At 46.3% G+C, this 68,513-nt stretch overlaps 2 long non-coding RNA genes across 2 annotated transcripts; both read right to left on the bottom strand.

Moving 5' to 3' along the window:
• Positions 1-16,690: 16,690 nt before the first annotated feature.
• Positions 16,691-20,043, bottom strand: LOC121133465. The gene is made up of 3 exons (XR_005870313.1): positions 19,432-20,043; positions 19,160-19,246; positions 16,691-17,125 (listed from the first exon to the last, which is right to left on the bottom strand). It is a non-coding gene; the product is annotated as an uncharacterized LOC121133465 (long non-coding RNA).
• Positions 20,044-20,115: 72 nt separating this feature from the next.
• On the bottom strand, positions 20,116-41,328 carry LOC121133467. Its single transcript, XR_005870314.1, has 7 exons — positions 41,256-41,328; positions 40,469-40,654; positions 39,035-39,135; positions 34,086-34,304; positions 26,815-26,955; positions 24,072-24,182; positions 20,116-21,372 (listed from the first exon to the last, which is right to left on the bottom strand). It is a non-coding gene; the product is annotated as an uncharacterized LOC121133467 (long non-coding RNA).
• Between the last annotated feature and the right edge of the window lie 27,185 nt (positions 41,329-68,513).

Here is a 68,513-nt window from a genome sequence, read left to right as displayed (position 1 = left end):
AACCCTTCCCCACTTTGGTTGCACATATCCAGTATTTGGTCACAACAAGTAACTAAGCCATATTCCATGCACACAAACCCTTACTCCCTATCTTGTGTATCAAATGTAGACATCCCAAATCGTTTATTGTTGCATGTTCATCTCATGTGTGTCACAAAGACACTTATCCGATCTCGTGATCATATTCCAACATCTCCTGGCAGTATGTACACCTCAAATGTCTACCCCCCAAAGGCCAAAGTACTAGTTCATACATACATACATGCTTACATACATATGTGTGTACATATGTGCGTGTGCCTTGCTAAATTACATGTGCACTTATAAACACCCTGATGCAGGGGCATGCAGACACCACACTGTCACGTCTGCTGCGCGGCCTGTGTCCGAGAACGTGCGGAGGGTGTCGGGTATTGAAAACACAGAGACTCGTTCAATGATATAAAGAAAACTTTAAACAGGCTCCAAAAAGGTTCAAGAAAAACTTCCTAAGAAAGGCTCCCACCAGAGAAGCTTCTGCTCTCTCCTCTACCCTGGCTGGTTCTGCTCTGCCACCAGAGGTGGATGTGTGTGGGTTTTTGAAGGTGCGGTTAGTCTTTGGACAAGGTCGAGGTCAGGGCGGTTTCTGTGGGAAGGCCTTTCCCAGGAACTTATTGTATCATTTTTAGTAAACATGTTTTTATTAAACATTGTCTTACAGCTGCCTACTCCCAGGCAGAAGGGGAAGTGGCCAGGAACTTATTGTATCGTTTTTAGTAAACATGTTTTTACTAAACATTGTCTTACAGCTGCCTACTCCCAGGCAGAAGGGGAAGTGGGTCTCTGCTCAAGGTCTGGTGTTCCCACAATTCACCCCTTTTTATTTTCAAATGAGGCACTCCTGGCTTAGGTCAAGTAGGGTCACCCTCCCTTTCCCGTCTTTGGGGGACCTTGAACCCCTGTTTTAGGTGGGAGGGGTCTTCCCCACAGGTTGCCCGTCATCGGAGATACCCCAACCTTAAATCATCTGTAACCAACCTTCATGGCTATCGGGATTGCCATGGGCTAAGCTAAGCAATACTTGGTTACGGATCTCTTGTCTCTGGAACAAGGCACGTTTGAGCTCGGCATAAAGCCAGAATGCCTACCGCCACTGCCACCATTTCCAGGACCCCCATTGACATAGCGCCTCTCCATTACCATACCCATCACCAGATCTGGGCCATAACATTCTACCAGCCTTCGTCTGTTACAAGGGTAACCCGCATGTGATTTACATTTACAATTTGATAAAGTTTCCAATCGTTTTAAGATCTGCTCAGGAAAGCATTTAGAAAGTGCACTTGCACAGATACATTGGGCACAATCATTGATGTTACACATGTAGCATTATGAAAAATATGAACAATAGTTGTCACATTAGGACAAGTTGCATTTCTCCAGAAAAATACACTGGCCTAGTCGTGATTCCAGAAACAGGAACCATCAAGTCTGATATTTCAAGTGACCATGTCCTGTTCAAATACTGAAAAGAGGCTTTTGCCACTCATCATAGTCCATACCAATGTCCAAATGCTTTAAATGGGTCCTTTTTTCTCTGTTGGCTTCACGATGAAAACTCATGGGTCCGGAAGGTTGATGCAGCAGGTCTGTTGAGAAACTGGAAATCTCGAACCGACTGTTTTCTTTCTTTCTTGGGCTCTAGATTCGATGACATCAATGGTCAGGAACATTGATTTAGGAGATCTCACTCAAACTGGCTTAGGTAGGCTCCCATGGTCTCAGGTCCAGTTTTTCTCTGCTCCATGCATCTCACTAAATGGTCTGACAGTTGTCAAAGCTTTATTCTTTTCCTGTAAGAAAACACAAACATGCCCTCGACCCCAAATTAGGGTCTTCTCCACTGTCTAGTGTATGGATGTCTCCATTTGACCTGAGCAATGGTTGCTCAAGTTCCATCATGCCAGAATCTGTCTGAAGCTCACTGGCATTCACATTATAAAATTTTTAAATGAGGAGTGTATTATTTGATGAGTCATGTGGGGACTGGGGGCATTATTCCCCCTTTTTTATTTTCTAAAAAAGTTTTCTTTTTTGAACTGTTGAAGCTGGACCATAACAGTAGAAGGATTTGTCTACCCTCCTTGGTTAACTATCTAGGTAAATTGGGCTTACTAAATAACTTTTGAAAATTATTTGAAGTCTGTGAGCAGTCTTTCCCAATCTAACCTGTAGAACTCTCACTAGCTGACAAGGCCTCATTTGTATCTTAAATTTTTCTGTTAAAACATTAACAGACTGGCTGGATGTTCCTTTTGGCTATATTTAACACAATCTAGGTAGCTTCTTAACTATTTTTGAAGGGATTTAAGTATCCTTTTAATCACATAAGCAATTCACACTCACACATTCGCAATCACATTTCATACATACCGGTGTGGCCACACCATACATTCAGAACATACATGCATCTTTCAGTCATCCTTTTTCCCTAGGTCATGATTAGTCTGTTGCAATGAAGCTTCCTTAATTGAAATCTATGTAAAAGAACAACTCCAGCCAATCCTTGAACTAAAAAGGTTAAAAAGTCCTATATGTTTTTATCATTCCTCCATTTGAGCTACAGTCATGGGGTACAGCCGTACCTACTCCTTGTAACTCTGTAGATGCAAGGTGGAGAGGCCAGGCATTTGGCCAAAAGTTTTTAGAGATGACTCACAAAATAGAACTTAAATGTAAACAAAAATTTTCATTCAATATACCTTTGTCCTTTTCTTTTTCTTTACCAGTACCTCTTTACTGTTACCAATTTGTTTTTTTTGTTTGTTTGTTTGGTTTTTTTTGTTTTTGTTTGTTTGTTTTTTTTTGAGTCAGGGTTTCTCTGTATTGTTTGGAGGCTGTCCTGGAACTTGCATAAAGGTGTGTTGGGATTAAAGGCGTATGCCGCTGGGAATCTCTTGGATTCCCCTACTTCCTGACCCTGGTATCAGGCTTAGGAGGGGGAAACTCAGAATGTCTAGTTTCTGACTTTTTAATCTCATTGGCAGCAGCCGCTCCCAATGTATTATTGGTGTTATAAAATTTGATGAACAGGGAGCTGGAATGACTATCTGGCATCAACATGGGGGGGGGGGGGAATCCTCACCAACGCCCATATTTCCCTTACCTGAGTGTTCAGCAATGGTTGGATCATCTTTATCATGGTGAGCATTCCTAGTATCCGGAGTAGTATTGGGGTCGACATGCCTGATGCACCGTTCGGGGACCCAAATAGGCTTCTCACTTCTTGGAGGGAAAACACAAACAGCCCCTCGGACCCTAACTAATAGGGGGGGTGGGTGGCTGCCATTTTCCTGTAATCAAATCCTTCCATCTGACCCATCCCAAGGACTGGGAGGGTTTGTTCCAATGTCTCTCCATAGCAGACAAATTATTACGGTCTATGGTATGAAGGGTTTGCTCTGGGGGAGAAAATGAGTCCTGCCACTGCCCGGAGCAGGGGTCATTGCCCCGTACACATTGGTTTTGGGGCCCTGGGGCAGGGCCCTCCTCCCGTTTCCCTGATTATTATTAGCAGGAAGGAAATTTCCCTCCCGGTCAGTTTTAGAGTAGCAGTCTTTGGCCCAATGATATCCCCTTCGACAACGGGGGCATAAACCAGGTCTCTTGAGACCCGTAGTAGTATTTTGAGGGCACTCTCAAGGAAGTGTCCCTCCCTACCGCAGCTAAAACATGTTTTTCTCCCTCCCAGAGTAGGTCTTTCTTTCCCCACTTGGGGCCGAATGGCAGCAGCTAACACTTGGCCCTGGATGAAGTTCCCATCAATGTCCCTACAGATCCGGATATAGTCATTTAGACTTTTATTACGATAGGGGCGAAGGGCTTCCTTACAATATTTATTTGCATTTTCAAATGCCATCTGCTTTATGACTGGCATCGCAGGCCCAATGCCCCCAAATATTCTTTCTGTTACCTGACTGAGACGGTCTACGAAGTCTTGAAAAGGTTCAGAAGGTCCTTGAAGGATTTTGGACAGATGATCCCCTCCTTCCTTGGAAGGCAATGCTTTCCAAGCCCCTTGGGCCGCTGCTGCCACTTGGGCATAGACTGCGATGTCATATTGTATTTGTTGCTGAATGGTGGCGTATTGACCACTCCCGGTAAGCATCTCCACATTTCTCTGGGGCTGTCCAGCCTGTGCATTTCTTTGGGCTGTCTGGCTGCATCTTTCCTGAAACTCACCTCTCCAAATCAAATAATCTCCCCCCGACAGAGCTGCTCTGCAAAGCTGCTGCCAATCGCCAGGTGTCAAATTAAGAGACGCAAAAGATTCCATTAAGGAAAGTGTAAAGGGAGCCTGTGCTCCATAATTTAAAGTTGCCTCTTTAAGTTGTTTTATATCCTTAAAATTTAAAGGGTTATGACGCCGAATGACCTGTCCAGAATTGTTCGGATCTGGAACTTCCATTACTGGGGCCACCACTGGGCAGCATTGGACCCCTCCTCTGGGTCTTCCCTCCAGGTCTGAGAAGGACTGGGTTATCTCATAGGAGGAGTCCCTTTTTTCAGAGTATGGGGAAGGGTTTCTCTCCCTGTCCTGTCTTTCCTTAATTAGAATCTTTTTTAGTTCTTTTTTAAGGGCCGCGATCTCAGCAAGTAACCGTTCCTTTTCAGACTGTGACGAGTCTGAGTCTGAGCTACTTCCATTTTCTAGGTCTGATAGAGAAGGATATAACCGATTCTGACCCGAGTCCTTCTTTTTAGGTCGCGCCCGGAGATGTCTACCCGTTTTTTTGTTGTTACTAAGAGACTCCTCCTCATCCTCACTAACAATGGAGCCTCTACTTTCAGTCACGGTCTCTTCATCATCACTCTCTGCCCCTGAACTCAAGGAGGCTTGAGTCTCAGTCTCTTGTAACTCTAAAAAAAGCCTCTTTTGTGTCCTGAACTACCTGGTGGTGACAAACCTTATCTGTCAAAAGTGCTCCCCTCACTAATCTCCATAAGGAGAATGTCGTAGGGGGCAAGGACTCAGATCCCTCTTTTCGTAAAAGTCTATGAAGATCACGGCGAACCTCCTCCCAATCTGGAATATTTAAGTTTCCCCCAGTAATGAACCATGGACTGGCTCGTTCGATTGATTTTAGAAAGCCTTCTAGGGTTTTAGACTTGACTGCAGTCCCATGTTCTTTAAGTAACTTTTTTAGTTGCTACTGTAATGATTCTAGCTTCCTGGAACTATTCCCCATAGTTTCTTAACCCCGTCCACTTACCCCGCTTTCACGATCTCGGTGGGACCTCCAATTGTCACGTCTGCTGCGCGGCCTGTGTCCGAGAACGTGCGGAGGGTGTCGGGTATTGAAAACACAGAGACTCATTCAATGATATAAAGAAAACTTTAAACAGGCTCCAAAAAGGTTCAAGAAAAACTTCCTAAGAAAGGCTCCCACCAGAGAAGCTTCTGCTCTCTCCTCTACCCTGGCTGGTTCTGCTCTGCCACCAGAGGTGGATGTGTGTGGGTTTTTGAAGGTGCGGTTAGTCTTTGGACAAGGTCGAGGTCAGGGCGGTTTCTGTGGGAAGGCCTTTCCCAGGAACTTATTGTATCATTTTTAGTAAACATGTTTTTACTAAACATTGTCTTACAGCTGCCTACTCCCAGGCAGAAGGGGAAGTGGGTCTCTGCTCAAGGTCTGGTGTTCCCACACCACACCTGGTATCTCCATGTACAAACAGTTGTATACAATCCCCTTTAACACACAAGGCTGTATTTAGTGCCCATCCTCCACTCAACTAATTCAATTACACAATTTAATTAAATCTAAACTATGGCTCCTTGGTTAAGTATTATCAGACTCCATGCTAAGCACTGTAAATAAGCAGATGAACAATAGGCCTCACCCCCAAGGAATTTCCTGTCTAGGGAGAGAAATGGCCAAGAGGGCAGTTACAGAAGAACAGGTTGAACTCAATAATCAGTGTATCTGTACATGCATTTATTAGCAAGTACACACACACACACACACATGCATACACATTCAGGAGCTCCATTTTAGACTTCCCATCCTACATGCATACCTAAGATGTACGAGCAGGCACAGTCTAATCACAATCATACATAGTCCTGTTCTACTCAAGCCTCACAATTTTAACTATGACCAATTGCTTCATTTAAATATGGCAGCCCAAAACATCTCCTTGAGAGCATCTCCATGAGGCTTCATCCTGGTAATCTCTGAGCCCCTGATAGGGTGGGATGCTCACAACGCACCCTTTTCCTCTGTTATCGCTTGGGAATAATCCCCTCTTGGACTGTACACTGAGTGCCCCAGTTCAGCAGAGGTAGGCCCTCAGATGCAGGGAGTACGCTCTCAGATGTGGTCCAGCCTCATTCTCAGCCTGACCTCTGACAAACCACAGGTCTTGTAGTTAATCTACTTCTCTTTGTCTCCTACAGAGGCTGTTATTACCATAAAGGGCCAAGAGCTCTTCCCTGATAACCACTCCTTACTTGGGTGGGTGGCACTAATACAATCTAGATTCCTAAAACTTTAGTCTGGAGGAAATAGTGACTTACTTCCTATATTTGTAAATAAAATTTTAATGAAAATGATCATGTCCATTCCCTTAAGAAAATGTTATCTATGACTGCTTTAGCACTGCAATGGCAAAGTTCAGACATTAAGTATTTGTTGCCTGACTCTTTGTAGAAAAAGCTTGTCACCCTGGAACATATACGGGGTGATAGGCCCACCCTGGTCTCCTTTAGTCAAAATACTACATAACTTAGGAAGTAAGTAGAGAAAGCTGGGGCTCTTTGAAGGATAAGGAAAATAAACAAATGGGAGCCATGTCTTAATGCATCCAACAAATATTTTTCAGGTGCCTCCTATTTGCTAGAACTCTGCTGGGCACTGAACTTCAGAACCCAGCTCCTGCCCTCCAGTTTGTGGAGAGACATTAAACCACAACTTACACAAGGGGTATAGGTATCAAGAAGAGGAATGCTATTTTGGGAAACAGGAAAAGAACTTTGGCTGTACCTCAACAGTTTAACTTAAATATGTACATTACCAACATGGTAAAAGAATTGAACAAGCTCTCTGGATACCCCAAAGCGTGTTCCAGAACCAATAAGTCCCAGGTGAGACAGGAGATACTGGCTCAGTGAGTGATGAGTCCCTCCCCCAGCACTGCTCAACCAAAGACTTTACTACTCTGGAGACTGAGTGCCCCCTACACTCAGGAAAGGCATCTCTCTTTAACAGGGTGGACACGACCTCTGAGATTCTTCTGGCTCCAAAAGGCTCAGAGCCCAAGTGTGAAGTTCACCATAACCTCTCAAGACAGTGTCGGGGCTTAGCTTTGCCAGTGTCCCTCTGTCTTTCCCAGCATCTATCCCTCACTGTCCTATAGCAGATGTAAGGGACCTTCTCATCTGACTGGGTCCTTGAGAGCTATGCACAGCACCTTTCACAAACACAGAAAGGGCATCTGTTACTCCTCCAAACATTATAGACTCATGCATTGAACCTGACTGGTCCCAAGCTTGCATTCCAGTCCACTCTGGAAAAGACCCTCAAGCCCTCCACTCATTCTCACATGGGATTCTAAGCTTCTTTCACTTACTCTCTCATGCCCAGTTCTTAACTCTCCCTAACCTATGTAAAGCCTTCCTATTCCTCTCCTCTCCAGGTCCTCAGCCTCACAGCCTGGTGCTCCAGCCAGGCAAAGATTCCAATAAAAGCAAAGCTCTGGCCATCCTTAATCCAGGACCTATGTCAGCTGCTTGCTCACTCCATGCCACCAGAAGCTGAGCTCTCGTTCAGGACGTGGGATACAGAAGAAGGAAGGGGAAGGAAAAATGTGGTGAGGAGGAGGAGATCAAGCCTGAGATGGGGATGAAAAAAAGCAGGGGAAAAAATGCAAGACCAAACCAGGGCTGGGGTGGGGTTGTCTCAGGAACACTGTCTTTAAGTGGTTTGATAATTAAATGAATACTGTTTAGAGGGGAAGCCCACCTTCCAAAGTCCCTGCTGGCGGCAGAGCTATCAAAGCCTGAATAACAAATATTTACTTGGAATTAACATGGAACAGATCCCATCAAGCAACCTTGGAGCCGCTTCCAGAGTCTTACCTTAATGTCCTGTGTGGCAGAAGGGCTCAGGCAGGCACTAGACCTGGTGTAATATGCTAAACAAATCTAATGGTGTGCTTTATTTCCCCCCTCAGCAGAACCCTTAATTATGCATCTTGCAAATGCACAGAGAAAATGGATTAGCCGCAGCGGCTGTTAGCTGCTAAACTGCACCCTCCCCAGAAACTCTGCAAGGAGACTGGGAGCCAGCAACCCTCCTCCCTTGACCTGTCAGGAGGCCCCACAAGAGTCTCAGAAGAACACAGGTAGATGCTGATGCAAGGCTGGGGTTTCTAGCCAGGAGATTCCTGCTTCCTGGCACCAGGAAGGGAGGGGCAGGCTGTGAGGAGGTAAAGGATGCCCTAGGTCTATCAAGTCATTTCTGTCGCAGTATAGACAAGCTTTTTGAAAGCCTGCTCTGCTGAGGCCATGACTCCTTGTTCACCACCACCACCACCCCGTACCCCTGGCAGAGGCAGGCTTGAAACACTCATCTGTGAGACATGGCAAAATGTGTTTCAGTGGGGGTGGCTAGGGATTGAGTCAGGAGTGGGGGAGGCGTCTTGCTGCCCCTTACACCTCCTAGTGAGTTGCAGGAGCCCTTGTCACCAAGCAGAGTCTGAGAGAGAAGAAGCCCCAAGACAGTTCAGAAGTTTGGGTTTCAACTGGGGGATCCAGGCCAAGAGAAAGCAAGTGATGGTAGCACAGGGTGCTGAGTCTGGAGGTCGAGGCACATGGCGATCAGTAGCACGGGGTCTGTAAGGGAGAGCGCATTGTAGATCCCGAGTCATGTTGCGGAGCGCTGAGAAGGCACACACCATCGAGGGCATAAGAATCACTAAGAGCACCCATCCACTGAGCTCAAGTGAGTCAGAGATGCTGGTGTGGACATGGATGTGTGCACATGTGGGTGCAGCAGAGCACCGGGGACTCCATGCCTCAGAGGGAGAGTCATGGAGGCTAAATCTGATTGTCACCTTTATCGAATGGAGAGGTGTGACACCTGAGAGATTGGTTAATAGAGCACACTTCTAGTGAGGCTGCAGGAACACTGCCAGGCACGACTGACAGATGGGACAGTAGCTGAGGGGTATGAGGGGTACGGACCCCCCCTTGGATATTGGGGCATTGTGTGTCTAGGGCCAGGGTGGGATAAAAATGGAAAAAGAGAAAGTCAACCATTGAAGAGCAGCTCCCTTCTTCCTGGGCAAGTTGCACCTGTTATTGCGGCTACCACCCCTGACCATCAGAACTTTTCACGGGCACTCACAGCAGTGACACTCTGGGGAGCTTCCAGGTCTGCCCTGGATGGGGCTACACCACTGATCCTCTGTGGCCTGAAGCTTCCAGGTTCTTGGACCAAGCGGCGACCTGGTTCCCAGGCTCTACAGTGAGTAGATAGCCAAGACTGGATTTCCGAGCTCCTAATTGTGCCAGACTTTTATGTATCATTTCTGGTGGCTTTATGGCTTTGGGGAACCGTAACTCAAGAGTCTTCTCCAGACACCGTTGGCACTGTCACCCTGGGCAGGGGACTATCAAGCAGGCACAGAAATCAGGGTTCATTCCGGATTCAGTCCCATTCTACCACTCACTAGCCAATCTTAAATCCTTCTTGGCCTCAGTTACCACATTTGCTCATATTATCTACTAGCATGATATATCAAATATGCCAATAATAATGCTGTATCTGGCTGTACGGAGTGATTATTTACTTTATGAAGGGCTCTGGGCTTCATTTCTCTAAGGGTTGTAGGAGGGACATGGGTTAAAATTCATGAAGTGGCACTATATAGACTGAGATTGCATCAGAACCCTAATGATGGTGACATTTATTGAGCACCTACTGTATGCCAGACACAGTGTCCAGTGTTTCTCATGTATTATCTCCTTCAGTCTTGACAGCGATCTTGTGACACAGGCCCTATCAGCACCCTGAGCATCCAGATAGCATATTGAAGACATGGAATGGTTGTAGAAATTTCAGAAAGTGGCACAACTGGTGGTTATGTAGAGGCAGGGCACAAACCATGGGGTTTTACAAGTTGGTATTCTTCAGGAAATGGTTACCTGGAAAAACTGGCAATACACAGGAGGCAGAGAAATCATGGGTGAAACCAAAGCTTTGGGCTCCAGTCATGCAACCATCTAGGACCGAGCATATGAGCTTAATTTCTGAGTCAGAATCAGGCAAGTTGTAGGCCAAGTGAGACCAAGAGAGAAGACACAAGGTCCTGTGCCAAGATCAATGACACAGAGTGTGTTAGGCTCTCTAACAGAACAGAGCTGATAGCATAGGACACACACACACACACACACACACAAGCATACATGCATGAATGCACACAAGCACACATACTCACATGCATACAAGTACACATGCACACACCACACACATATTTATTAAGCTGACTTACAGGTTACAGGGGGAGGTCCAGGCAGTCCAACAATAGCTGTCTTACTCTGGTGAGGCTGAGAATCCAATAGTTGCTCAGTCTAGAGTCTGGATGTCTCAGCAGTCCCAATCTGATGCTGAAGACCTGAAGAATCTTCTGACTACCCACTTTCACCCCAAGAGCTACTGGTCTTCATCTATATTAGAATTCCAAAGAATTTGGTCCTGATGGCAGTGAAGGGATTCTGCAGCAACAGGATAGCTGAACTTGCCAATGAGGGTGGAGGCAAGCAGGCAAATAGAAAGTTCCCTTCTTTGCCATCCTTTGTATCTGAGTTGCCACCAGAAGGTGCCACCCACATTTAGAGTGGGTTTACCTGCCTCAAATAGCCTTATCAAGAAAATCCCTACAGGAGTTCCCAGCAGTTTGTGTTTTACTTGATTCCAGATGAGTCTTCAGTAGATCAATAAGGCAACACTTGCTTCCCATGCTGGCCAGAAGATGCTGTCATTGTCCCCCAAGGCACAGAGGCACTCCATGCAGTTAGGAAAATCTACCTGGAGCACATGTTGGCACCAGGCAGAGGGGATAGAGTAACAATGTACTCCCCGCCCTCCTGTAGCTTTGAGTCTATCACAGAAGGTCATCCTTGCATAAGGAATTGCAAGCATGATGAGCCTAAGGAAGAGAGTTGAATGTGTTATAGTAGCACCCACTGCAGAGACAAATGGGTTCTGAACTGGATGATAGGTTCACCCAAGAATTTTATTTCTCACTCATGTAGCAAGTCAAAGTAGGTAGTAAGAGAAGCTGCCATCTTCACTCAAAGACAGCCTAGAAGAGCTTTGCTGTCATCAACTGGTTTCCCCAGAATTTATCATTCTATTCATTCAAGGGTCACCATCCTAGTCATTTTTTTTCTTCAAGGGTTATATGCAAAAGTTCTCATGAGCCAGGCCTGGGCATAGCACACATCCATTGCGTTCTTCCTTTCATCAAAAATGGAACTCTTGTGACAAGGGCAGAGATGTGCCCAGAAGGAAAGCCAGGCCATGGATTTGGTGAGCAGACAGTGAACCACCACAATGGGCTAAGAGAGTTTTGTGCAATTTTCCTTCCTCCAAATGTCTCACCTTGCCCAAACACCTCTTTTTACCCAACAAATTCTGTGCCTTTATAAACAGTGGCATATGGTATCCAATACTTTTTTCTTTTCTCAGACTTATGATCCCCCTCTGCTCTCAAAATCCTGGAAAAATTGTCACTTGTTGTAGGGAGTGATTTTAAGTATCCTTAAGCACTGACCACTCCCAGGTGGGTGTGTTCACGGGTAAGCAGAACTTATGGGTAAATAGAGCAAGGGGGAGGAGACTCTTTATCTTTGGGTTTCAGTTTTGACCTGGAGAGCAGTGCCAGGACCCTTGGTTCTCAGCTTTCTTGGCTTTCCACGTAAGTGATTTCTCTTTCAATAAATATCATAGGACATCCCTAAATTTGTGTAGTTTAATACTTCTGCTTCAACTTGTGACATTATTTGTACTATTAGTGTCTTAGGAAGAAAGCCTTTGACTATCTGCTGGGGAAATCTGGGCTCACAGCAAATGCGGGCAGAAGGTGAGACATCAGGAGGGGCTTCTAGAACTGAGACAGGGATGGGACATACGAATCACAAGTAGGTGACAAAACTGAACTCCTCATACATCCTCCAGTCTCTTGAGGAGAGCAACTTCCACAGGTGTGTGAGATGGGCACCTGCTTCCCTCACCTAGGCATTGGGAAAGGTGGAGCTCTATTAATAAAACCTGGACAAATAACTAAGAATCTAAATTTAGGCACATCACAAAGACTCATTAAATCAAAGACTACGAAGCATCAAATCTGACATGATGCCACAGGCTTGTAACTCTAGGTAGTCATATGGCTGAAGTTGCAGAATCCCTAGTTCAAGGCTTACCTGAGCTCAAGGTCAGTCTGAAAAACTTAGTGAGAGCCAGTCTCAAAATAAAAAGTAAAAAGAAGGCTGGGCCTCAGGTCAGTAAAACACTTGCCTTGTGTGAGATGCCCTAGGTTCCATTGCCAAAGCCCATCCTCAAAAGACTATGAGACACTAGTGATCGGTGTTTCCAACATGCTGTTATTTTCATCAGGTAAAAACTACGCCCATTTGACAGATAAGGAAACATTCCAGAGAAAGTCATAGGCTAAACAGAACAGATTAGAGATACAGCTGAGAGTAGAAAGAGAGAGAAAAAGAGGGAGGGAGGGAGCGAAGGAAGGAAGGAAGGAAGGAAGGAAGGAAGGAAGGAAGGAAGGAAGGAAGGAAGGAAGGAAGGAAGGAAGGAAGGAAGGAAAAAGGGTACTAAGAGCTTGGGACAGAAGATACCACTGTGAAGAAAGAGCAAGATGGAAGCCAAATTGGTCACTGGGAGAAGTGAAAGCCACCTTCCTAAGGATGTCTCCCAGCTCGCTAAGGAGAGAAGACACAAGCCTGCTCGTCCAGACTGTAGATTGCTGGGACAGAAGGAAGGGAGCTGTTGGCAATGCTTGATTCGTTCAGCCTCAGGGGAGAAAAACCAGGGAGAGCAGCTCCCCGAGGTGCCTCGGGCAGGATGCGGTGCTTTCCAGCAGGGAACAAAATCAGGAGGAAGCGAATCAGGACCAGATGGAGTCAGTGTTCCAGCAACAGCACGTGGTTTCAGAAATAAAGGAGAAATGTGGATTGAGGCCAAAAGCAGCCCTTGGGGTTCCACAAACCTGCAGCCTCTGGGGAATCTCTCAGACATAGGGCAGCGGGACTGGGAGTTGTCTTCCGGAGCATTCTGTCTATGCTGTTTGCTCTACAATGTTGGGGGATTGGGGAGAGTGTTGGAAGAAATGGTGGAACCACAGCCCACGGGGCACATGCGGGGCCCTCTTCATTCTCTCCTTTGTGTCCACTCTGCTGGATGCTACCAACTAGAGAGTGCGTAAGACTTGGGATCTGCTGCAGCACAGGTGCCTGGGTGCCCGCGTTCCGCACACACCCTCCTGTCCTTCCTTTGGCCCACAATCCCCCTTCCAGGGCATCCAAATGCCTCAGTAGCTTTGTGCCCCTAGCTGGATGCTCTGCCTTTTGCAATTTAGTTTCTTTCCTTATAGAATGAGGGAGCAATGAATCTAGTGATATTGCTCAGCTGTAGAGCATTTGCCGGGCATTCTTGAAGCCCTAAGTTCAACCCCCAGAACATCCTTAAGTCCCGATGGCTATGCCTATGGAGGTCCTAAATCCTTCACCAGTGCCTTAGCATCACTCCTGGTCACCAAAGGCTACAATGTGACTTTGGAGGCTGAGGCTGAGGGGTTGACCAAGACTGTAGCAGGTTGTCAACAGAGCTTGTCAACTCCAATGCTGACATAGCTCAGAACAAGGAAGCCAAGAGAAGCCACACATCTAAACATCATTTGATAAAATGATTCAGCCTCTGCTATAAATTGGAAATTTGTATACCCCTCCAAATTCATGTATTGAAATCTTAACCCCTAACAAGATGGTATTGGCAGGTTGAGCCATCGGGAGTTGATTCAGTCATGAGAGTGAAGCCCTCAGGTTGGGATCATTGTCCTTCTGGAGGCGTCCCAGACAGCTTCCTTCCTCCTTTCACTGCCTGAGGACACAATGAGAAGGCTCTGCCTACAGATGCAGTCTTCACCAGTTTGGCAGCCCTTGGCCTTGGATTTCCCAGCTTCCAAAACTGTAGGAAGTAAATTTCGGCTTTGTAACTTACTCCATTTGTGGTGTTTTACTGTAGCAGCCAAAATGGGCCAAAACTTCTTCTCACCTTAGCAAAAAGCATCTTCATGATGATGAAATCTAAATGTGTCAGCCATGGGTCATTTTAATGAATGAAATTCAGCAAATATCAAAGACAGATGAATGTATCTTTGCACACATCTCTCTGAGTGCTAATCATGATTGGATGAATGAGAAAACAAAGATTAAACCATTAAAAAAACGATTATATACATTTACTCCAAAATTATTTTTCTTGCTTCTATTTAAACAGAACCCCTAATTGTGCTGCTATAATCAAGGTATTTATCCAATAATTGTCCTGTTACAAGTAATGCCAACACTGATGCCATCTCTTGAGTCATTGTGTTTCTTAATTTTTTTACCTACTAATTTCAATTTGGAGAATATTCTATGCTGCAGCTATAGAAATAAGGAGTGACAATAAAGGTTTTCAAGCCATACTTCTAAGTGTTCGGAAGACAGCACTGATTTTTGCTTACTTTTAAACGGTACAATGTGGTCACCTCCAATAAATTATCCCTTCTGCAAACATAAGTAGCTAGTTTCCACCACTGTTTCCAGTCACTGCGTCTGCATCACTCATTAAGCATGCTAGATCTAGACCCCTATGCTGTCAGCCCTCCACATCCATGGCTTCTGCATCTGTGGAGTCAACCAATCTCACATTGAAAGTATTTCTTGAAAAGCTTGCATCTGCACTGAGCTTGTACAGTCATCGATCCCTGAATAATACAATGTAATGAGTATTTACATATATTGTGCATGTTGTGCTAAGAAGCATCAGTAATCTAAATATGATTTGAAGTATACAGGAAATGTGTGTAGCTTACATGCAAACACTATGAAAATTTTTAACTGCGATTTGAGCATCTGTGGGTTTGGATATCTGTGGGGGGTTCTGGAACCATCCGCTGAAAATACTGAAGGAGGACTAGATCTATACAACCTTAAGAGAGATATGGGTTGTTTAATATTGCAAAATGTTTCTCAGTTTTTACACTCAGCTACTGCAAATATCATGCTAATTAGTTAGTACTTCCAGAACTCTGAATTTGAACACAAAGAAAACAAGAAAATGGATGCTCAGAGCCGTGGATACTTCATTACGAGAGAATCCACTGCACCCGCTCCAAGAAGAAGGATTTGACAAGTTAATTAATTGGCCTTATATCTAAGCATTTCCACTGCTTAAATCACCAGTCCCCCACTACCCACTCCAAAGCACAGTGTCCTTGATGTGGGCAGTGGCATAACCCACAAACCTTCATGGCATTTCCAGCTCAACAAACTTCTGTCTCCTGAACTTAGGGAAAGAGACATGGAGAAGCTTTTTTTTTTTTTTTTTTTTTGGTTTTTACGAGACAGGGTTTCTCTGTATTGTTTTGGAGGCTGTCGGTCCAGCCCGGCCTCGAACTCACAGAGATCTGCCTGCCTCTGCCTCCTGAGTGCTGGAATTAAAGGCGTGCGCCATCACCGCCCGGCTCTGGAGAAGCTTTTCCCTGGGGTCCGAACAATGCTTCTGAGAGTGGGTGTTTGTGTTATAGATCCAAGTCCATGCTTCAAGCAGAAGTATCTATGGGTGCATTGATGGATGTATTCATGGGAAGTGTGGGAACCCTGGGAGCTTCCTATAAAATACAGGAGCCACATTAATTCTCCCCACGCCCACATAAGAACATTCCTGGGAAGTGCTCCCAGACCTCCCTGAAAGTATGTGTTGTCGCTTATACCCACCTTCCTCAGCTGCATACATCTGTAACCCCACCTTCACAGTCTACCCACACCTGTCCGCCATAGGGCCATGACATTCAGTGGCCCTGTTCATGTAGTCACCTCTGCCTGCAATGCCCGGCCCCTTTTCTCCAAGAGGTTTGATTATGAAATAGTTTGTTATGATCTGAATATGAAACATGCCCACACATGGTGTGGGCTGCAGGCTTAGTCCCTAGATAGTGGCTTCAACCGCCGAGTGGTAATTGGATCATGAGGGCTATGACCTTATCAATGGGTTCATCTGCTCATAGATTCACAATGGCATTATTAGGAGATGGTGGGAAGTAGGGCCTAGTTGAAGGGATTACTGGGTCATTAAGGGTATTATTCCTTTAAGTCAGTGGTTCTCAACCTTCCTAATGCTGGAACCCTTTAATACAGTTCCTCATGTTCCTCCCAACCATAAAATTGTTTTCATTGCTACTTCATAAGTGTAATTTTGCCACTGTTATGACGCGCAGTATAAATATCTGTGAGAGGATCGTTCGATGCCCCCTCCCAAGGTGTCACGACTCACAGGCTGAGAATCACAGATTTAAGTGTTGTCTCATCCCAGGCTCTTTGCTGTCTCTCTCCGTTTCCTGGCTACAAGGAAGTGAACAACTTTCTCCATCGTATGTTCTTGCCACCATATTGCTCTGTGTTACCACAGGACCACAGACAGCAGTAGAACAGGCCGGACAAGGGTTGAAATCTCTGACTCTGTGAGCCAAAGCAAAGCTCTCCTATGTTTACAAAGTTTCTCGTAGATATTTGTCATGGCAATGAAAAAGTGACTAGCACAGCTTATATTCAGTGGGACTTAGAAATAGATTTTTCTAGCTGTACGTCTTTGAGAACCCTTATTACAACCTCACAGGCAGGCAACTTTCAGTTTCTCATCGCCTTCTCATCACTTTCTTGGCTCTGGATCCTCTGGTTGAAAGGGCAAGAATGGGAGACAGCTGGAGTCGTTGTAGGTAAAAGACGGCTCAGTCACCCGCAGAAGCCTCCAGTGGGCCTAGCCTGGTTCCACGTCCTGAAGGTAGCACACTACCCATGTGACAATCTCTGTGAATGAGATACATATGATAGATGGTCTTAAATATGTGTCCAGCTGCTCTTGTCCTATGTGACACTGAGGATAATGTCATCATAGGTCAGCCACAGCCGCCTGAGCCCCTTGCCTAAGTCTACCTCCAGCCCCTTAAACAGAGAGATTTCCTGTTTATATGTGCTCTGCTGGACAGCCCCAAGCTGTTCCTCACATTCTGTTCTTTTGCTGTTTCAGATTCAGCAGAAGTCTGGGTTATCTGTGGTACCCAGAACTGGAGGAAATCGGGATTGAAGGGCATTGCTGTACTCTCTCTTTCCAGACTCACTACATTCTGTTACCGTAGGTCAAGTTGTTTTTACAAGTCTTTGCCCATCACCCTTTCTCCCATTTGGAAACTGCCAAGGAAGAAGCAAGCAAAAGACACAAGCCAGGCTCCCCTCCCCCCGCAAACCCTACACTATCCTCAACTGTAGTCACAGGAGTGTTTTGTTTGGCTCTGAAGTGAGATGTCACCCTTCCTTCTCAAAGGCATTCCTGATCCCCATAAATAATCTCCTCAGAGTCCCACTGCTTCACCTGGCTTTGGAAGGGAGAGAAAAAGCCCTCAAGATAAGACATGCTTTGCTTCTCTCTCTCCCTCCGTTGACTAGAGTGTTGAGCACGGGAAGTGGGAGGGGCAGCAAAAGCAGAGCCCTTCCCTACATCTCTTTAGGATGATGGTAAATTACAATTTCTTTGTATAGAGTTGTTACCCCTCTGGGTATCCTTGAGGGGTCAGTCAGGTCCCTCCCAGAGGCCACTGTATCCTCTTATGTAACTAGACCCTCCTCTGTGGTCCATTAGTGGTGCTTTGCAATCACGTTTGGCTCACTGTGGTTTGCTTGGCTGTTTGCAATTCTTCCCTGGCAGGGACCAACCTCTGAAGCTTAAGCATCTTGTCACCTAGGATCCAGCACTGGGTCTGGCATCTCTTGGACCCATGATAGACACTTATTGGGTGAAATAATGAAGTGAGTGAGCTTAAGAAATGATAAATGACATAAAGAACATGAATAAGTAATGGATGGCTGAAGAATGGATGCTTTCCTGGTCCCTACACCCCCCCACACCCCTTGTTCTTCAGCCTCCCCGAGTGTTCTCAGAATCCCATTTCCTGATACTCTGAGCTCTCGGGTTCCAGGAGAGTAGGCTGCCCAGTCCACGATAATGGAACTGTTAACTCAGGAGGCCACAGCTTCACCGTGTAAAATCACAATCTATTCTAGTCAAATTAACTAGGTAATACTCTGCATTAGTGTAAAATTCTCCATCAAACCATGAAGACTGGCATTTAAAACATTCAAGACCTGAGAAGGGGAGGAGTGGGCAAAGGAAGCAGGAGACAGCCATTACTTTTCCTGGCAAGTCATGTTCAAAAGGCTTTCCAGCCCACCGAAGCAGAGGAGAACATCCATTCTACCCCCGCCCCACCCCTCCCGATCCTCAAAGTCCTGCCTGATGCTTGCTCCTGGCTGGGCCTCCTCACCCAGGCTTCCAACTGTCTCACTGACTTTTTCTCTCCTTTTGTAGAATCACTGACTATAAGTGATTTGAATGTAAAATGTCTGGCACAGAGACACATTTGGTCCCCAGCTAGTGGCGCTGTTTTAGGAGGCTATGGAACCTTGAGTAAGTGAAGCCTCCCTGGAGAAGTGGGTTACTAGGGGAAAGCCTTGAGCTTAGATAGCTTGGCTCTCCTTCTGGTCTATACTCCACTTCTTGTCTGTAGATGTGATGTGACCATCCACCTAGCACTCCCTCCCCATGACTTTCCACCATGGAAGATTACACGCCATCACGTTGAAAACAAAATAAACACATCCTTCCTTATGCAGCTTCTCAGTGGGTCTTTGACCACAGCAACAAGAAAAGCAGGGATACACCAACTCTGTACTAAGCCCTTATGTGACACGTGGGATGAACCCAGGGGTATCAGACAAGAGGGAGAATAAAAGAGTCTCCTTAAAGCAAACCTTACTCAGTGTCCCCAGTGCCACCCACATGCATACCTGCCAGGAAGCCAGCCTTGCAGCCTCCATTCCCAAAACTTCAAGCAGCATGCATTCCCAGCTGTGTTCAAGGGAACAGTTGTCACCCTGAAATTGAATTCAACAGATACCATCCCTGAATCTTGATTGGCTATTATTATCAGCATCTTTTTCTATCAAGACATTTACTGAGTACCTCCCACATCCCAAAGGGACTGGAGAAGGGACCTGAGGGAAGGGTCACAGACCTCGATTGCAAGTGAACCTGAGGGATGAGAATAATCACCCTTTACCTATAGGGTCTCCATTTTGGGTCTCCATCTTGACAAACTGGCTGGTGCTGTGCAAATGCTGCAACAGATACTGCATTCAGTGACAAAAAGAGAAGTAACAGCAGCAGTGATTCAAGGTACCGCCACATACACCCGTCAAACTGGCAGCCAGTCATCCCAGCCCCTCGGGGCTCAGTCCTAGAGGCCCTGCAGGAAGGAGGGAAAGGAGGCAGCCTCCCAGGGGAATTATTCCATGCTGAGGTAGCATACTGGTTGCTGTGCCCTGGGGAGGCAGCTCTCTGAGTAAACGCACAGATAGACAGAGCATATTAAGCATACAATATTGAGGGACCTCGTTTGGGAAAGACATTGATTCTAAGTGGCTGTTTGCCACTGACAAGCCACATCACCAAGGCTAAAATAGACAGCTTTGGGTTATCTGGCTCATATTCCCCTACCTCTGCAGTTTCCCACGTGGGCACACATGCACCCCAGGGTCCCTGCTTGTTCTAGCCCTGTGACCAAGCTGATAGTACATTCTGGGCGGCAGACTCACTTGGCAGAGACCAGATGCCAGCACATCCCTCCCTGTCCCCTGGGGTTCCCAGGCCCAGCTGCGGCAGGCAGGCAGCCTTGAGACTCCACAGTCCCCACCCATCCTCCCGCCCCCCCCCAGAGCCCATCAGCTCATCTCCCTGTCTCCTGGTCCCCTCTTCCACTCCAGCCTCCCTCCTTGCTGTTTCTGCCTGTGTAGGCAGGAGGCAAAACCATAGGAATACATTAACATTTCCTTAATTCTATCTGTGCCTCCAAAACTCTGAGTCACAACTGGGTAGGTTTTCATGCCTGGTGAACTGTCAGCCTCATTCAGAAAAGATGTTTTCTACTTGGTTCCTAGATCATCAACAGAGGGACAGGTGGCAAGGTCCCATGGGAATAGGCAATGACACCCTACCCCGACTGGTCCTCAATGATGCAAGGGCAGGTCCTACAATGAACCCTCATGTTTGCTTCCTCTGGTAACTTCTACCTTCTTAACCTGCTTCATCTTGTCATTCGTGCTCTCATTTCACTTCTGTGAAAACTCAGGTGCAAATACCTGAAATGCCGTTTCTGGGGTTCTCACAGCTTGTCATGGGAGAGGCAAGGCCAATGCTCTGATCTGCCAAGTCCATGTTCACCCTATCCTACTGACCTTGCTGTTAATGGAAAATTTTAGACAATGCCACCTTTGCCTAGAGTTGGAGGGTGGAGGTTCCGCCTGTAGCAGGAAGCACACAGTCTCAGACAAGCTTGCTTGGCTAGCAGGGTTTTAAAAAGATGCACACGTGAATGTCAAACGCCTTAGCAGAGGGGGAGAGTTCTCCACCAGCCACACGGCATCCACTCCCTCTTGCTATATGTCTACTCACAGGTGTTACCCTCACACAGGATTCTGCCACCTCAGGCCAGCTCTGCGTTCACACAGAGAGGGCTATACCATGGTAGCATGAATCCCCTTTATTCAGAAATTCCTCACTCACTAGGAATATGTACTCAAGGTAGCCTGCGAGGCAGCGAGTGGATACAAAGGCGAATGCGGAGCCCTGTCCGTCCACAAGGCAGACAGTTATAGAAAATAGATACAGTGAGTATATGAAATCTGGTGGCGCCAGCACCAAGATATACCAGGGTAGGCGAAGGGCCAGGGGAGAAAGAACGCAACCAAGCAGTGGGTGAGGGCTGGAAGAGAACAGGATAGAACGTCAAAACAAAACTCATCCTCAGATGGATAAATGAGCATGTCTCCTTGTTCCTAGTCACACACAGCTCCCAGCTCAACCCACAGCTCAGTGTTACTCCCTCCTCACAGGGATGCACCTAGACTTCCGAGTCAAGGGCGATGTCTCGGGCTCAAGCTCTTGACACGTATGTCTGTGTTCAAGTGGCTGTCTACCCCTCTCTGGGTTAGCTTCAGGGAACCTGAGAGAGAAATGAGAGACGTGACAGATGCTTTCTGAGTAGAAGAAGAACACAGCCAGCAGAGATGGTGGGGCCAGGCCACACATGAGCATGGGCCTGGCAGAAACACTTTGGGACCACATTTGTCCTCAGAAACCCAAGGTAGCAGGTGTGCTCAGACTCGTGTTTAGTTTGTGACAACACCAGGATTCCAACCCATTAGCTGAGCCCTATAGCAGGAACTCCATTGATGTTTCTAGAAGAATCCCATCACACAGGTGTTGGCAGAAGTAACATGTTGCAAAAAAAACAACATGCTAAACTTTGCACCTGAACTTGGTGATGTACAGTGGTTAGCTCATCCCTGGGATGCAGAGGCCAGAAGATTAGTAGTTTGTAGCCAGCCTCTGCTACAAAGTAAATTTGAGGCCAGCCTAGGCTATTAGAGACCCTATGTCAAAATGAAGATACCAACAAAAAGGTTAATGTCTACAAATCATTTGTCGAATTCTTTTTGCTGTAAAGAAGAGTTGATCATCACTGGTTTTTTTCACAAGCATCAGGGAGATTGTGGAAACTGAGACCACACCTCTTGCTCTTAACCACTGCTCTCCTAATTGTGCTGTCAAAGCTTTACTGAGATGTAATTCATATGCTAAACATTATAATTCAATTACTTTAATGTTTATATAACCATCAAATTTTAAAGTTTGGGAACATTTCATCACCCAAAAAGAAACTCCACATAGATTAGCTACCATGCCCCAATCCGAGGTGTGGGCAACTATGAATCTACTTTATATTTCTATGCAATCCCCTATCCTGGACTTTCATATGAATGGATTCACATAGTATGTGATCTTTTGTGTCCTGATGTCTTTCACTTAGCGTGTTTGCAATCCTTTTCAACATTTCTGTCTTTTTTAAGGGCAGATAATATTGCACAGTATGCATGTTTTCTATTTGTCAGTGGGTGACTTTTAGCATATTCTTGACTGGTAAAAAGAGGTTAAGAGCTCACTGCAGGCATTGTATGTGAGGTCATAAATACCATACATAATTGCATGTATGGTGTTGAAACAAAGTTGACAAAGTCCGTTAAACACCCCTGACCACATTTCCAGTGGCTATTATCCTTTGGGGGTTCCTGCCGGCTGTGTCCTACCTTGATGAAGTTCACTTTTCTGCTGGCTTTCAGTAACTCTATCTCCACAAAGCTCACATGAGAACCCATGCCCACTCTCCTCATCACATCCCATGGTAGAAACCATCAGTTTCCCACTCCTCTTCTCTGCCCCAAGACAGAGACACTCTTGCCCCTTCTTTCGAGTATGTTCTCCTCTGCATCTAGAGGAGCCAATAAACTCTTCCTTTTGTGTGCCCTGTGGCTGCCTACCAAGCCCTGCCTGGTGTCCTTTATGGGAAAATGTCCGCTCTCTTGATTAAACAAGATGGCAATTGGGAACCTTATGAAGCTGGAAGGAAACTCAGACACATGGATGCTAACTGGTTCTTCAGGTGAGGAGGCTAGAGCTGGGACCCAGAGAGGATTTCCCAAGGACACCTGACTGGGTAATGACTGATCCAGTTAGATACTGCTGCTTAGTGAATAACTCCAGAGCTCAGCACCTAAAAGCAACTCCATTTATTTAGCTCACGATCTATAGATTGGGAATTCAGCCTGAGCTCAGCTGGGATCCCTCGTGCAATTTGTGGCCACCTGCAGGTCAGCGAGGTGGGTCTGCTTCTAGGGTTCAACTGGCTGTCAATTAGGCATTAGGGACAATTGGACCATGTGTTTCCCACTATATCATCCAGCAGGCTGGTCTGGAGGGCAGCAGGATTCCGACAATGTGAATAGAAGTAGGTGGGCCTTTGAGGACTAGGTTTGGAACTAACACATCACAGGGTATTCTGTTGGCCTGAACAAGTCACAGAACAGCCCAGCTTCAAAGAGGATGAGTGTATACTTATATACTCAGGCCCCTGATGATATGCATAGCCATATGAATAACTGTGGCCGTGAGCCAGAGCTGGAACCCGTGTCTCCTGACTCCATATACAAGGCACAGAGCCCCTGCTGGGTCCTTCTACCACCCAGCCTTTCTCTACTCTAGTCCTTTATCCTTGACAACTCAGTAAAATCAGAAGTGCCAGAAGAAAAGCACAAAGCTAACACAGCAATGGTCAAGGTCTTCTTGATGCAGTCAAGAGAATTGGTAAAAGTGTAGCTTCCACTGGGCTCTACCAGCATTCCCCCCATGTATCTTTATCATTGACACCCACACCCCCCAAGAGGTTCCCCTCCATCTCCCTCCAGCAAATACTCAGATCCCAGATCTGAGATTTCATGATCAACCCAAAATACCAGACGCTTTCTGCCGCTCGGCAGTCCTGGAGCAGGGACCGCAGCCAGTTTTCCGGCACTGAATGAGCTAGCCCCTGGAGTCACTTTGGAAACACCACCAATGTGTTACGCCAACTTCTTTTCTGGGGGAGAACAAAAGCTATTTTTCTCTCCTTTCTTCCCCTGATGGAAAGAAACAAGACCCCCAGTTTCAATTCAACTTTCTCTTCTCTGGTATATTAAAAAAAAATCTGTCAGAATTCCCACCCTGCTTTTCTAGTTACATTTTTTAATTCAGTTGGCTCCATGTGGGGGAGTCTTCTATTAATAGGTATACCAGGAGGCTTCGAGCTTCTGGCAGAGGATCACCTACCTAGGAGGAAGCTCAGAAGGCTGACGTCGCAACAGTGAGCAGGAATCAAACCGGGCTTAATTAGGAAAACATGACTTCCCTATTAACGTCCCTGTCCGTGTGATGCCGACGCTAGGAGGAAAAAAAATGCAGAGAAGCTTATTTGTTTTGCAATTACGGATGAAATAAAAAATTACTTGGTCTAATTAGACCTCTTTTACTAAAAGAAGCGTGTAAAATAACCTCAGTTTCATTAGCAACTCAAAATGTACTATGCTGTGTGCTACATATGTTTAAGTGAAATGTGGAGGGTCAATTTGCTATGTAAATTTTCACAAATTTGGCTAAACTAAAACGATTAACCTAATGTGTATGCAAATTAACTTAATTGATAACGACTTTTCTCCAGGAACTTTCAAAGACGGGGAAAAAAATACATTCCGAATCTAACAATCCTCCAAAGTGTTCCGTCACCCAATAACGAAATGATATCTTGACAAATTAAAGGGAATATAATGAAATCAGATTAATTAATGCCAAGACCAATTAGCACATACAAAGAAACAAATCTCACTAATAGACAAATCCAGAAACAACTTGAATGAGATTTTTGAAAGCTTTCCCTGTTTATTAGTGTGTGTGTATGTATGTGTGTTTGTGTGTGTGTGTGTGTGTGTGTGTGTATGTGTGTGTGTGTGTAATGCTCCCTTTAGGGTCTAAGAAGTCAGAGTTAGAAAGGATCACAAGGTCTGAAAAACTCTCCCTTAGCTGAACAGAAAACTCAGTCTTAAGAGGTGACTTTACTGATGCCAGGAGGCAGGGGACTGGCCCTGCGCCCACCACCTGTCTTGAGGACACCATCCAACTGATGCCTGGAGCGGAGAAAGCATCTGGCAGGCCTCTTCAGCCTTGGGACTGTCTGATCCTATAGTCTACACTGAACTGTTTACCGTATTAGACCACTGTCTACATTAGAATATACCTATATATTTAAGAGTTGAGGGGATTTTCATCTGGAGCCTCTTTCTTAACTCAAACCCCCTTTTTCCACACCAAAAGCAATCATCAAAGCAAACTTCGAGCCTCGGCTCCTGGGTAGAGCTGTTTCCCTAAGCCTGGTCCAGGATGGGTTCACCCTGCACCCCCTTGCAGCCAGCTATGAACTCTCTGGGTTAATGATTTGGCTGTGCTTGTTTCAGTCCAGCTAGCTGCCCCTCCCCGCTTCATCGAGGTTCCTGAGCTCGGGTTTGGGTTTTTAGTTTTATTTATTTTTTCTTGTTATTCCAAATGGCTGCTGCTGAATGAAGCCTGAATTGCTTCCAGTGGGATCCTCAGACAATGGCAGAGTAGAAGGAGTCCAGACTCTGCATGGAGCTTGAGCACCAGGGAACAGTCAAATCCCAATCACACAGCCAGAAGCACCCCGGGGAAGAGAGCATGCAGCCACGCCCCAGGCTCACTCCACACACTTGGGCTGGGAACTCTCTTCTTTGTGTTCAGCTCCTGCCTGCCTCTAGGTGAGGTATGGTATAGAACAGTATACCCAAACAGCAAAGGGTGGAGGTCAGACACTTTTGGGGATGCAAAAGACCTGTCAGGGGCTGCTAACCCCAGGTCTCTGACCTCAGCCAAGCTGTCTCCCATCTCTGGCTCTCAAGTTTTCTTATCTCTAAAAAAGGGTATGTGGATATTAGCTAATATCCCATGTGGCTCTAATGTGCCACATTCTGCATATGGTGTTGGGCTCTAGAACTGAATTAGGAGGAGGTAAAAGTAGAACAAAAATGCCTGGACAGTCCTTCGTATGTAGTGAATGATTAACAAAATTCTATTTGTCCTGTTAAATGGTCCTTCAATCCCATTGGAACACTATATGAATGGCTATAACGATATGCCAAAGAATGCTTATCGACCAGCCAGGGGTGAGGGCGGCGCTCTGCAGTGTAGGGTCTGCCCATGACTATGGTGTAAAAATCCCACGCCAGCTGTTTTCATCTTAGTGACACGCTGTAAAGGAGCTAACAAATTTCTAAAAATTTCAACAAATTTGTTTTCACAAGCTGGTATGAGCCAGCACCAGGGCCTCACTGGAACAGAATACAATCTTCTTCTATTTAAACAAATATCTAGTTCTTGCATGCATAGGAACCACATGATAACCGAATGTAGTGTTCTTGTGGCCATTCTCTCATATAATAGTCTTGTGGGCCATCATATGTTTCCTCCCTATCCACCCACACCCACCTCCTCACCCCAACTCTCCCAGCAGAGCAGTCTGTGTGAACTTGGAAACAGAAACTCCCATTATCATTAATCTCAGCCAAGCATCATTGAGAAAGTAAATCTGCTGAAAAGAAACATTTATTCATCTTAAAATTTTGATGATGTGTCTATTAATCACTGTTGGGGACCACACACTTTATGTTCCCTTCGGCCAGTCACCTTGTCTTCATTCCTTCTTGTCCTGTGTCTTTGGCTCAGCCTCAGAGCTAATGGTCAGTGATGGCCATTGTTGGTATTGCCTTACCTAGACCCTGAACTTGACATTCCTCCTGCTCCCCAAAAGTTGATTACTTGCCGTCTGAAGATGGAGAAGGAAAAGAAAAAAGAAAGCACCTTTCCCAGCAAGGCCCATAAAAGGCTCATGAAGTCATAACGGCAATTACTGGCAGGTCTATATGGAATACCCTCTGTGAATCATCTGTCTTCTGCTGGCGATAAAGGCACAAAGCAAATTAACCATGAGGGAGGCCCAATCACACACCTTGTAATTAGACAGAGCTGAAAGATACTTCCTTCCCTGCTTCTCTAGGAGGATGTGTCTGGGCTACTGGTGGACTTGCTTGCAGGTCTGGGATTCTCCTCTTGTTTCATTCATATGAGTTGGGCTGAGGAGCTGGGACACCTTGGCAAGGAGCAAGGGCAGAAGTTGAAACACAGACTCTCCTTTCAAGACCAGATAGTATTTGCAAACATGCATCTTAAAATCTTTTCCCATGGGGCAGGGAAGATGGCTTCATGAAGAAAATGCTTTTTTTATGCAAACAAGCATGAAAGCCTGAGTTTGGGTCCTCAGTACCCACATAAAAGTTGGGTACAGGGATATATAACTGTAACCCCCACACTGGAGAGTGGAGACAAATTCTGGGGACTTGCTTGTCAGGCAGTCTAGTTGAAATTGGGATCTCTGGCTTGAGTAAAAGACTCTGTTTCAACATAATGAAGTAGAGAAGTGATAGAGGAAGACATGTAATATTGACTCTTTACCTCTTCATGCACAAGCCTGCACATACACACACACACACACACCAAAAGATAATCTTTTTCTTCTTTCTTGACTATGACTTTGAGTCAAGGAAAAGTCTGCTTATCTTGGATTCCAGACCCTATTTAACTCTTCCTTCCAGCTTCTAGAACCATGCACTTACCCAAGCCAGTGCCCAACAAATGTTATTTGGAAAAATGAAGTACAGAGTATATTAGCAGTAATAATATAAGTTAGATTGGTGATGAAGTTGAAAGTGATAAGAGCTGAGCCAGGGATCACAATCAAGGAAGGTCAATGGAATTACAGGCCTGATCCTATTCAGGGAGGAGGTGGTTCCTATCACTTTTCCACAGGCGACAAAAAGGGGCCAGATAGACAAATCTCTGTGTTGAAGATATTACCTAAGACTTACAGCTCCCAGAGGGCAGAGTTGGGCAAGCAAATTAGCACTGGCTCAAAAAGTACTACACTGGAAATAAATCGCTAAGAGCAAGATCAACTGTCAGTTAAAAATAAAAGTCGAGATGGTGCTGATGTTTGGTTTTTCTGAGCCTGGAGCACTGGAAGCTAGAACATTCTTTCCCAGGACCATGCTGGGGAGGGAGACAAAAGCAAGGGACTAGAGAAAGATGGAGAGTGTGCATGACAGAGTTTGGCATTTGACTCGAGATCCTTTGGGGACAAGGAGAATGAACCAAGAGTCACATTCAACACAGGACCCCATCGGAGGGTTGCCACTACAGCATAGGGGCCAGTGGTAGGTTTTGTCCTACATGGAAGCCATCCTTTAGGAAGAATTTGTTAATCTTCCCCCAAGTTTCCCATAGAAAGGAGACCCTTTCAATCATGTAACAAATATGTACTTTGAGTATCTACATGTGGCAGGCATAGTTTGGATGCTAGACATATACACATGCATACACTAGTAAACAAAATAGTCACAGCCCCTATGGCACTTGCAGTTGAGGCAAAAAAAAGAGTGACATATACAAATAATCAATGACAACTATATAGACAAGTGACTGTTGTGACAGTCTAGGAGGAGGCCCTACCCCAGTCCAATAGGTCAAAGAAAGTCACTGGGGAGGCTCCCTTTACAATGACAACAATGAAATGAGTGGTAGCTTCCCAGTCAGAAGAGACTGAAGAGAACTCAGATTAGCAAGCCAGTCCAGAAGGACCTATCACAGCCATCACATGGGGAGGACCTATCACAGCCATCACATGGGGAGGACCTATCACAGCCATCACATGGGGAGGACCTATCACAGCCATCACATGGGGAGGACCTATCACAGCCATCACATGGGGAGGACCTATCACAGCCATCACATGGGGAGGACCTATCACAGCCATCACATGGGGAGGACCTATCACAGCCATCACATGGGGAGGACCTATCACAGCCATCACATGGGGAGGACCTATCACAGCCATCACATGGGGAGGACCTATCACAGCCATCACATGGGGAGGACCTATCACAGCCATCACATGGCGGGGAAGGGAGACCTGTAGCTACTGAAATTTGCAGTGATCACATCACTCATGCACCATGTTGAGGCTTTGCACTTCTTTTTGGGCTGAGATTGTATTAGGTGTCTGCATATTGTTATTAATACTTCAGACTTCAGGGGGGCTTGCCCAAGGGGCTAAGTAGAAGATGATGCCTCCTATTTTGTGTTCCTCAAACAGTATATCCTGACACAGGACTCTGTCTCCTAAGAGTAGACCCTTGTTTGTACTTCATCTACTGGTGAAGCCCACAAAACTGTGAGTACCCAAATTCACACAGCAGTGCCTCTTGGCACCTGATGAGTCTGTTACACTAGCCAGTCTCTGAGGTGATACCCTTGCACCAACAGATTTTTGTAAGTCCTTGGAAGAAGTGAGTAATCTATGATAGTACAATAGGCAATGAACCCAAAGCCAGGACAGCCTTCTATCAGCTCAATATTACAGGTGGGCTGTCAAAGATTCTCTGTTTCCCAATAGTTCCCTTGGTCCTACACAGCTCTGTAGAGAGCTCACTGAGTTGATGTGAGCATGACACAGCTGGATTAGACTGGCTTGGGGGTCATAGCTAGGGCCGCCTTGGGCAGATTGCTCCTGTGGGTCCCACTGGCTCTGAGCACTATGCTGTCATTTATTTCAGAGTACTGCCCAGAGAGATAGAGCCCCAGGGGAGGAGGCATTGTTTGCACAAAATATCTGTTGTTGCCTGAGGCCTGTAGCTCACCTGGACTCAGTCCCCAGCTGGTCAGGGGTTGGATTCCCTGTGCTGGGAGGGAATGAGGACACTGTCAAATCCCATCCATCAGGATGTCAGAGTGGGTACTGCAGGCACAAGTGGCCCAGGGCTCTGCCTCCAGCCCAGGTGCTCAGGGACAGAAAGTAACTTCTTCCTGGTGCTATGGCCATCCCCCAATCCAGTGCCAGTCTCCATTTCAACCATACCATACCATAAGTAATACATTTCCAAGATCGAAAGTTCCAGCCCACGGGGATAGACTAAGCAGGGCAAAGCTGCCTTGCTGGGCTGGCTCCAGTCCCTAATAGTAACAGTTCCATCTATTGACTGGACCAAGAGTGGGATCCTGCAGCAAGTACACAGGACTAAGAAACATCCAAAGACCCAGCCTAGTGACATTATTGAAAACGATGTGACATTTGACAACTGTAACATCTTGAGCCTTAGCTGTCCCATCTCTAAACAGATGGATTATTGGGAAGAATAAATGAAATAAACATGGAAACAATTTCATATGGTGTTCGAAAAACAAATCTTCAACAAATGTTGAAGATACTGTACTATAGGAGTTCCACTCACCGGTTCTCACCGGCATCCAAAGGAGGTCAATGGAACCATCCTGGGTTATGGTGGAGATGGAAGCACTATATATGAGGAGCCGGAAAGCCACACCGGAGACAGGTCTGGTAATGCAGACCTGTGTTCTCATCTAGCTACACCAATGGCGGAGGAAGGAGGGTTTCAGGTTCAAGTCCTGCAGCGGCTAAAGGTTGAGTTCAAGGCCATCTTAGAAGCTTAGTGAGCCCCTGTACCAAGATTTAAAGTAGGGAGGGGGATTGGGAGTGTAGTTCAGTGGTAGAGTGCTTGTCTGGCCTTAAAATGGAAGGAGGAGAGGGGAGAGAAGAAGAGGGAGGGGGGAAATGGAAGGAGTGAGTGAGCCCCCTCAGTATGACTGCATCCCATTCACCTCACTGCCCTCTAGGGCTGGGAATCCAGGCCTACCATCTGCTTGCCATGGCAGTTCTTTTCAGGTCAACAGTCCCTGAGTGAGGGAGAAGGTCAATGAGACTGAGGCTTCCCAACCAACAGCTAGGCCAAGCCTGTCACTCTGACAGGCTTTCAGTGTACCCAGGACACTCATCATGCCCACATCTGATCCAAAGGAGAGCGGAAGGAAGCCTGCAGAATCAGATACCAGAATCCGGAGCCAGAGTCTCTGCCGCCTACCAAGAGTCAGTCACATTCCCTTCAACAAATGTGACATGCTCCCAGTGGTCCCTCTCTCCATCTGTAAATTGGGATAACCTAGTAAGCACTTATTAGAGTTGCTCTGAGGATGAGTTTAGATGTTGACAGTGAGAGTGCACTTGAAAGGACATGCAACTAAAAGAAATTGTTAAGCATTTGCTTGAAGAAATAAAGTTATGAGTTTCACTTTGTGTATATATGTCCATGTGTGTGTGTGTGTGGGTCCTTCATGAGTGGGTGCACATGTATGCTTTTTGTGACTGTAAGTATGGGGGTATGTGCATGAGTGCTCATGTGTACATGTTCATAGGTGTGTGCATGTATGTACATGTGTGTATGTGCCATGTGTATATATCTGTGTGTGTGTGTTTCTATGTGCATGTGTATGTAAGTTCACATGTGTGCATGCTTCCAGGAACAGAAGTTTGAGCCTCATTCTTGCTAAGCAAGCATTCTATGACAGAGCTATATCCTTTACAGTTTCCTATTATTTAGTTACTTATTAATTTTTACAATTTATTTTGAGACAGGGTCTTGTAATTTCACCCAGGCTGGTCTTGAACTTGCTGTGTATCTCAAGCAGGCCTTGAACTTGCCATTTTCCTGCCTCAGCCTCCTGGATAACTAGCATGACAGGCCTGCACCACAAGACCTGGCTCCACAGCACCATTCAATAGGAGAATGTTGGATCCATCGTGTCTAAGGCATGTACGCATACTCAAAGAGGAGACCAGAGAAGAAATGCAACAGCTTGTGGGGCCACAGAGCCAGGGTGCAGGAAGAGGCAGCATTTCTTTCAGGGATGCCTACGTGGAGCTCTGGAGAAGAAAAGGAGAAGGAGGTGGGCACATAAGAAACCAGGGAAAGTGTTCCAGGAGAAAGACAGGCAGAGCAAAAGTAGCGACAGAAAGACCAGGAACAGACGAGGCCAGAGGGCTAGAGCCCAGTGCACACGGGAGGGCACAGGACAGAGGCTGTGACACTGGCACAGTGATTCAAGCAACTGAGTAGCCACAGCCTGAAGTGAGTGTGGTAGAGTCTGGCTCCAGAGTTCAGGCTGACCGAGGGCCTGATGGGATACAAACCAATAAGAAGCCTACAGAGACCTGAGCGTCTCATGGGATAAGAAGATGAAGGATTCGGGGGAGCTGAGGAGAGTGAGCACACTGATAAGGACTGACAACCACATTTCCAGTCAAATGTACCAAGGCTCTTTCCCAGGCTTCTATGAAAAGCACACACACACACACACACACACACACACACACACACACACACACACACGTGCGGTTTCTTCCCTGAAGCTCTGGGCACACCAGACATCAACAGCATCTTGAACAGTCAGAGAGCAGGTGCTAGTTTTATGCTAATGTCCCAGTTAGTGCCCTAGTGGCCTCCCTGATCCTGGACCGCTATGCTTGGGTCTCCCATCATCCCTCACTTATGCCCTTGAAGCAGCCTTCCTGGAATCCTTTCTCTGTCTCTCATGTGCAACCTGGAATACATGCCACCCTGCAAGTCTTTGCATACCTGCCACAGGGTGTGCTACTTCCTGTCCCTTCTCGCTGACTGGGGTGAGGAGTTGTGCAGACTGAGGGCCTTGGTGAGAAGAATGAAGGCTTTGGAGGCAGACCACCACCGAGTTGACTCCCAGCTGTGCTCCTCACAAGCTCTGGGACCTGAAGAAACCCCTCTGTCCTCCTGAGCCTCAGCCTTGTAGTCTGTGAAATGGGGCCTAGCGGCACCTCTCATGCAGAGCAGGGAGCAACTGAGGTGGGCAAATGCCTACCCCCATGGTACTCTGTGCAAACCGAGCCTCCATCCTAGGCCCCCTTCTCAGACTGTGTAGAGAAAGCCCACTTGTTCTCATTAACTCTTTGCCCAGAGAGCCAACCCAGATAAAGACAGGTGGCCCCAGGCCTTGGCCTCCAAAGGCACAAGCAAATGGAGAGGCCGCTTTGCTGCCTCTGAAGACCATAGCTTCATCTTCAGCTCCTGAGAAACCCTTTGATATGGATGCCAGGCCTGGCCTGCAGCCTTATTGCTTATGAAGAAGATGCTGAAAGATTTATGGCAGAGAGGCACGGGGGACTTAGCAAGGGGAAGGCCAGCAGAACAGCAAGAAAGCACGTGTGCCTGGGGACGGAACGGCCTAAAGAAGAGGTGATTACAGATGTGCCATGTTAACAGAGACATGAGCAGGGCTCTAATCACACCTGCCAGTTGGCGGTCCTCTCGGGACACCTGGGGAGGGGACAAGAAAAAGCAGTGGCCGGCACCTCCCAGGCACAAGGCTCTTAATGCTAATAACCCATTTGACTTCCGTGGCATGCTTTTTTATGGCAGCAGATGAAGAAACTGAGATCAGAGAAGTCAAATAACTGGCCTCAGTGCCACACAGGACTACAGACTTTAAAAAAATAAAAGGCTGGCATCTGCAATGGGGACTCGGAAAGATGAGTGAGCTCTCTGGAGAAGAAGCTGGCCTGGACAGAGCACCGTCCTTCTGGCCGGTCCAGAGTGGAGCACAGGGTCTAAGAGAGCATGGAGAGATAGTTGGAGTTCTCCATTCTGCCCTCCCTTAATATAACTAGAGTTGTTTGAATCACAGCCTGGGTTCTGGAAGCCCCAAGAAATCAGGCTTGGCTACCTATACCCAGGAGGCCAATTAAAGATACAAGAAGTAGTGAAATGCAAAAAATAAAAATAAATAAAAAGATTTATTTGGTGTGGTCACACTGGGAAGAGGAACAAAGAGATTCAGACCACAGACAGACAGACACACACACACACACACACACACACACACACAGACAGACACACACACATCACCACCACCATCGCCAAGGTTCTAATATGAGGTACAGGTTTAAACAAAAGGCAAGGAATACACATAGATCAGCAGTTCTGGTCAAAGAGTGGTCCTGCCTGTCACTAACCCATCACTACCTCAGCTCCATTCTGTCCTGTAAGGTGTCAGATCTATGACATCTCTTCCCAGGGTCCCAGCCTCTGACTTCTTCCATATGGTGAAATTCCAGTGTGGGATCTAGTCTCAATGGTCTAACAGGGCACACTTGTTCCTTTTGAGCATCTCCGTTCCTGTCAACAAGGTCATACCTACTCTGCATGCCCACTGGCCCCACCTGCCCTCTGTGTAGCCTCGGCTTCCTAGTGTCCTGGCTTCCAAGAGGGCTCTCCCTGGTGCCCAGTCTCCAAGTCCTTCTGCCCCTGCCTGATCCTTCTTCGTTTACACGATGTAACTAACCCCAACTCCACGCTGAAGCTGTCGTAGGTTCCAGGGAGGTGACACACTCCAGAAAAACTTTGTGACAACTGGAACTATCTGTTTCATCCAGGCACTTGGACTGAGCACGGCGGACTCTGACCTTGGTCACACTCCAGTCGGTGGGGAAGGCGGACGAGCCCAGGGTTCACCTGAGCACTGTTAAGTCCCACCGTACAGGGAGGTGGTCAGGGAGGTTTCCTGGAGGAACAGACAGCAAAGCGGAGACATTAGGGAACTCAGGAAAGGGCAGGGGTGTGGGAGGCAGAGGCGCCAACACTTGCAAAAGCTCGTGGCCACAGAGTTTGCTGTCTGGAGGAGCCCTCTGCGGCTCAGCACCAGTGATATACAGAGACACTGGGATAGGGTCCAGGGGTGGCTGAAGATGCTCCAACAGGTGAAGCAGGACAGTTCTCCAGAGGCTTTAGGCAAAGGCCTTCGCTAGGGCATGCACCACAGACTCCTTGGGCAGCCTGCAGAAGCCTTTGGACTCCTGCCCAGAATACTGCCTCTCAAGGTATAAAATAAAACACATAGGATTACATAGGAAATAAATTTTATTGAAGTGCAGTTATGAAAATATTTTTTAAAAACTAATTTGAGATATAGTAATATATGAGCTTTTTATTAACACATTAAATAATAAGTACTGGTGGCAGGTCTAATTACATAATTTTGAAGTAGTGCAGAGAGAAAACAATATTTCAAGATAACCTTAATAACTGTGACACTGTGTAAAAATACCCGTGATTTCTATTGGTGACAAAGTCACAGTTGCTCACGAAATTGCTGTGGGTTAGATGTTGTGGAGAGAGACTGTACTCATAACTAAAACACCGAGCTTCACTCAGAGATTAGTCAAAAGGAAACCTCTTCCTCATCTCTATTTATAAACCTCTGCTTAAAAGACTTCTTCAGGAGCATGTACTTGACCCTATACTCTTACTGAGTCCCTAGCAAGACTATAACAGCACCTGAGACCTTGTCCTTTGCAACTTGCCCATTAGGCTACCCCTCCCCAACTATGCTGACGTACTGGTTACTCCCTGAATGCAAAGAGCTTTCAATGGCCTCGGGGGTCTTTGTGCATGTTCAGTCCCATCCAGAAAAACACATACGGATCCCTCTCTAACTTCTTTTAGGGCCTGGATTAAATCTCAAATGTCAGGTGGCACTCAGAGAAGTTTCTTCATCCACCCACTCCCCCCTATTATTTATATTCCCACCTCCTGGGCTACTTCTCTCAATCCTGAATACGAGATCTGACTTAGACTGAATGATTTTGCCCCCCTCCCCATCCCCACCCAATAATATGAGAACTTCATATTAGGACAAGTGTTGATTGTCTTATTATTATTTTTTCCTCTGCTGAGTCAGCCATTACTGTGACATATGACAGTACATACCAAGAAGCAACTGGTCCTCAACCTACCCCCTCCCTGCTCATCTAAAGCCCAGAAGTCCCCCTAGGGAATTCTACCAGACTGTGAAGCCTTCTCCACCTCCTGTTCCTGAAAGGCTGCCGTGTTCAGGGACACAGGGCTGCCTGGGTGGAGAATTAGCTTTGCACAACAACCTCACCCACTGCCTGGGCCTAGAGCTGGTGTTCCCTAAATGAAGGTCAGGAAGGCCCACAGCAGTAGCCCCTGGAGGCTGTAATAATGGAGGCAGCAGACTGAGTGAGCTTGGGAAACTCATCTCCAATATCTAGAACTGAGATGCCCTTGGGTGAAGGATCCTGAGATGATGGGTCACCTTGGCTATCAGTGCGGCCTCAAAGATCATCTCAGTACCTCACAGGAGAGGTAAGGAAGGGTTAATGTGGACACACAGAAGAGAAGGCTGAAGACTGAAGTGATGTGGCCACAAGCCAAGGTATGCTGGGAGTCTCTGGAAGTAGGATGAGAGCAGGGAGTGGCACACTTTCCCTGAGAGCCCAGAAGAAGCAAGGGACCCTAGTAGAGTTTGGACTTGGGGCCTGTAGACCTAAGAGGGAATCCATTTCTGGTTTTGTTTCATTGTTTCTGTTGTTCCAAGGCACCCAGTTTGCCAGAAAAGCTTTGGCAGGCACAGGAAATTCTCAGACATCTTGGGCTTTCCCTGGGGAAATAGCCCTATGACTAGAGCTTTCATTCCCCTCTGCCACGGAAACTAGAGGTTCAAGGTTTTATATGAAGCCTCCTGATTTCTCAGCTCAGAAGTCTGAGTTCTTGGTTTCCAGCAAAGAAAGCAATTGTAACTGGTAAGAAATTCATTGTTGGAAGAATGTGATGAGCTCACTAAAGAGAAAGCTAAAATCAAAACAGTTGGGGAAAGTCAGAACTGGAGGAATGCAGGGTCTGCCATCTGCAGACCCCAGGGACAGCAACAGCTACTTGGGGTCACATGACAGCCACTGAATGCTAACACCAAGGTTGCATGGAGACGTGGCTGGGAGGGCCTCAGACTCAGCATGCAGGCTCAAAGCTGTGCTGCACTCTTCACCAATGTGAAGAGTATGCATAGGGATGCTCTGTGGAGGCACGAAGCTATGTGCCTCTGCACCCAAAGTGGAACCTACGGAGGGAGATGCATTTTACATCACACTCCAATATGCAAAACTGTAAGACACTAACAGTTTGCAGTGTAAGCTGGTGGCCCCCTCTTCTCTCACCTCCTATCCCCTGCCCTCCTTTCCCTTCCTCCTCTTCTCTCCCTCCCCACCTCCATTTTCTCCTCTTCTCTTTCTGCTCTCCCACGCCCTCCCCTCTCCTCCTATCTATCTACCTTCTTCTCTGCTTCTCGTCTCTTCCTATGTCTCATAGTCTCCTCTGTCGTATCCCCTCCCATTCTATCCTGCCTTACCTATTCCATTCCACTTTTCCCCCAAGTGGTATTTATTTATGCAAGTAAGAAAAAATAACTGCCCATGTATTGAGACTTGAAAAAATACGCTAATTAAGTACTTGAAAAATAGATATTTCCCCAAATCAAATTTTAAGCATGGGCAACTTAGGGTCTCTTCTAACCTACTTTCAAGACCCACTACAGGTTGTAAACCACAGTTTCCAAAGTACTGCATTACAGTATCTGATTCTACAAACAAACAAAGCAAGAATGTGCAGCCAGCTGCACTGGGGACAAACAAAAGATGTCTTTGAACTGCACACAGTCCGGCTTGTTTCCTCTTCAACAGAACTTGATGCACGGTTGCAAATATGTTGGTGCATTTACCCAGAGTGTAAGGCCAAGAATAGACGTTTTGGTTTAGATTTTGTTTGTATTTTGTATGTGTATGTGTGTGTGTGTGAGTGTATGTCTGTACATCACATGCGGGTAGGATCCCAAGAGGTCAGAAGAGGATCCCTTGGAAACAGCATTAGAAACAGTTGTGAGGCACCATGTGGGTGTTGGGGACCAAATCACGGTCCTCTACAAGAGCAGTGAGTGCTCCTAACTATTGAGGCAATTCTATCTCCAGCTTCTTTATTATTATGTTTTTGAGGATTCCATACATGAGTATTGATTTAGCTTTTTTTATGGGAGCATTAACTCGGCATATTTCCCAGTGACTGGTGCACAGTAGGTAGTCAGGAAGCATGCAGGTGCATCTCAAAAAATTGATAATTGCTTCTGCTGCCTTGCTCTGCTGCAGATCCAACTGAGATGGGTGTGGCTGCGGGCAGTAAGGGATCTGCATCTACAAGTGCCAGGGACCTGCTTCTTCTACACTATTGTGTCTGCTTGCTTTTCCCACCCAGATCCATCAGCTGCCCTCCCAATAGCATCTGGAGGGAAGGTCTTATTTTCACAGCAACCTGCAGATCCCTCCCTACATACCGCTCCTCTCTGTCCCTCTCCCTCCTTCTCTTCATCCCTCCCTCTTCCACCTTCCATTTAGTAGGGTTGAGGGCAGCATTGTAGCAGTGCCCCCAGGTAAGGGTCTATGGCTACGGAGTGCAGGGAGGAAGGCATGGAAAGGGAAGAGAAGAGAAAGATTCTTTACAACCAGGCCTCTTACATCTTAGTTAATTGAATTCATCAGCTAAAATCATCTGTAGAATTAAAAAAAATAGAAAGAAAAAGAACTGATCACATGCAGGAGAAATAACTCAAATGTGAGAATGCTTCAGACTGGGAGATTGCACTATTTATTCACCCGAGTGTCCTGCTGTGTGTCTCAAATGCAGTGATTTAATGAGGTGCTGCGAAGGTATCTGTTATTAAGAAATTCTGCCTCTGCTTCTTCTCCTCTGCGTGATTAGGATGGAGCCCAGCGGAAGCTCCTAACCAGTGCGCTATTAAAGATTTGGGAGGCTGCTGATCTCCCTGTTGCCCCCCTCTCACAAGCGCCTTTTGAAATGGTTCCAAAATTAAATATTGTACAAGCCGATCAGCCTTGTTTAACGCAGATGCTGAGTGAGATTTAAAAAGAAATTAGAGAAGCATTTGTGTTAACAGATGTTCTTCCTTCTCTCTCGGAGCTGAGATGATTGGGGCTGGGTCCCTCCCGAGCCACAAAGCCAAGAGAGGATGAGCCCTACACTGGTGGGGAAAGGGGAAAGCAGGATGGAACATCTTGGAAGGGACAGCTGGGTCCTCCAGACCCTCTGTAGCGAGGCCTGGGGAATGCTGTAGGATGCTCAGAGTGAGTTGCCAACCAGGTGGGCTTCTCCTCAATATTCTAGATCTTTCTGGAACCTCCCCGGTGGCCAGGACTGACTGCCAGCAAGTGTTCACTGGAAATCAGCAGTCTCATAAACACCACTATCCAAGCTGTGGGGAAGCCAGCAAAGAAGTTTCTCTATCCCCAAGCTCACACAATGGTTGACCTTGGAAGTCATCAAGTCCTCCTGAGATCTCTAACCTAGTCCCTCTGTCCACACAAGGCCAGATCTAATCCACACACACCCCCTCCCATAAATGAGACACCTCCTTCCCTACATCAGTACCTTTTCCTTCTTTCACCTGTAGTCCTGGGGTCCATGTGTACTAACTCTGGATGAGTTGGGGCTGGTGATGCCTCCAATTATCTCTGAATAGACCTTCTGTTCTGTTGAGCCAAAGAAAATGGAAGTTATCCCTCCTATGAACAAAACAGAATGCCTAGTGAGTCAAGACTTCTGAAAGCATGACATGCCTCCCATATTTCCCAGGAGGCACAGATTTCCATAGTGGTAACCCTCATAAATGACAGATCTAAAGCCAAATTGATCATCCCACCTGAGAAACTTGGAAGGCTAAGAAACAACACAATGGCAGTACTGTCCTGTCTGTCATCATTGTAGAGATGACAGACAGAAAAAAGTGACTTCCCCATGATCACCAGAGTATTGGAACAGAGCTAGATAAGAACCTGCCTCTCATAGGACTGACCAGTCAAGGGTTTCTCCCATCAGCAAGCTGATCTCTGTGACAACAAATGTTTATCAAGGGCCTGTTGCATGCTTGGTTCTGAGTGAGATATTGAGGAGAGTTACATCTTCATCCACCAGCAGAAAGAGGGAGAGATAGACATGCTTAGCCACATATGGGCTTTTAAAATCTCATAGCCCATCCCCAATGACACACTTTCTCCAACAAAGCCACACCTACTCCAACAATGCCATACCTCCTAATCCTTCTAATCATTTCAAATAATGCCATCCCTTGATGACTAAACATTCAAATACATGTGTCTTTGGGGGCTATTCTTATTCAAGTCCCCATATTGGTTTTCCCATCTTATTTTCTGAAACAGGGTCTCTCACTGAATCTAGAGCTCACCAATTCAGCTACACTGACTTGTCTCCCCAGCTCTGGAATTGCAGGCATATGCCTCTGTATCTGATTTATTATGTGAATACTGGGAGTCCAAACTCGGGTCCTCTTGCTTGCATGGCAAGCGCCTTACTAATTGAGTCATCTTCCCACGCCCAGATACATTATATAGGACATTAAACACGGACATTTTTTTCCAGAAGCAGTATAGAGTCTCAGGCATTGTACACAAAAAATACATAAGTCTAGCTCAAGGCAAGGACTGAAGTAACAAGCAATGCCTTAACTGTAGCTCAGAAACCAAAGAGAAATGAGGCAGGTTGGCTGCTGGCTGCCCTTCCATCTAGACTCGTCTTGAACACATCCAACTGGCACCTACTGGCATGATTCTCCAAAGCCCTTCCTTCCAACCCTTAAGTCATTAGTTGTTGAGTCCTGCCCACCTGCTCACACACCCATCCCCAAGAATAGATGTCAGACTGGGAACATCCTTTCTACCATCACCATTTTATCCCTGCATCCCAGCCCCATGTGTTTGATACAAAGCAAGAAGAAACCCAAGTAGCACTGTGTGTTATCAGCTTCCTAATGGATACTCTTCAAAACGCCTGGACCTCCCTGCTTACCAGTGAGGGAAGCAGCCACAGGTAGAGTGAGTCTTTTCTCCATAGTGTCTATGGAAAGCAACAACAGGAATGATGTGCTGAATGGAGCTGGGTCTTCCCTGGATAAGAGGTGCAGGCTTGAAGTATGAGGATGCCATCGCCAGCAAGCTGCAGGGCCTGTGTTCCTCCTTCTCCAGATCTCATCGTCTGTACAGTATGAGTCATATGTGTGACCATCCCTCAGAAACTTCAACAGCAGAGTTCAGCCAGCAACCCCATGACCCTCCTATAGCATCCACTTCTTCACCTCTAAAACGCCCAGCTGATGCTCAGAATTACCTAGGGAGCTAGAAATAAAGGCCTGGGTGGTGGAGTGCTACCTGCTGAGATGCTGACTCATTGACTTTGAGAATCCATCCCCCACTTCCCCACTCCCCTTCCCTGACTTTTCCTCAGCACTAGCTTGTTAATCTCAACCATGATAATGGCCAAACAGCATGGATAATGTCCAAGTTAGCAGGCCTTACGGGTCTCCCTGGAGGCAGATGAGATCCTTCTACCAAGCCTTCTCAAATCCCAGTCGTGTTGCCCAAGGCAAAGAGGTATTCACAAGAAGACTCTCAAACTCCTATATATGCTTTCTTCCAAACTATACTGCCTCTTTCCTTGGTTTCTCTCTTCTTCAATACAGCAGGTCCCCTCATGCATGTCGTGTGACCCTTGATGCCTTCTGCCTCGTCTTCTCACTCGATGCTGATACATTTGTATTCCTCCCTAAACTGAATCAGTTAAGGATGAGGGGCTGTACCTTATTCATCCCTTTATCCTCTTTCCCCTGGAGCCTTGCATGCTTCTTTGACCATCACAGAGGTTCTGAAACAATAGTAACATGAGTTCAATAGACAGAGAACCATACAATGTCTGTACTTCAGAGAAGCATAATAGCCTTAGAAGGACAGGATCCAGTGTGGGACCTGCACATGCTGAGAAGACCCGTGCTATCTCTAGGCCTGGGGCTTTTCATCTGGAAAGAGCAGGTGGCTGGAGACAGCCATCTCTATGCAGATCCTCAGAGCTCACATTCTGTTTCTGCTCTTCCAAGCCCTTAACTGCCAGAAGGCATTCAAAACTGCAGCATGGTTCCACAGGACTGGAAGCATTGGCTGGGAGCCAAATTAGTGTTTCTTGCTTTTTCAACCTAGGGTAGAACTAGAAAAGTACTGGGACACAAAACATGAGGTTTCCATTCCCCCCTTTTTAAAAACACACATATACATAGATCATCAGTACATGTGTACATATCATATCTGTTTGTCTATGAACCCTCTACAATCATACTGTGCAAAATACACCACACCACCAGAGTTATACCAACAATGTCTCAGAAATGGACCAGAATATACTAGAACTAAAGACCCTACTGTGATAGCTAGTTTCAGTTGTCAGGTGATCTGCATCTGAAACCAACCAGAAAAATCTCGTGAGGATTTTCTTGGTCATATCATTTGAGACAGGAAGACCCACACTAAATCTGAGCATCACTTCCTGCCAGAAGTCCAGGAAAAAAAAGGCATGCTTGCTCCTACTGTCACTGGCAAGTTCATCAAATCCTTTACTGATACTAGAACCCACTTCCTTGGGATTCCAATCTATATTGAAAACCACTGGCTCTCCTGGAATCCTCCAGGTCTCTCTCAGGCCTCTAGAATCAGACTGAGAATTCTGAGACACCCAGCCTCATGGACTGAACCACTATTGGATTTTTTGGCCTCTCAGTATGAGATAGCCATAATTTTGAGTCACCAGCATGGCATCTGAAAGCCAATCTAAAAACCCACTTTTAATGTATATGTTCATTTTAGTAGCTCTGTTCCTTTACAGAGCTATGACCAATACACATATGCTATGTAGAGACTATTTAAAAGTCCTGAGATCTGTGTCATTCTCAACAAAGTTCAGGAAACATTGTCAAAGACAAGGCTGAAGTAAGAAATAGAGAAAGGGGTGAAGTGTTGTGCTGGCTAGCTTCAGGTCAACTTGACACAAGCTTAAGTCATCAGAGAGGAGGGAGCCTCAATTAAGAAAATGCCTCCATAAGATCAAGCTAAGAAGCCTGCAGAGCACTTCTTAATTAGATTGATGTGGGAGGGTGTAAACAGACTTTTCTTTGAGCTGCCAACTCCCAAATAATGACGTGAAGACTTATTATTAATTAGGAAAGCTCAGCCTTACTTAGACTTGCCCCTTAGCTCTTATAACTTAAATTAATCCATATTTTTACTAATCTATGTTCTACCACATGGTTTTTACCTCTCTTCCACTCTGAATCTCCATGATGTCTACTCGATTATCCTCTTCCTATCTCTCCTGCCTAGCTATTGGCAATTCAGCTATTTATTACATTGATCAGAGCAATACCTCTTCATATGTACAAATATCCCACAACAGGAGGGCCCAGTATATTATAGGTGGAGCCACCCCTGAGATGATGGTCCTGGAATCTGTAAGAAAGCAAGATAAGCATGCCATGGAGAGCAAGCCAGTAAGCAGCATTCTTCCAAGGTCTCTGAATCAGCTCCTGCATCCAGGTTCCAGCCCTGCTTGAGTTCCTGCCCTGACTTCTTCAATGATGAACAGTGATGTGGAAGAATAAGCTAAATAAACCCTTTCCTCCCCAAGTTTCTTTGATCATGGTGTCTCATCACAGCAATGATAACAGTTGTGAAACCCTGTAATCAGGCCGTGATTTGGAGATTGTGCTCTTGAACTAGCAACAGTTAGCCACTCTACGTACACAATAGTGAGTCCATCAATATCCTGTCACGGAGTGGGGATGGGCTCATGAGGCCCACATCTCCCTGGGGATATAGGTACAGTGGTTTCTAGAGTGCAGGAGACATTTTCTTCAGTAGTGTAGCCACAGGCAAGATGCCCACAGTCTTGCAAATAACACTCACCATGGGCCTTCTAGTAATCTTAACTAAACTCATTAGTTAAAAAAAAATCCCATAACATAGACCCCTCCAGACCTCATACCTCATTCCTTTCTTCAGAGAAGAGGAAGCCATGAAACATTGGTTTTCTGGCGCTTTAATCACCCTATTGGGTGGGCATTTCCATGGTTGCAGATGAGGAAGTATGGTGTTGGCAACCAGTGTGGTGGCCAGTGAGCTAGAGAAACACCTCCTGGTTCTTCCCAATAGCTTCTATTATGTTTTCTTAATCTTAAATCTCATAATCCTGACATTTAACTAAGTACCTAGATACAAAGAGTTGACATTTTCCAGCCTCTAATTTGACTAGTGTGGTCATAGACTAAAATCTGGCCAATGACATAGATGTAGTATGTGAAGTCTTCATAAGAGACTTAATAAAAAGCACCTTCTCCTTGCAGCTATTGGGTTCAATGATTGTAGTTTCAGAAGCCATCTTGGACCATGAAATGAGCTTGGAAAGGAAGCCACCCATGACACCATGACATGATTGGTCCCTCACCCTGTGAAGCTATCATAACTTGTGATTTATTTTACATCAGAGTGGTCTTCCTTATTGCTGCTGATTTGCATCGTACCTCATTTGCTTGTTTCTCATTTATTTTTATCAGATCATAGTCTGACTCTGTGGCGTCACCATTTTGGGGTGTCTGCTATAGTCAAACTGAGTTCTAACTGTTACTGTAGGTAAAATGGACAGTGTGCTGGACCAGAAGACTCCTGAGCCTGCTGTTAGCATTGGCTCTGACCTTGAACCAGTCTCTAAATTTTCTAGTCTGAGTTTCATTATCTATAAAATGAGTTGAGGTGGAAAAGGGAATGAATTAAGAGTCTCAAAGGTCCCTTCAATCTCTAAACTAGATGCTTTTGTTAAAACTTCAAGATGTTTCTGTGTCTTGGGACCAGCCAGGTGGAGACCTGTACTCTGAAATTACCAACGAGGACATTTTTCACCAGCAGGGACATCATAAATGCCACCAGGGCAAGTTTCCACTGGAGTCTTCAGGAAAGCCAAGCTTACAGATTTCAGGATAAGATAAACCTGACTGCAGATCCCAGTACCACAGTGTGCTAGCTCTTGACCTTGGCAAAGGCACAAATCATCTTGCCTAGCACAGATATGATGAGGTGTGGGTATATGAAGCCATGGATGGATTTTAGAACACCAATATTACCTAAGACACTTGTGATGCTTGGTATCATCATCTTGATATGACCTAGAATCACCTGGAACACAAGCCTCTGTGCATGTCTGTAAAAAAGTTTGTAGATTAATTTAATTGAAATACAATGACCTGCCTGCCAGTGGCGGGGCATACGTCTAATTCCAGCATTTGGGAAACAGAGGCAAGCAGACCTCTGTGGGTTTGAGGCCAGCCTGGGCTACAGAGGAAGTTCCAGGACAGCCAAGGCGACAGGGAGAGAACCTGTCTTTGCATACTCCCCCAGACAAAGACCCATCCCAAGCGTGAGCATCCCCAAATCATGGGCGAGGGTCCTGACTGAATAAAAAAAGAGCAATGGAGCTAAGACTGGAAATGAGTCAGCATTCACCTCTGTTCCTGATTGTGGATACAATGCGACCAGCCACTCCATGCTCCTGTGCCATGCTTTCACTGCTATGATACAGCACACGCTCAAACCGTAAGCCGAAATAAAGCCTTCCTTCCTGGAGCGGCTTCTGCCAGGTGTTTTGTTGTAGCAATAAGAAAAACAACTAATACAGTACCCATGTGGCATAATGTATCTGTGTAGATTGATTCAAAGCAAAGCTATAGCCCAAATAAAGAGCAACTGCACTGGGCAAACGTCCCCTACTATCATTGTGTCCCTCCCCACGGTGTCCATTGTTCCACTGGGGCCACTCAAAGCTTTGCTTTTTCCATAATGAAAAAGAATGGGAGAAAGGGATGATAGAGAAACAAAGTAAACTTGAGGAAGTGGGAATCCATGTTTTAAGGATTTCAGCAAGAAAACAAATGTCTTTATTAGCTCTGGAGAGTCTGTTGATCAGTCATGAAATCACCAGCTTCTCTTGCCTCCCTGAAGGGCCTGAACGACTGCACACACAAACTACCAAAGGAACATCAAGTCCTAGAGAATAAAAGTTGCTCTCTTGCCCAGCACAGGCTGTTCTGCAGAGTGTTACTTTAGTCTGGGCCCCAGCTCTACAGCCATAGAAAAGCCTTGCTGTTCTCATCTGTGAGTTCAATGATTTCTTTCTCCTCCACTTTCCATTCATCACATGTCTTTCCAACATGGGCTTTGGCTAGGCATAAGCCTCAGGCCTCGGGCATGTCTGCTGCCTTCTCCAGAGCTCTGGGCTAAAATGCAATTTATGAGACAAATTTAGCTTCTTCCAAAATTGGAGCAAGAGAAATCAGGTGACCAGACTTCCTGGAAATGTGCCTTGCTGGCCCTTCATAACCTTTCCCCCCATGTCACTAATTTACTCATTCTATACAGGGCCTACTGTGTGATAGACATTGTTCTGGGCATTCTAAGGCATGTTTTATTATCATTGCAAAGACTGGTAAGGTGACACACACATATATGAACGTGAGTAGACAAACAGATGACAGATAGATAGATAGATAGATAGATAGATAGATAGATGGATGGATGGATGGATGGATGGATGGATGGATGGACGGACGGACGGACGGACGGACGGACGGACGGACGGACAGATATGCAACTATATATTACTTAACATTGGAGAAGTGATTAAAAAAATGTGCTGTTGGGTAATTTCATCATGGTGTGAATACCACAAAGGGCACTCACACAAACTAAGATGGCAATGAAGTTGTTTGATGATAAATGTAGGAGCGTCATTGTATATTCAGCTCATGGTTGGCTGAAGTGCAGGACTTTATCTAGAGGCAGAAGTGCAACTCGATGAGAGAAGTGCACTTGACCATAGCCCTGAGAGTGTTGGCACCATGTCTGTTTAGGCTCACTCTCATCGTATCCAGGACTTGATGACATCTGAACATAAGGAGTGCTCAATTAGAGTCAATGAATATTGAGGAAAAAATGAGTGCCAAGACCTATACGTTTAATGGAAAGCAATTTGTTTGGTTGCTTTAGCAGGGAGGGCATGCAGAAAGAAGCAAATGTCATCAGAGCCCTAGAAGCAAAGGAAGCTGCAGAGCTGGTCCCAGGGGAATGCAGAACAGAGATTCACTGCAAGGCATGGTGCTAAAAGAACTTTTGAGAAGAGCCAGGAGCCTCTCAGAGTCAAAGGGAGCATGGAGAGCCTAGAGGTCCTGTGGCTGCTGAAGGTGCTAAGGTAGGAGACCAACCTGCAGACGCAGGTCAACCCAGTGACCCCAGGCTTCAGTCAGGACAAGCTAGGGGCATAGCAGACCAAGACAGGTCTGTGCTCCTGTTCCTGTTTCATCATTGTTGCATGACTTCAGTCATGATGACTCACCTGACCCAACCTGCCTCATCCTCTGTACTATATGGTCATGGCAAGCACCAGCCTTGAAAAGCCACTAGCTTTATCATGATGGTGAGAAGGGATGGCTACATATAAGAAGCAAAAGGGACAATGCCATGTACTGAAGTGTGAGGGTGCCAGTATTAGCTAGAACCTGCTTGAGAATAGACTCTGCAGTTCTCACTCAGGCATATGTTAAACAAGGTTTTCCATAGCAACTGAGCCACTAGGATGTATGTGCGTATGTACGTACATATAGACAGATAGAAAATAAAGATATATAAGTGATACAGGATAGATACATAGGTGGTAGGCAGATAGAAAGGTGGCAGACATAAATAAAAGACGACAAATAGACAATAATAATGTAGATATATAATAGGCAAGAAGAAGGTAAGAGATGAAAGATTGGTAATGTATAATAAAAATAAAAATACATAGATAGTACATGAGTAATAGGTAATAGATAATACATTTTGATGATAGAGAAATACATGATATGTAGATAATACATAGAAATAGAAAAGTGGGAGATAGTAAATAATAAAGATAGATGATAGACACATACAAAGACATATGGATATTATAAATGATAAAAAGAAAAGATAGATAATACAGATGGATTGTAGACACATAGATAATATATGATCCATAGGTAATAGAGATAATAAATCATGCTAATGAGGATAAAGAATTGATAGATAGAAGATAGAATATAGATAACAGAATAGATGAGAGATAGGTAAGAGAATAGTGATAAATAGATAATAAATGATAGATGATAAACAGTAGTAGTAAAGATATTGATGGCAGATGACACAGGTAATGGGTGTATACGGGAGATAATAAAAATAAATATAGACAAATGATATGCAAAATAGATAGTAAAGGCAAATGAGAAATGAAGATGATAGCTGGGCAATGGTGGTATAAGCCTTTAATCCCATCATTCAGGAGGCAGAAACAGGCAGATCTCTGTGAGTTCAAGGTTAGCCTGGTCTACAGAGTGAGTTCTAGGATAGCCAGAGCTACACACAGAGAAACCCTCTCTCAAAAAAACAAAAAAAGAAAGGAAGGAAATAGAAAAAGAAAAATTAAGATGAAAACCTATAGATGACAGATGATACAAAGATAGATATATATGGTATATGATAGGAGAAAGATAGATAGATAGATAGATAGATAGATAGATAGATAGATGAGATAAGTAGATGAGAGATAGGTAGATTGATTTGTTTCAAGGGTAGCTCATGCAATTACAGAGACAGACAAGTCTCACCATCTGGTCTGCAAGTTGTGGGATCAGGAAAGATGGTGATGAAACCTAATCCAAGCCCATAGGCCCCAAATCAGGACAGCCAGGGCTATAAATCTGAAGGCCTCAGAACCAGGACTACTCATATCCAAAGCAGGAGGAGACAAGTCAGTCATGGAGGGAGAAAAGTTGCCCTTCCCCTAACTTGCCATTCTAATTAGCCCTTAGCAAATGGATGGTGGCACTAGGATGGAGACCTTCTTTCTTCAGCCTGCCAGTTCAATACCAGTATCTACCAGAGACCAGCAATCCCTTGATTGCCGTCTGGGTATCCTCCAGCCCAGTTGAGTCAGTACATAAAGTCACCCAATGGCTCTGAGCCTAGGTAGACATCAAGCATGCTCATGAGCCCCCATCTCCCCTCTCCTACAGCAAACACCAGCAAGATCTGCTACAAAACACCCAGCTCTCGAGGAAGAGCTGGATCAACCAAAGAAAAAGTAAGACATGAAAGCTCTGAGCACACAGTACTGGGCGTGGTGGAGACCAGGGGGAAGAGTGGGTGATGGAATCACACAGCGGCTGCCGGTGAGGGCACGAAACCCATGTGTTGACTTAGCACACATCCCTGGCCTCCACCTGCCCACCACTTGCCCCCTGTTCTACTTTTTTGAAATGGGGTCTGTGTAGCCCTGGCTGTCCTAGAAGTGCGATTTAGATCAAGCTGGCCTCAAACTCATGGAGATCTAACTGTCTCTGCCTCCCAAGTGCTGGGACCAAAGGTGTTCACCATCACACCCAACCCTGGCTTCCATTCTCAGCTGGATCTTTCTCCCACAGAATCTGCTTCTTCTAGACAGGAAGAGGGAAACACTCTTGGTCTCCTACTTTTTCACTTGCCTATTTCTACTACCACCTTCTCCAGTGAGCTTACCCCACTTGTATTTGATCCTGAGTGCCATTTAGAGTCTCAATTCCAAGAACAATATGAGGATGATATCTGGAATAGTTCCTCATCCCTACCCTTAGTGAATGATGAAGACTGGGGCTCAGAAGTCTAGTTCCCTGCTGAGGTCACACACTGAAAAGGAAGAGACAATGGCACCCAGTACACACTTACTGGTTGATTGTTCTATCTTTATCCATTGAGGAGCTTCTAGATGCCAGGAAAATGCCCAACCCAAAGGGATATGGATGACCACACTCCTTGTCTGATATACTAACAAACCATACTACATCAAGCAACAGCAAGACTCAATTCTTTCCTTCACTCTGCCATCCTCAGAGTATTGGCAACAGTCCTTAGGCTAATCTGCACATGGTAACAACATGGCTACAGATACTCTAAACATCATGACCACATGGCACTACTCCTCAAAGAACAAACCGTCCTCCTTTTGTGCCTATTGTAGGGGGAGAACTCCTCTGGGACGCGTGCAAGCTCCATGATGTCTCATTGGTTAGAATTACAACAAAAACAGCCCCTGTATACTTGACTGGCCTTGAGCATTGCTCCCCCTCTGGGCCTGAGGGGAAGACAGCTTTCCCTGAAGTACAGGAGTCTAAGAGAGCTGGACAAAGTCAAGGCTCTGCCAGCAAGTAAGAATCTGGGAATTGCCTGAAATGCAGAGAGCTCATAGTTGGACATGCTGCCCAGATGTGATGCTGGTTTCCACGGGGACAATAGGGAGACAGCTTGCAGGAATACAAGGCCCTGTCAGCATCTGTCACCACCTGCTTCCGCTTTCCTCCTTATTTACCAAGAACTTGGCACAGAACTAGCAGCCAGGGTGGAGTCCTGAGCAGCCCTGTCAAGGGGGGCTGGTGCCTCATTGCTCCACTACCTGGAAGCACATAGCTGCTCCACACCCTCCACTCCTAGCCCTTTGCAGGACACACCAACACATAGGAGATGCTTCAAGTATATTGCTGGGCCAATGACTAAGACCCATAAGCCTGGGGTGTTAATCTTTCAAGGCTATAATCAGATCCAGACAGACAATGAAGGAAAAGCATTTTGCTAACAGCATAAGGAAGTATCAATACCTTCATGACTCTCTCTTCCTTTTCCTCTTCAGTTTGAAAGCTCTCACTCTTTACAAGAAATTATCTAGTTTGGCTCAGAGAACTTGGAAGTTTCTGAGTAGAAGGATGAATACCAGAAGCCAGGGCCTGAGTGGATGTGCGCCTTAGTAGCTCCGGGTACCGTAACAAAATACCACAGGCTAGCTTTATAGCTTAGACAACAAAATTTATTATTACATGGCTCTGGACATTGAAACTCCAGGGTTGCTGTCTGGTGAGGCCTTCAGGTGCCACCTTGTCACTGTCTCCTCAGGTTGGACATTCCTCTGCCAGCATACGGAGAGATAGGGAGAAGGGAGGGACAACCGACCCCCTTTATGCCACCAGCTCTATTGAGACTGCACGGAAGAGGGAGGGGGGTGTGTAAGAAGTCCCACCCCTAGCTAAGGAACGTTTGCTTGCTCCCAGGGAAGGGAAAGCCAGCTTTCCTCATAGATAACCACACTCCAGAGCAGGAGCCACACCCAGGAGCAGTCGGCCCTCATGCACTGAGATCCAGGAGTTCTTTTTTGGTGTTTGCTTGTTTGTTAATGAAAGATAGGAAAAACATGAAGTTGGGTGGGTGGGGAGGTGAGGGAGGACCTGGGAGGAGTTGGGGGAGGGGCATGAACAAGACCAAAATATATGAAATTCTCGAAGAAAACATAAAGATGCTATTTTTAAGAGGACTGCATTATTACAGCTTCATTAATCTTCATTGCTTGTAAGTCCCCCCCTCCAAACAAGTCACACCGTGGAGTTGACCTTCAGTGTATGATAATGAGAGGGACACACACTACAGCTCCAGTTGTGTTCAGTTAAGGCCCACTCTCATGACTCTCTTTGAGAGTGTTTATCTATAAATATCCTATCTCCAGGAAGGGCTTGGAGCTGTGACCTCTGTGTGTGAATTCAAGAAGACACAATCCAAACCAGAATAAGACTTAAAAAGGTCCTGGGATTGTCCTTTTGGTCATAAGATCTTAAGCATGGCCTCTGTCCTGCAATCTATGTCACAGCCAAAAGTCAGTCTGCATGATAGTGTCATGTGACCCGGGAACATTTTCAGAGTCTAGTCCTCTCACTCTATGTCCCAGCTTCCTCCACCTCTGGCTCCACCCACCAGCATCTGCTCCTGCCTCTTATGCAAGGGTCTAGGGCCCTATCCAGACTCCAGTGGCTGTCTTGTTAACCCTGGCCTTCCACAACCACGGAAAGGTCTGCTAGTCCTCTGACTGTCCTCACAGATAGTTGAGGCTGTGCTGCAAAGCTAGTCACTCCCGATGGAAGCTCTGTTTCTCACTAATGTACCTGCCCAGCTGGGTATGAAACTCTGCTCCACACTCACTCCTGGACACAGGCTGACCTAGAGCCTTCCAGACGGTGACATCACCAGTTCAGAGTTCTCAGCAGGAGGTGGGTACCAAGCGAAATGCATGCCAGCTCTTCAGTATTCACCTGCATCTCCACTACTCTCCGCTGACCAGTGCTAGACACCTGCTCTGACTCTTCTGCGTGAGCGGGAAAGGCAAAGATCGGGAAATACTGACAAGCCTTGATAGTGTTTATAATTCATACCTTCATTTAAAAATCATGATCCCTCCCCAGCCAAGAGTGCTCTCACCATCTCGTCTCCTCCTACCAGAAGCACAACAAGGCCTCAAACATTTCCAGCACACAGGCCAGCAACATAGGCAAAGGGCCACTTGTTATTTCTGAGTCCATAATTTCAACACTTTTCTAATAAGTCTCTCGGAAAGGAAAGAGGGTGACTGATTCACCTGCCTGGATGCAGGAAGTCCCTCTGTCTCTCAGAGAGAGAATTCCCCCCAGTCTCTGCTGGAGAGAGGGGTTCCATCACAGGTAGCCATCAAGATAAATGCCATCAGCCCTGCCAAGGTCTTCCAGCCCCTAGTGTGGTCTAAGCTGGAGAACATTTACATGTACCTGCTGTGTCCCCTCCTCCCAGGGCCCCTCTCCCATTCAGTCAAGGGACCCAAAGATAAATAATGCAAGCCCAGTCATGCTCCTGCACTGCTGCTAGGATTTAGAGCGGGCATCGCTCATGCTCCTCTTGCTGCCACAAGAAAAATTACAAATTGATCCACAGGACTGGACTCCTGGCTCATACTTCTCCTGGACTGCCATGACTTCTTCTCTCTGTAAGTAATAGCTGAGCTGGCTGGCAGTTGGATTTAAGTCAGGTTTGGGAAGGGAGGGTGCATTGGGATAGTGGGTGGAGAGAATGACCTTGGAGAGTGGGCAGTGGGAGGAGGGACTAACAGCCGGGTTTGACCACCAAGCAAATGCTGGCTACCAGTCCCACATATTCCTGGAGAAATAAGGCTAACCTCGTGCAGCTTCCTGAGCACGATTCTTGTCTTCAGTGCCCTTCAGAGAAAGAGCTACAACTATCATTAGCCACCATCTCCAGAGCCTGCATTTTGTGCCAAGGACTGTTCTAAGTGCTTTGTATGTGTAAGAACTCATTTGAACTAATTAGACGTTGGCTTGGCTTAGAGTGATGGCGGCCCCCAAATCACAGAGGTTGAAGCAAGATAAATGGTTTATTTTCATGAGAAGGTTAAGCAGGCCAGGGTTAGTTCCCACATCACAGCCTTCTTCTCTCTTGTTGCTCTTCCTGCCTGGCCTCCACTCTCAAAGTCATCTGCTTCAAGGTGACTGTTTTAGCCCTATCCACAATGTCTGAACTGCTGCCAAAGGGATAGAAATAAGAAGAGAAGAAAATGTTCCTTCTCGGTAAAGACACTGCCCTCTGGGAGGGAAACACATACTAGTACTTGCATTTCATTGGCTTCTACTTGGTCATGTGACCACACTAGCAAGGAAGGCTGGGAAATGTAGTCTGGCTTCCAAGCAACTGTAAGACGGACCAACATTTGGAAGTTATATTATTGTAGAAAGAGAGAAAGGTGACTGAGACACAATAGGTACCATCAGTCACATCATTTGTTTCATGAAAAATTTTGAGGTACTTTTATCTTTAAAAGACTTTATAAGATCAGGTAACCAACATAATAAAATTTTTGCGTGAAACTCCCTGATCAAAACTATTCTTTTATCTTTTGTCTTCTATCCTTTTCTTCTTTCTTTCCTTGTATTTCTTTCTCCTTTTTCAAGATGGAGTTTTGCTTTATAGTCCACAATGACAACCATCCTCCTGCCTCCAAGCGCTGGGATTCTAGGCCTGTGCCACAATGCCAGATTCAACAGCCACGCTTATCGTTCAAGTCTCTTAATAAATATTAACGATATCTAACCTATCTCAAGTACTTAACTATTGGCCACAAGAGACTCTGAGCCCCCTAGAGGGATGGCTGCAGTTTAATTCATCTCTCCCTGGTGCCCAATATCATGCCTAGCATAAAGAGAACACTCAGCAAATAAACATTTGTCATATTAGATCAAAGGCAATCTTTTCATTTGCTCTGCTGTTACCATCCTCATTATCAAAAACCTATGAATTAACAGTCCCACACACTTAGCAGTCATAACTCAAGAAAGACATGACAGCCAAAGCCCAACTTTGAGAGAATTGAAAAGAGTAACAGCCACCTCTCTATGCACACTCTTATCTGGAGGAAGGGCCCTCTATTGGCTTTCAAGGCAGGAAATGAATCCTTGCCTCCTGAGGGAGAGCTGCGGTGCTGCACCACGACTAGGAACTGCAGCTCAGCAGGCCGGGCAGAGCCACCATTTCAGGAAGCTGACAAAGCTGTGCAGTTCAGGAAGAGTTCATCTGAAGTGACTCCCTCATCACCCCTCTCTCAGCCCATTCTTTGTGGCATTTGCAATTTCTCTGCTCCAGGGGTCAAGTCTCCAGTGTGCCCTCCCTGAGTAATTGTGAAATTATTATGGTTGGTGATTTTAATTTAAATTGGATGGAGAAATGTCATACTGCGGTCGACTCATTTGCTATGGATTTTCACTTAACCAAATTGATTAGTCAACCAACTAGACTTAACTTGAGAGTTGTAATCACTCATTATTAGATCTCATTTTTCCCAACGCACCCAGATGATGTCAAGAAATTAAAACTGCAGCAAAAAACTTCAGCAGTGTCTTCTCTTCAAGGCAGTGGAGTCTGCCTTCAAGGCCTCAGAGATGGGAGAGATGGTGGAGATCTGTGTGGAGCTTGCCAGGACCAAGGTTCTAAGCAGATGCTGGTTGTGGCAGCGAGTTGGGCAGAAGAAATGAGTGGGAGCTTACAGGGAGGAAACTCTTTCCCCTGATTTCCATGTCAGACTGCTAAGCATCTGTTAGAATTGGAATGAGAAATCGCCTCTCCAGGCTATGTCATTGAGTACTGTGTCGCTAGTTGCTGGCACCGTTTCGGGAGGTAGAGTCTAGCTAGAGGAAGCAAGTCACTGGGGATGAGACTTAAACATGACAGAGCAGCCCTGTTTCCTGCAAAGCATTCTGCTTCCTGTTGGCTGCCAGGATACAACCAGCAGCCTCAGGCTCTGTGTGTCATACTTTCCCAAGCTTGATGGACTGTCTCCCCTGAACTGTGAGCCCAAATAAATCCTCCCTCCCTTATGTCCCTTCTGTCAGGAAGTAGGACACAGCAATAAGAAAAGAAATTAACACTGTATCCTACAAGGTGATCTCAAATACCACTTAATTTTTGAAGGCCCTATCCCATACGTTGACAGGCAGAGTCAACTTTTCTTTCCCGCAGTATGTGTGTAGAATAGGAGCTGGTTATTGTCTGTCTTTCAATAGTTTCCTTTTAAATGTATTCTTTAAATTTTTATGCATGTATTTATTTATTTATTGGGAGTACAACTTGTAAAGAGGAGTCAGTTTTCTTCTACCATGTGGGTCCTAGGATGTGGATCTCAGAACTGAACTCAGGTCATTGGGCTTGGTGATAATTGCCTTGACCAACTGAGCCATCTCAGTGGCCCTGTAACCATAGCTTTTTGCTTGTTTGTTTTTGCTTTTCAAGCAGGGTTTATCTATGTAACAGCCTGGTTTTCCTGAAACTCACTCTGTAGACCAGGCTGGCCTCAAATTCACAGAGATCTACCTGCCTCTGCCTCCCAATTGCTGTGATTAAAGGTGTGCACCGCCACCACCTGTCCCAACCTTAGCCTTCTTAAAGATGTGGCCATAGTCAATATTTTATTCTAGCTCCTGGATCAACACTCCATAGGCCCTCAGTAAATATTTGTCAACATATGGAATGAATGAATTCTCCAAAGGGAAATCCTCAGGTTTGAACACTAGGATGTATCCAAAAGATGAACTAAGACTCATCACTGTGGGTTCTTGAAACCATACAAGACAGAGAGAGAAGAGGCTCAGCTCCCACAAGTCTGAGTCACACCTCCAAGGTGGAGTAACTATGCCAATATGTTAGAGTGGCTATGTTGACTGCACTGACTTCTGGAAAGGTTAATGTGGTGGTTGACTGCTTCAGTAACAGCAAAGGATATAGCCAGAAAGAAGTGGCAGTCTTCCTGTGGTCTCTGGGCACACTAACCCTCCTTGTCATCTTAGATGGAGAGGAGAAAACTGGGGCTGGGGACATGGCTGGTTGGTAAGATGGTCTGCTGCACACGACCAAGGACTCGAGTGTGGGTGCCTAGCACCTATGTAAAATTTGATGCACTAATACACATATTTAATTCCAGCACTGGAGAGGCAGAGACAGGAGCATCCCTGGGGCTTGCTGGCTGACCAACCAGTCGAACCTAATTGATGAGTTCCAGGTTCAGTGAGAGTGATCGAGGAAGGTGACTGACGACTGTCTCTGGCCTCTACACACTTGTGTCCCCTGTGCACACTTGTGCACACATTCTCAAACATGCCCACAGGCACATAACCCTCCCTGCACAACCACAAAAGATGGTAGTGACAGAAATTTGGGCAAAGGAATTCCTGTGCGTACAGGGTGGCATCATGGGCAGTCTGCCTGAGCAGTCACTTAGAAGGGTCCACTGAGTCCATGCCAGAAGGTGTCACTGTCTTGAGACTCTTAAGCGTTATTCAGCAAGGGGACCTGAATTTTATCACTTCACTGAGGTGCATTATATACTACACAGTTCTTTGATATGGTGGAGGGACTTGAAAACATGTCACATTAGACATGCATGAAGACTTATAATGTGGCATGGAGAAGGGAATCTTAAACAGTAACACCTTAATCTTCAAAAAGACTCCTTCTGCATCACCCCAGAGGATGGAACCAGAGCTGCTGGGTTCTGAAGCTCATGCAAACTTGTTTTGCTTTATTGTTGGTGGGCAGGGTAGGGAAGGCATTTCACAAACCAAAACCATGTTTACCTTCGGATATTGTGGAGGGAGAGGCTAAGCGTCAGGTGGAATTGGACTGGAGGAGTCATTACGTCCCTCTCAGGCCTTGATTCCATGCTCTGTCTTAACAGGTCTGTGTTGCTGCAACAGAAACCCAGCATGGATGCTTTATGGTGAGGAGAAGTTTATTCTCTCAGTTTTGAAGGCAAGAAAGTCCAAAGTCAAAGTGTGGGAATTGGAGTAGGGGCACCTTCTTGCCTCGGGCTGTGGTGGAAGATATGGGACAGCAGTGGGGAAGAGAGAAGAGGGAGGGGGAGAGCATCATTCCTTCCTTCTCTACAGAAAGTCACCTACCTATTCACGAGAGTGGAGTCTTTACTATCCGAACACCTCTTAAAGGTCCTTTCTCCCAGCACCATCATAATGGGAATTAAAATTCAACGTGTGTTTTCAAAGGGACAGACACTCAAACTATTCTCAGAGTTTTAAACTGACATAGTTATGTGTGTGTTTGTGTGTGTGTGCATATGTATGTGTGCGTGTTGTGATCATTTGATGCAGATATGTAATGTATAATGATCAGATCAAAGCAATTTCCTTTTCCTGAGATATTTATCATTAATGCATTAGGAACTTTGAAATGCTTCCTTTTTCTTCCACATAAAATATATAATACATTTCCATGAACTGTACTCACCCTCCTGCGCTGTAGAACACCAGAACTCCTATATCACTGTATTCCGGGACCTGTTATCTGACCTCCATCTGTCTCCTTTCTCCCTCCCCCTCCTAACCTCTAGTGACCACCATTCCTTTCTCTCCTTCCAGCAAGTAACTCTTTAGCTTCCACGTATGAATGAGAACTGCAGTACTTGTCTGAGATCACAGACCATGTCCCTCATTCATTTCCACCCATGTTGTCACAAAATGTAGGAGGCCATCCTTTACTGTGACTGAACAATAATCCACTATGTGTGTACACCACATTATCGCTTCCCAAGAGAGACAGCTTAGGGATGCCACATCTCAGTCTTGGTGAATAGTGTGCAAACCCAGCTCCTGAAGCAGAGAAGAAACAATGAAAAGCAGTGACAGGCAGAGTCTATGGTCTGGGGTATGCAGATATGAGCCTCTTACTTGGGATCTGTCACAAGTGCAGCCATAGCAGAAGAGAATGGCTTGCAGATGGCCCTTCCTTGAAGGTCTGTCTCAACTGTGTCCTTTCTGCTGCCCTTGCAGAAGGTGAGCCTCCAAGGACAACACTGCTTGTCCCCCTACCCCTTCCAACCAATCAACATACCATGAATGGATCCCGTCACCCACCCTGGGTGTGTCTGGAGGCTGAGGATATTCTAGTTAAGAGTGATTAAAGAAAAAGTTACCTTCACCATGGGCCCTCAAAGTTTCACTAAGTGGCTGTGGTCCAGAAAGATCCAAGGAGTCTCAACACAAGAAAAATAAGTTCCAGGCCAGTTGCTTCTTTCCTGGCTCCTGAAATCATTTTCCCAGCCCTGCTGTCTGTGCACCCCATGGGAGCTATTCATTAACGAGGGTGAGAAATGCCTAAATTACACCTCTGGTTCATGTCCAACTCACTCAGATGGTAAGAAAGCAAGATAACTCACTCCTGCATCATCTCCAATACTATCACCCAGCCATTTCCTCTTCAGCAGAGAGCAGCCACGGGGCAAAGGGCCAGGACCTCAGCCAGTCCCCACCCCACCACCAACATCCCACTCCGGACCCCACCAATCCCTTCTGTTCCAGGTTTTAACATCAAGGGAAACTGTTTCCCCTTCGTACCCAGGCGTCAAATCTTATCTGTCTTAACCTTGGTTAAAGAGCAACATCATCTAACCCTTTCCTTCCCCTGCTTATCTCCCAGAAGGAAATCAGGACCTTCTGAGTTCCTACTTTCTGGTGGACCTGACAGGGCCTCCTCCTTTCCCTCCCCGACATCTAACTCCACCTTCAGACAGACCGAAACCTGCGACCTTTTAGGGAGAGAAAAAGACAGAGAAAGGAAGGAGCGCTGAACAAAGGTTTTATTCAAGCTTCCACACTCCAGCATCTCCAAGCTTTTAACAGAGACTGTCATTTCCCTCTGAGAATCGATGCATTTTAATTCATACGAAGATATTTGCCTGCTTGTCCCCTTCCTTCCAGGCGCAGAGACACGTTTAACAAAACAACTCAGCCTCGCGTGGAGACAAACGCTCCCTGAAATTACTGGAAGTTCATTTTCAAAAGCCGTCCTGTTTTCTGGGAATCAATGCATATCAACTAAAATCAATAGTTTCTCCGTGTGGATGGGCTGAGACACCAAACTGATCTAGTGCTGTGGTGCATTTGTATCCAAATCTAGGCATTCTCAACAAGTCAATGCATTTAAACGTCTGCCAGTGTCTTTTCACTTAAAACTAATCTGTTTGCTGATCGGACTGTACACTTCCAGAGTCCGTGGTAATATACTCTGTGTGTTTACCAGATCCAACGTACATTAACTCAAATCAAAATATTTCCACTTAATCTTAAAATCAAGTTTGTTTCTACTTCAACAATACTAACAGGAATTAACTCTAAACATGCTCTCCAAAAGGGCTCCCTCCTCTCCATCCGGCCCCAGGATGGTCTTACTAGCCTGATAAATAGGTTTTTGGAGAGCATGCTTCCTACATTTCCACATCATACAATCCAGAATTAGAATACTGAAGGCCTCTAGATCTACCCCTTTCCTCACAGACTCTAACTCCCCACTGTGCCTTTTCCATAGGGACCCTCTCCTGCATTTAAAACTTCCTGAGAGAGTGTTCCAGTGTCATTTCTTCCCATGTGACATGGCGTCCAACCCTGACCATCCTCTAGCCTTGCACTTGCCAAGAACCTGCAAAACACAGTGCCCCAAATCAATCCAAGAAACCTCCCAGGAACATTTGATTCAGTGGTAGAAAGGCTTTCTCTATGCTCAAAGGGTCCATGCACATATATGTGGGGAACCCACCTGTGGTGGTTTGAATGTGATTGGCCCCCATGATTTCATAGGGAGTGGCACTATTGGGAGGCGTGGCTTTGTTGGATTGGGTGTGGCCTTGTTGGAGGAAGTGTGTTGTGTCACTGTCAGAATGGGTTTTTAGGTTTCCTATCCTCAGGATGCCACACAGTGTGTCAGTTGACTTCGTGCTGCCTTCTGGTCAAAATGCTGCCAGCACCATGTCTGCCTGCACGCCAGCATGCTCCCCATCATGATGATAATGGATTGAACTTCGGAAACTAAGTGAGTCATCCCAATTAAGTGCTTTCCTATAAGAGTTGCCGTGGTCATGGTGTCTCTTCACAACAACAGAAGCCCTAACTAAGACACCACCCACCCCAATATGTGCAGATTCTGTACAGTGTACGAGAGATAGAGACACAGTGAACAGAGACCACTCCTTGTAACTTGCCTCAAGAGAAACAGTCAGCAAATTCGCCTGGGAAGCTAACTGCTAACTGTGTGTGCATGCAAAGGATTGCAATGAGAAGATAGGGTAGGAAATAACAATTAACAACAACTATAAGCAGGCGAGGAGTCAGGAGATACCCAGAGTGGGCACAAGATCCATACCAGCATTGTCATACTCACTGGCAATCATGTAGTTGGCCTCACAAGCCTAGTAATGCCACATCTTGCCATGGAAGAGACTATCTCCTAGGCTGTAGCTCTGCAAGACAACTGGCAAGCAGCACTGGTCCTCTGGAGACCATTGGCAAGTGCCAGAGTCATGATTCAAGCCCCCAGCCATCAGCTCGGAAATGCAAAGTAACTTGACAGCGCAAAGCCCCATATGCTCTCCCAGAGACACGTCAGATACTACGTGCATTCAGGAGGAAGACAACCTAGAGCCAGTGGCTATGAGCCAACTCCTAGAAATACCAAGGAACTTAAAGTTCCCAGGGAAGAGGTACAGTTGAAACAAACACAAGGAGATAGGAGCGAACAGCACTTCAGAATAGAGGAGTGAGGAGGCCAAGCCAGGCTCCAGTAGGGGAATCATAGCAAAGGGTGGAGAAAGTAACCTGTATTCTGGAAGATCTTAAATGTCCCACCATGAATGAGTTCCTAGGTTTGAACCCTTATCCCACAGCTACTGCTAGCTTTGAAGAAACAGAGGAGCCAAAAGACAGTGTAGGGCCCAAACTGACCCAACCGAGACCTCTCTTCATCCATCAGGGCACCTCTTGGCCACACAGACCTGATGCTAGCAACTCACAGAAGCGGCAGCAGTGGAGGGAGGCTGGTCCCAAGCTCAGATCTCAAGGCATCACCATGGAGACGTTGCACAGGCTGCCAGCCAGCCACACAAAAGGAACTGTGAGGCTGCCTAGCTCACCTGGGACCTGAGCTAAGGAGGAGGGGGCAAATGTGTTTCATTTTCCCTCTTCCTTTGCTCTCAGTCAAAGAGAAGAAGGACTTTTATACCAGCCCCTCACCCCACTCAGGCCCTGAGAGGAAATCAGAAGCCCACCCTTCTATGGTGACTGGCCTCCCTCTGAGAAGCCTGGTTAGGGTTCTCTAGCAGAAAGGTCTCGAAGGAAGGATGAAAGCTAAGAGGAAACCAATAGTGATCATCCTTCTCTCCCACCCATGTGGAGGGACACACTCAGAGCCTCGTGTACTTACTGTGAGTGTAGGCTGAAATCTTTGAACTTCTGGAAGCAAAAGCTTACGCCATTGACTAGAGGCCAGGTGCCTTTATATAGGGATAAATAATAGCTCTTGGCTACACTGGGTATTATTATCAGCCCATACCCACTCCGCCGTGCCCTCATGGTCACCATGGTGGGCCCAGCATACCAAGGCAGTCATTCCCCCTACCCACCCACTCAAGGAAAGGTCAGATAAAGAGAGGACAAAGGAGTCAGGGTACCAGGAACAGGAGGGGCTGCAGCCGGATGTGGAAAGACAAGCTGTTACTTCTGAGTTTGGAGAGGAGGACGGGCCAGCCGGCAAGCAATCTTCACACACGCATTGTGGTTCTCCTCTGCAAAGGGGTGAGAAGAGGGGTGGGGGAGGTGGTGCCAAGAGAGGGAACAAGCAGAAGAGGTGAGAACTCCAGCATCTTCAGACCTGCCCGCACTGCTGGCTCTGCAGCTGTGTGCAATGCCTCATCTCACAGTCATTAGAGGGACCCCCGCAGGATGGATGGAAACCGGACACCCCGAAGGGTGGGAAATGAAGAGAAGGCTTGCTGCTGATAGGCAGGCGTGCATTTGAGCATCTTGAGAGAGACAGGCACTATCTAGGGGCAATCCTGGCTCCCAGAGTCCCACAGTCCTGGGGGAAGCAAATGGATAGGCATTATCATCGCTCCAAAGCCGGAGACCAGCAGTGGACCAAGCCCTCATGTCTGATCTGAGCTCTCTCTCTTCCTTCTCTTAGAACAAAAGAGACTCAAATTCGACTTCCCTTCCAGTCCAGTCTAGCTTCTTCTAGCTCATGAGCCAAGCACAGGCCACTGTCAGCAAAGGCAGCATGGCGGGGCAGTCTCAAGACCTATCCTCCTGGAGGAGCCCTTGCACTAACAGTCTGAGTCAGGCACTGCTTCACCCTTCTTCTGAGTCTTGCAGCTGCTCCACTCTGCTCCTGGGAGGAGCCCACACGTCAGGGCCCCATACAATCCACACACAGTCTTCCTGAACTCGCTACTGCACCCTCTGCCCAGGGCAGGTGCAGGTACACTGTCTCCCAGATGCCTCTGATGATGATGTCCTGGGTCTCAAGACCTTTGCTTCACTTGGCCTAGACTACACCTGATATCTCATGTCTCAGTCCCTCAGGCCAGAGTTTCAACCTTACTTTCTCACTGAGCCTTGCATGTTACCTTCTGTGACACTGCAGCCAGCCTCCTAAGTCCCTCTTTGTCCCCCTTTCCTTGACATCTATCACCATCTTGATGAACTTACATGGTCACTTAGACCTACGTTAGGTGGAGATCTCTGCTTTTTTTCCTGCCACTGCAGCCTCACACTTAGAAGCATACCCGGAAGCTGGGTAGGTGCCTGGTGACCGATTGATGAAGAAATGAAACAGACACCCCTAAGACTCCTCTCTCTGCCTCCTCTCAAGTGAACGTGGTCACATCCTTTCTACACATCTCTCAAAGTAGAGGCCTTTCTAAACATGACTAGGCCCCTGGAGCCACTGAGCCCAGAGAGATGAAAGACAGCAGAGGGTGATAGGATGGGGAGAGAGTATGAAGTGGATGGGAATACACTTCTGAGTGGGAATCTCTTATTTATTCATGTGTATGCTTTTTTAATGAGGCAGGGTCTTGATATGTAGCCCTGGTTGTCCTGGAACTCAAGAAGTAGCCCAAGCTTCTTCAGTCTTGTGGTGAATATTTCTCTTCCTGGGTGCTGGGATAACAGGAATGTGCCACCATGCCAGATATTCCTCTTCAACCTAGATGGCATCATCATCATACACATCATGCTCACTCGTCTCTCCTATAGTGAAAACACACACACACACAGAGAGAGAGAGAGAGAGAGAGAGAGAGAGAGAGAGGGAGACAGAGAGAGAGAGAGAGGGAGACAGAGGGAAACAGAGAGAGACAGAGAGACAGAGACAGAGAGAGAACACAAAACTCAGTTTCTGGCTCTGAACACCAAGGATTGAGAAAAAGGCACAGCAGAATCCCCACTCTCCGGTCCTAGTTCCTGAGCTGTCACCATGAGGCTCTGTAGCCTCAAATACCATCACTTACCTGGCTCAACTCCGAGGTCAGAAATGGCAACTTACCCAGGTATTCACCCACACCAGTGTGGCCTCATCTACGCAGTCCTGCCGCAGAACATCTTAAGTGAGGGCCCAGCTCCTGCTGATTCTGCCCATGGCTGGTGATGGCAAGGCTAGGGTGCTAATGAAGCAAGAAGAGACACCCCCAGGAAGCAAACCATGAGGACCTGACCCAAAATGGTCCAGCTGGGTTGCTATCCAGTAGAGCAGATCCTCTGCATGTTGGGATTGCTGATGAGTACCCAGATGTAGGTGCAAACCCGATCTGCCAACCCTTCAACTGGGTTGGTAGGATCAGGGCCACAGCTTCTCATAGTGCAGGCTCATTGGGCAGATTCACAGTGTCATGAAGGTCTTGGAACTCAGGAATGAAGGGCTGAGGCTGCCAACTATCATCACACTCTGGCCAGATGGGCTAACTGGGCATTATCTATAATGGAGCTTTTATCATGTGTGACTCTCGATGTCCCCGCAAGTTAAAACCATTTGATGTCCTAGAGCCTCTGGAAAAAGGAGAAGGATGGGAGGGAATGGGCAAAGGCAAGAGAAACAAAAGGAGTTCCGTAACAGGACTTCAAAACTGCCAAGTGGTTGAAAGGATCTTTGCTAAGGTTCTGACCTACTTTGCATGCGGATAAGCCATCTCCTTTGCTTTAAAAGAAAAAGAAAAAGGGAAAGGGGGGAAAACCCACCCCGTACAAAGTGGCCACAGCTCTATTCAGAACTGTGGCTGCACTGCAGAAAGGGCCTTTCTTACTGTAATCAGGAGCCATTTAGGAGCCATGATTTGGGCGATTATGAAAGATTTTGGCTTCTCTCCTTCCAGGACCATGCACCGCTCAGGAAGACAGGGCTTCCAGAGCAGGACAGCCAGGGCTGGAAGATCCAGTGTCTGCCAAGTCAGGCTGCAAATAGCAGACCTCCAAGCTAAGGGATGAAACACCCATCCAGCTGCCTGCCCCAGCACTTATGGACAGTCCTTGACGGTCAACCTTGAGGTCTTTGACGGTCAACCTTGAGGTCTTTATCGAGACCCAGGATGCACTTTCTCATCATGGCACACCTAAGATGATGCTTCAGTTAGCAGTTACAAGTAGACACTACAGATCTGCTCCTGGAACATAGTAGGTGCTCAGTCATGGTGATTCCTGCCAGTTTTCTAGATGACTTGTGAAGGAGATGTCTCCCCTTGCAGGTAGGTCCCTTGGAATGAGCAGGACCAGCGAGGGCTTCCAGTACCCAGTGATTAGAAGCTGGGGAGCAAGGAGCTCAATGGCTGAAGAGTCTCAGGGTTACCTGGAAGAACATAGGAAGTTGTGACAACTTGGGACATGGAACATGAAAATACATGTGGGAAAATGCCCTGTCCTGTAGCTATGGCAAGACGCCTAACAAGAGGCATTTAGGGGGAAAGGCTAACTTATTTTATCTCAGTTTCACAGTGAGGAAGGCATGACAACATTCTCAGGGTAGTAACTTACAATGTGGCTATCACATCTCAGGGAACCAGGAACAACGTGACAATAAGCCTCTAACACAGAAGTTCTCAACATATGGGTTACAGGCCCTCTTGGGGATCAAATTTCCCTTTCACAGGGTTACATATCAGATATTTACATTACAATTCATAACAATAGTGAAATTACAGTTCTGAAGTAGTAAGGAAAATAATTCTGTGGCTGGTAGTCACCACACCATGAGGGGCTATATTAAAGAGTCGAACACAGCATTAGGAAGGTTGAGAAACACTGCTCTAACCCTTCCCCTGTAGCTCTATATCTGCCAGCAGGGCTATGTGTCCATAAGGCTCACAAATTCCCAAATAGTACCTTCATCTGGGGAGCGTTCAAACTGTCACTGTTCAAACATGAGCCTGGGGTGGGGGTGCGGGGTGGGGGAGAACATTCACATTCATACCACAACAAGGGACAAGAAAGTGTTTGCAGGCAGTAGATGGGGACAGCTGTCAGCATTCCCTGTGGCATTGTGCACTGCACACACTGGTGTAAAGCTCAGTCCCCAGGAGAAAATGCAATGTCAGGGTTCAGGTCCTTCCAAGACTCTTAACATTCAAGGCAAGTGGAGCTTGTTACCTGTAATCCTAAGAGGGCCTGGGAAGAAGAGGCCAGAGGACTGTGAGTTTCAGGCCAGCCTAGGCTACATAGTAAGACCCTGGGAAACAAGAAAGGAAGGAAGGAAGGAAGGAAGGAAGGAAGGAAGGAAGGAAGGAAGGAAGGAAGGAAGGAAGGAAGGAAGGAAGGAAGGAAGGAGAGAGAGGGGGAGGGAGGCAGGGAGAGTGGAGAAAAGGGAGAAAGCGAAGGGGAAGAAATGAGTTGGATAGAGACTAGATGAAACCTGAAGGGAAATTCCTGAGGAATTGCACTAAGGGTTATCAGCAAAGCAGCGCATGGTTTTGATAACTTCTAATATTGGTATTCATAGCAATCATATTTGGTAGCACTATTTAGGAATTTTCTTTTTATTTGATTTCTATTTTATTGTTTTTTGTGATTTAGGGTTGTTTGTTGTTGTTGTTCTTTTGTTTTTTAAGACAGGATCTCACCAAGCAGCTCACATTGTCCTCAGACTCACGGACTACATACACACACACACACACACACACACACACACACACACACACACACCAATGCTCACACATTTCAATACCCAGGGTTGAAATGCTCCCCCCCCCCAACTCCCTGCTACAGGTGAGGCAACTGAACTCTTGACACAGCTGTGTCTGAATCAAGGTTCTATGCTCTTGGTAGCTATATCACTGCCCAAGTTCTTTGTTTCCAGTCACCAAACACATGACAAGCACCAACCCCAACCGTAGGTGCCAGGCTCCACCTCAGGCACCAGTGATACAATGATAAGCACAAACAACTACTTTAGTCTCTGCCCATGTGACTCCTATGGAAGTAGAATGCTCTGCCCTCAGCTTGGAGTGTGTGTGTGTGTGTGTGTGTGTGTGTGTGTGTGTGTGTGAGTGTACGCCTGTGTGTGTGCTCATATTTGTGCACGAGTGTGCATGTGTAGTGAGACTTCAGGGACATGCTCAGAAGCTACACAACAGCCCATTTAATCCCCATCACATTTAAGCAGCAAAGGGCAGGTCAGTGTCTTTAGAAAATCTAATGATTTTATGAATTCCAAACAAAGATGAAATTAATTGTGGATTATCCCCTGACTTGAGCTTTCCATGTGCTGGAAATAGTTGATAACACTCCTGGAGCCAAGAAGCTGCTGTGGTCTTCTGGCTCTAGTCAGCAGGGATACTTTTCACTGTCCCAGAGGCTGAGACTGTCCCAGAGAGAATGACTTGGCTCTGCCTTCCGCCCTTCGCTAGTCCTACAGGGAGCCTCTAATCCAATGGCAAGGGCCCAGCTCTCAAGGCTGCTTTTCCCTACACGTCCAGAGTGGTGAGGACAGGGCCCTTGGGACGCCCGCACTGGAACAAGACAACCTAGTTCCAGGCTAAGTCCTTGACAGGAGCTTTGTTTTATTGTATTTTGTTTGGGAGACAGGGTTTCTCCGGCTGTCCTGGAACTCACTATAGGCCAGAATGGCCTCAGACTCAAGAGATCCACCTGCCTCTGCCTCCTGAGTGCTGGGATTAAAGGCTTGTGCAAACATTGCGAAGTGACAGGAGATCTTTTAAAATTCCTTCTCCCAAAAGGAAATGCCAGGACTCCTGGCCAGCCCCGCTTGCCATCCTGTAGTCAAAGGATAGTGGGTACCTTAATCACTGCCCTATTGCTGTGGCAAGACACCATGACCAAGGCGACTTTCATAAAAGAAAGCCTTTGATTGAGGGCTGGCTTACAGTTTCAGAGGTTTGGTCCATTATCATCACAGTGGGAGCATGGCGGCATGCATGGTGCTGGAGCAGTAGCTGAGAGCCACATCCTGATGCACAGGCAGAGAGAGAGAGAGAGAGAGAGAGAGAGAGAGAGAGAGAGAGAGAGAGAGAGAGAGAGAGAGAGAGAGAGAGAGAGAGGAGAGACGGGCTTAGCACAGGCTTTTGAAACCTCAAAGTCCAACCCACTTTCTCCCAAAAGGCCACACCTTCCAATCCTTCTCAAGTAATGTCACTCCTTGGCCACTAAACATTCAAATATATGAGTCATTCTTATTCAAACCACCACAGTAGAGTCTTGACCGTTATAATACATGAAAAATTTTTCAATAACTGTAATTTTTTGTATCTCACAGTGAATTGTGTTAGACACAATGTCTCTGTTTATAGGGAGCAAATAGTGGCCCAAGGTCACACCTAGTCAAAGGCAGAAACAAAAGGCAGGGCCGCCTTCCTTGGCCCCTGACTTCTTTCTAACAACCAGCACCTATCCTGGGGCGGGGTCTCCTTTTCTGACACAGCCGGCCAGGCCACACTGCCAGGACTGTCCACACTCCTGTGTAATGGTATCGAGGGGAATCAAACCATTAAGATGCCTCTTTAAAAGGCACATTAGCCTTATCTAGAGGCTTATGGAGAATCGTGAGATGTTTTCTGTTTGCCATCCTTGCTAATTTGCATATGGGGGATACGGAATCCAACAGGGTAAAGCATCTTGTCTGACATCACATCATACAGAAGTAAGATATGCCTTGGGGTTGGACTTAGGAACTAAATTGTGAGCTCTTGTCCTCCCTCCTGGCAAAGCCCAGGAAGATCTAAGGTGACAGTATCTTCTTGTCAACAATATTGGAGCATAGGGGTAGGACAATCTCTCTCTCTCTCTCTCTCTCTCTCTCTCTCTCTCTCTCTCTCTCTCTCTCGCTCTCTCGCTCTCTCGCTCTCTCGCTCTCCCTCTCTGTCTCTCAAATGCACGAAGGGTTTCTGGCAAGGGCACTGCATGCACTTGACAGCGCTCTCTGTGGAACCTCACCTCCAGGCAGGCCTGCTCAGTCAGTGCTGGGAAGTGGAGACAACAATGGAGGAAACGTCCCCTTTCTGTTCCATGAGCTAGATTTCTCATAGGCAAGGCTAGAATTTGTTCCACCCCCGCCCCATGGCAGCCTTGTCCATCATTTTCTGTCTAATGCTAACTTGACCCCAGAACTCCAAAACATCTTGTCATGGCACTAGGTTGGAAGCCCATGGGGCCTGGGTCCAGCCTCAGCACTAAGAAACCCACAGGCACCTTGCACAAGTCATCCAAGTGCTCAGCATGCCATGGCCCCAGCTATGAAGGGACGCTGTTAGTCTAGGTCAAAGTCTCTTCCAGCTCCACCACACGTCT

Source organism: Mesocricetus auratus, unplaced genomic scaffold (assembly GCF_017639785.1).
Source record: "Mesocricetus auratus isolate SY011 unplaced genomic scaffold, BCM_Maur_2.0 Super-Scaffold_100022, whole genome shotgun sequence".
Lineage (NCBI taxonomy): Eukaryota > Metazoa > Chordata > Mammalia > Rodentia > Cricetidae > Mesocricetus > Mesocricetus auratus.
The sequence above is the reverse complement of the archived record's forward strand: the minus strand, read 5'-3'. Positions and strand labels throughout refer to the sequence as shown.